The sequence below is a fragment of the Barbus barbus genome (assembly GCF_936440315.1).
Source record: "Barbus barbus genome assembly, chromosome: 47".
NCBI classification, from domain to species: domain Eukaryota; kingdom Metazoa; phylum Chordata; class Actinopteri; order Cypriniformes; family Cyprinidae; genus Barbus; species Barbus barbus.
The window spans coordinates 6,300,013-6,369,458 of NC_136725.1; the positions used below are offsets into that span (position 1 = coordinate 6,300,013).

The 69,446-nt window shown below is 36.9% G+C and overlaps 4 protein-coding genes across 7 annotated transcripts; 1 reads left to right on the forward strand and 3 right to left on the reverse strand.

The window, feature by feature from the left end:
- The first annotated feature begins 16,805 nt into the window (after window positions 1-16,805).
- Window positions 16,806-22,034, forward strand: LOC306865939 (annexin A3-like). The gene is made up of 14 exons (XM_079410799.1): window positions 16,806-16,982; window positions 17,402-17,446; window positions 17,591-17,638; window positions 17,725-17,812; window positions 17,944-18,038; window positions 18,117-18,230; window positions 18,338-18,428; window positions 18,539-18,618; window positions 18,722-18,778; window positions 19,483-19,576; window positions 19,731-19,826; window positions 19,989-20,047; window positions 20,180-20,302; window positions 21,551-22,034. Exons 2-14 carry the CDS (start codon window positions 17,432-17,434, stop codon window positions 21,611-21,613), a joined length of 1,023 nt encoding a protein of 340 aa, XP_079266925.1. The 5' UTR covers window positions 16,806-16,982; window positions 17,402-17,431; the 3' UTR covers window positions 21,614-22,034.
- A 217-nt stretch (window positions 22,035-22,251) lies between these two features.
- Window positions 22,252-26,710, reverse strand: LOC306865611 (progestin and adipoQ receptor family member 3-like). Of its 3 annotated transcripts, none has more exons than XM_079410319.1 (7): window positions 26,563-26,710; window positions 25,963-26,161; window positions 25,723-25,885; window positions 25,434-25,589; window positions 24,837-25,034; window positions 24,640-24,730; window positions 22,252-23,626 (listed from the first exon to the last, which is right to left on the reverse strand). In XM_079410319.1, the coding sequence occupies exons 2-7, from the start codon at window positions 26,145-26,147 to the stop codon at window positions 23,484-23,486; spliced, it is 936 nt and encodes a 311-aa protein (XP_079266445.1). In that variant the 5' UTR covers window positions 26,148-26,161; window positions 26,563-26,710; the 3' UTR covers window positions 22,252-23,483. The 3 variants fall into 3 exon arrangements, with proteins under 3 accessions (XP_079266445.1, XP_079266446.1, XP_079266447.1); XM_079410320.1 differs by having other exon boundaries at window positions 26,556-26,709; XM_079410321.1 differs by having other exon boundaries at window positions 25,963-26,244; window positions 26,563-26,699.
- A 410-nt stretch (window positions 26,711-27,120) lies between these two features.
- Window positions 27,121-37,559, reverse strand: antxr2b (ANTXR cell adhesion molecule 2b). The gene is made up of 18 exons (XM_079411323.1): window positions 37,154-37,559; window positions 36,826-36,897; window positions 36,365-36,436; window positions 36,186-36,267; window positions 35,998-36,102; window positions 35,721-35,789; window positions 35,013-35,093; window positions 34,868-34,928; window positions 33,400-33,498; window positions 33,023-33,092; window positions 32,554-32,632; window positions 31,679-31,774; window positions 31,529-31,579; window positions 31,349-31,444; window positions 31,094-31,267; window positions 30,898-30,978; window positions 28,222-28,290; window positions 27,121-28,139 (listed from the first exon to the last, which is right to left on the reverse strand). Exons 1-17 carry the CDS (start codon window positions 37,297-37,299, stop codon window positions 28,261-28,263), a joined length of 1,464 nt encoding a protein of 487 aa, XP_079267449.1. The 5' UTR covers window positions 37,300-37,559; the 3' UTR covers window positions 27,121-28,139; window positions 28,222-28,260.
- An 11,777-nt stretch (window positions 37,560-49,336) lies between these two features.
- LOC306865708 (ras-GEF domain-containing family member 1B-B) lies at window positions 49,337-58,440 on the reverse strand. 2 transcript variants are annotated; one of them, XM_079410462.1, is made up of 14 exons: window positions 58,151-58,440; window positions 55,649-55,838; window positions 55,435-55,557; window positions 53,883-54,020; window positions 53,301-53,522; window positions 52,520-52,594; window positions 52,307-52,399; window positions 51,888-51,990; window positions 51,676-51,755; window positions 50,750-50,845; window positions 50,557-50,652; window positions 50,350-50,473; window positions 49,892-49,964; window positions 49,337-49,770 (listed from the first exon to the last, which is right to left on the reverse strand). In XM_079410462.1, the coding sequence occupies exons 2-14, from the start codon at window positions 55,829-55,831 to the stop codon at window positions 49,749-49,751; spliced, it is 1,428 nt and encodes a 475-aa protein (XP_079266588.1). In that variant the 5' UTR covers window positions 55,832-55,838; window positions 58,151-58,440; the 3' UTR covers window positions 49,337-49,748. The 2 variants fall into 2 exon arrangements, with proteins under 2 accessions (XP_079266588.1, XP_079266589.1); XM_079410463.1 differs by having other exon boundaries at window positions 58,176-58,432.
- Between the last annotated feature and the right edge of the window lie 11,006 nt (window positions 58,441-69,446).

Here is a 69,446-nt window from a genome sequence, read left to right on the forward strand (position 1 = left end):
ATTTGTGAATCTGTCTTTGGTGGCTGGAACAATAGTTCTGCTCGGACGATAACGCGGAGCCATATAATTAATATCAATAATACGCAGCATGCACGATACAAGGAAATGATCAGTATATCTGAGGTACGATATCTATATCAGTAAGATCAATTCCATGCAATATAATTAAATCTAGCGTATGATTAAAACGATGAGTGGGTCCGGTGACGTTTTGCTTGACTCCAAAAGAGTTTATTAGGTCAGTAAACGCAAGTCCTAACGCATCATTTGTATTATCAAGGTGAATGTTAAAATCTCCGACAATTAGCACTTTATCAACATTAACTAATAGATCTGAGAGGAAATCTGCTAATTCTTTTAGGAAATCTGTATATGGCCCTGGCGGTCTATACACAGTAGCCAGAGCAAGAGATAGGAGAGATTTCTTTTGCATATCTGACAGTGTAACATTAAGCAGAAGTATTTTGAATGAGTTAAACCTCCTGTATCCTGTTTTCTGAGTAACATTGAGAATATCACTATTGTTGCAACACCGCCGCCACGACCAGTCTGACGAGGCTCATGTTTATAACAGTAGCTTGGTGGAGTAGACTCAGTTAGACCAAAATATTAATTTGGTTTAAGCCAGGTTTCAGTCAGGCAGAGTACATCAAAATGATTATCTGTGATAATTTCATTTACAATAACTGCTTTGGGTGCGAGTTATCTAATATTTAGGAGCCCAAGCTTAAAAAATTGTTTTTGTTCATTTATTTTGCGTTTTTCTGGTTTAATCATGATCAGATTTTTTCTAGATCCTGCATTAAATTTATATTTTGACCTCGCTATTCGGGGAACAGACACAGTCTGTATAGATTGGACAACGCAAGTACTTCTATCTTTTAAGTGGGTAGAATAAAAGTCATCATAGTAGTTATTTGAGAATTGGCTTACTAGTCAGATGGAGAGTAGCGTCCTGGAGATGTTGTCCGACAGGAGTTCCGCTCCGACTCTGCTGGGGTGCAGGCCATCAGCACGGAAAAGCCTAGGACGTTTCCAGAAAAGATTCCAATTATTAACAAAGAGCAGCTTCTGTTCTTTACACCATGACAATAACCATTCGTTTAAAGCAAAAAGTCTACTGAACCTTTCGTGTCCTCGTCGATACGTGGGAAGCGGTCCTGACACGATGATGTGATGGGCGATGTGCTGCGTACCGTCTCGATCAGGCTCCTGAAGTCCCCCTTTCCGTGTCTCCGTCTGCCGCAGCTTGGTGTCGTTAACCCCCGCATGCAGCACGACAGCACCGATGCTCTCATCGCCCATCAGGATCACGGGTATCTGCGCAGAAACATCGAGAACATGAGCACCGGGGAAACAGTGAGTGTGCACTTTACCTTCAGCTAACGTAGCACGGACGTGCCGGACGATGGAGTCTCCGACGATCCCAGCGTCGCGTTCCGTCTCGCGGAGGGGAGTGAAGCGGTTCCGGGTGGAGATCTCGAAGACCGGAGGCGGCAGAGGGGGAGAGGTCATCGCCCGGGGCCTGGTTCGCGTCTTCCGCTGCTGGTGCACCCAGGGCCCGTGGCGTCCCGGCGCCAGAGTGACGGACATCTGTCCTCACCTGCACTCAAAGGTAGACACAAATCCGCCATTTAAGCAAGTAGCAGTGAAACAATGGTAATGTGTGTGAATAGAGTATTAGCAGTGTAAGCGAGATTAGCGGCAGCCACGCTGCCGATGCTAACGGGCTATAAACTAATAGCAGACTCGAAGAAATCAAACTAAAACTAGTGATAACAAGGCGCTCTGATTGGTTTTGTTTTAGAATGCTATAGGGGATATATTCACACGTTATAGAAACGAAAACGATAGTGTATAAAATTGTTTTTAAGATAGAAAATAGACGATAAAGAATCAACATGACGGAGCTCAAACTCAAAACACGCAGTCACAAATCAGCGCATGCGTTAACCGGAGCGAGGCCTTCCAGACTTTCATAACGCCCCCGATCCGTTTGTCGCTCTGTCATCAGGTCAAAGGCAGTCAGCTGTTCTTGTGACTGGAACAAAAATCCCCCAAACAGAAAACAGTTAATGATCGTGGTGATGGAAGCGGTGAAGGTGGCGTTTTGGATGGTGTTTGGGTGTTTTTCTCGTGCATAAACAAATGTTGGCATGGCACGCCAGTGGTTTATGGTGCTTCTTGTGTTCACATCTCCAAACAAACAAACGCAGGACAAATGAAGTTTTAATGTGATTTGGGGTACTCCTCCTAATCAAAGTGATGCCACAAACGTGGTGTTTATGTAAAAGGCACCGCATTGAATGTAAACGCTGTGGTCTTTACAGGAGGCTGAAAGTCACACAGGATGGAGAATGAGAGCACAAACAACATGCTGCCAACATTTGTTTCGCATTCACAATATCAGCCTAAAAATAGTCTTTATTTTCATCAATATGATCAGATCTAGCAATGTAAACTGAATACAATCCATCAGTTATTGTGCTGGTGCTTTAGTCCGTATGTGTGTGTGTGTGTGTGCTTCGCCTTTTGAATCATATTTCCACATCCGCTGCTCTTTGTTTATTACTGTTGAAACTTAATGCCCAAGATTATTCTAGAATGGCAATGTGAAATATATCTTCTTCTACCACAACATTTCTGAATTCTCAGTGCTGAATACCGATTCTTATTGGTTGATGAATGTTCCAAGTTTTTTCGGCTACTCTCTTTAAAATAAAAGGGGATTTTCACAGAAAGTGCTATACAATAACCATTTTAGGTTTCCTGAATAACTTTTCAATGAACAGTAGCCATTTGTAACTAAAATTTTAACCAAAACAACCATTTTTCCTGTGTGTAAAAAACATTTTAATCATCTGAAGAATCTTTTCTCACTATAAAGAACCTTTTTTGCGATGAAAAAGTTCTACACTTTTAAAAATGATGGTTCTTTTTTGGCATCAATGGTTCCATTTAGAACATTTAACATAGAAATTTTCCAATGCACTTTATAGTGGAAAAATGTTCTTTAGATTATTTAAATGTTCATTACACTTAGAAAAACAGTGGTTATTTTAGGAACGGTTTCCTGAAAGGTTCTTTGGGGAACCAAAAATGGTTCTTCTTTTGCACCACTGTGCAAAGCCTCATTTGGAACCGTGTAAAGATCATTCATTTTTCATTCAGGCTTCATATGACTATGCAGGGTTTAAAAACCATGAAGATCTGATAAGAAATGGCAAACAATTTCCATTTTTCCTCTAATTGACTTCTTATCATTTCAACAGCTGGACAAAGGTGAATGGGGTGAATGCTCAGCCAAAAATGGTAATAATTTGACTAGTCAACAGGAACTTGGGCTGTTTCTAATCAGTGTATAAAACAGACAAAAATGTAAAAGAAAAAAAAAAATTTGCTATGAATATAAATGATAACTGTGTTATACTTGACACTGGGGCCATTGAAATTTTTAAAATGAAAACACACTTATGGCAACCTCCTGGTTGCTAAATATTTTATTAATACAACATTCCCTCGTCAGTTTTTCCATTCATGTCCAACATTATTTCTCGGCAGTAACCGAAAAGCATTGTCTCTAGTGGATGAAAACGTGGGGTCACTAAATAAACAAAAGTTTAGAGGAGCTAGTTCGCAGACAGAGGAAATGGGCAGGTTTCCCCCGCTCCATATGTCAGTAATTTGGGGGCATTGTATACCTTGGCCTGAGAGAGAGGCTCATGATCGATGGAGGGTTGAAAATCCCGAAAATTGCTTTCAGCTGATAGCTTCATTTCACTTGACATTTATCAAGTGGATTACTGTGTGTTTCTCTGTTTACCACTACCATGATGGAGAGGATTGCGATAGCAGCAGGGAGACCAAATGTTTTTCCTTCTGTGTCGCTGGAAATATATACATGCAAATTGGCTCTGTAAACTCTTGAATTGACAGTAAACTCGCATCGCAGAAATATATAGCTACGCTGCGTTACATGGACCGTCACCTCTTGACCCGTGAAGAAACGGGGTCAGTGCGCAAAATCAAAACAAAACATCTGCTATTAACTGAGGCAAGTGTCCAGCGGCATTTTCTGTCTTGCCGTGCAAAAACGCAAGGAAATCTTCCGTATTTCCCCCTAGTTTGCATGCAAATGAGTTAGGACTGCACTGCATTATTCATCCTCTCAGTCTTGTGACAATGCTAGAACACTGATGTGCTGGTTAGGTGGGAATATGAGCACTTTACAGACAACGGGGTCTCCAGCGAAGGAGCAGAGCGGTGCTATTATACTTTCCCTGTCCGCGTGCGCTGATTACGGTCCACGCACGCATCCGTACGCGGAGATAGTTACCGGGGGCCTCGAGAGCGCGTTTAATCACTTCAGTGGCACCGAATTGGCTCCCGCGCGCTCGACGCGTCCTCGCCTGAAGTGAGCGAGCCACCCCGACCGCCTCATCAAGAATCCAATCAGTTTAAGCGCGAGATGCACTTCGCTGGAGATGAAAAGAGATTTTCCGTCGGGATATCGGTGCCATAAGGGCATGATCACTGCATATGCAAAGTGGAAGGGAAATTAGCGCGGATTCTCTTCCCTCTGATAGTCATGCATATAGCGTGCAAGGAGTTCAAAACGAAGCTTTTTCTGGCAAATGCATTATTCATTCTTGATCTCGGGTCAACCTGAGCGCTTTTTAAAGAATTACACAACTTAATATGTGGCTTGCTTGTGAATTGCATTATAATGCCGGCATGATGATAGCATGCGTGAATGCGCGGTTAGATTTAACCGCCGCGTGCTCATGTCACTTCACACTTGAATTGGACTTCGGGCTCGAGGCTGTTATTCGATATCAGCCTAACAAACTTTTCCTCCTCGATCATTTGTTATGCTGCCTATGAGGAAACACAGACTCGGAACACCTTCTTTTTTTATTGCACACCCTTTTTTTTCTACAGTTTTCTGCACATTCATGGAATCTTTCAAGGTTCCTTGTAATGGAAAAATAGGTTCTTTAGATTATTAAAATGTTATTTAAACTAAGAAAAAAAAAATGTTTTTTTTAAGAACTGTTCACTGAAAGGTTCTTTGGGGAACCAGGTTGTTCCAAGGAAAGAAAAAAAACCTTCTGGAACCTTTATTTTTAAGAGTGTTGATGGAACTTTTAACATTTCAAGATTTCAAGATTTTTATTCGTCACATACACAATTATACAGAGTATAACCAGCAGTGAAATGTAAGTCAGGCCCGCTCCAAGGACAGTGCAATTATATAGTATACAAATATTAAGAAAAAGAAAAGTAGAAAAAAATAAAAAGAATAAAATAAAAGATAAAAAATATATAAATATAAATGTGCAGTATGTTGTTGACATAAATAGTAATATAACAGGAATGTGCATTTCAAGAACCTTTAACAACCATGGAACCATTTCATTGCACAAAAGGTTCTTTATAGTGGAAAAGAGTTCTTTAGATTATTAAAATGTTCTTCACACTAAGAAAAACAATGGTTATTTTAAGAACTGTTCACAGAAAGGTTCTTTGGGGAACCAAAAATCGTTCTTCGGAATCACTGCTAGATATACTGTACACATTTGAGGTTTCAAAATCTATACTTGTATGCAGAAATGTGATCTTGGACCACTTAAGGTGTACAGGTGTATTTGTAGCAATAGCCAACTGTATGGGTCAAAATTATCAAATTTTCTTTTATGCCAAAAATCATTAGGATATTATTTAAAGATCATGTTCCATGAATACATTATGTAAATGTACTACTGTAAATACATCAAAACTTCATTTTTGATTAGTAATATGCATTGCTAAGAACTTCATTTGGAAAACTTTAAAGGTGATTTTCCTCAATATTTAGATTTTTTTGCACCGTCAGATTCCAGATTTTCAAATAGTTGTAACTCGGCCAAATATTGTCATATCCTAACAAACCATACATCAATGGAGAGATTATTTATTCAGCTATCAGATCTATAATTTGACCCTTATGACTGGTTTTGTAGTCCAGGGTCACACAAACGTGGTTGGCCATTTATTTCTTGCATCTGTTGAAAGTCCCAGTGACATTATTTGACATTATTTTACTCAGTTTTCTTTCCTTGTGTTTACATATTTCCTAATGAAATTTAGAAGTTGAGACAGGACAGATTAATGAACTTATCCCTTAAAAAATATCTCTATAATAATAAAAAAAATAGACGGTAGCCAGCTTTGAACTATGATTTGCTACTTATTGCTCGGTTCAGGTGGTATTAGAGAAAAGAAAAGGAGGGATATGTTCATTTTGGGGCCATTTGATTAGACAAAATGAGAGATCAATCTGTGTTTTCCATGAAGTGGAAATATGGACTTTAATATACTTAAATAATATACATTAGTCAACATTTGAAGTGGATCAAAAAAGTTCATCAAAATTGTCCTATATGACAAGAATGCATTTTGGTTTTAGGTTTTAGGACAACTTTGTTGAAAGGTTTATATATTGTTTAATTACGTTAGTTACTTTTTATGGAAAGTATGCATTACATTACTTTTGTGTTAGCCTACTTTTTGTCACCTATGCTGGGCTTGCTTATTCATTTTTAATAACAACAACAACAAGTTATATTTGTGTCAACTGTAAAGGCCCTTTCACACCAAAAGTGAAATGAATAAACCTCAGGCTGATCAAGTGCCTCTTCATTTAGCCTACTCATGAAGACGTGGGGACATGACAGGAGAGCTGTCAGTGAATAAATGGGAATTTATTTAAAAAAAACTTCTCTGAAAGACAATTTCACCAGCCAAATAATCGGTATGTTGTTAAACAACAGCACAATCCATCGAACGCACTTACTTCAGCCTTTTCATTCCTGTCATAAATTAAATATGGCGCAAACCTGACTAAGGGCTATTCTAGTTGGGATTTTAGTCTATGGAAATAGTTTCCTTCCGGTTGCCCTCCATCCAACCTGAACGACCTAAACCTGCGCTATATGTGCAATTACATCCCGGCCCAGGGTGTGCTCATTAGATGAATCCTATTGAACAGAAACGTCTTTGAGTTTGAAGTGGTTAAACTGTCATTTCAAATCGTCTGGACCTTGTGATTACCAGCACGGGAAGAATTATATATTTAGCTTTAAGTCCGTAGCGATTTCCTGCCCCTGTCTTGATCCTAAGTGACTGGAGCTCTAGATACCCCCATCTCCACGGAGTCTCGATATCCCCGCGGGAGGACTGTAATCAACAGCTCAAAGCACAGAGAGATGCGAGATGAGGCGAGTGGGGGTCATGGCATAGGTCTACATGCGCGCATGCACAAAGCTGTCTGTGCTAAACGAGTATTATTCATAAGTCTTTACTGCACAAAGGAGAAGGGAGGCACCTGCCATACAAGGGACACGCGACTGGGGTGAGAGGCCTCTCACTGAGCCCGTGATCACTAGTGACAGTGCCGCTAATGCAGAGGGGACTGAAAGTGGACTGTAGTTTTGTGTCGCGAACAGATTTAAAGATTGCGTAGTGGTGTGACTGCTGTCTAAGGCCACCAAGATTTCTCAGCCAGTAGCATCTAAAAATACACTTTAGTTCAGGAATTTGAGGTGGTTGGAGTCTCACACATTGACTAAAAATAAAGATTCCAAAGAGGGCTTTTCGAAAGATTTTGGTTCCGAAAAGAACCTTTCAGTGAATTGGGGCCGGCTGCATAAACGGTTTTCCTCAAGACTGGTCATAACTTTTTTTAATTCGGTTATGAAAAAGGCAGATTGGTCTTATTTGTATTGGAAAAGTAATACCCCTTGGCAACTACCAGTTGGTCAAACTAGTTCTTAACATGGTGGCTAAGTTTATGCAACTGGCCCCAGTTCTTAAAATAACTTTTTTTTTCTTAATGTGAAGAACATTTTATTAATCTAAAGAAACTTTTATCCATTGGGAAGGTTCCATGGACGTTAAAGGTGCTTCACTGAACCATTAATGCCAATAAAGAACCTTTATTTTTAGTGGCATAAAGTCTGGTCAACTTTGTAGGGCATTAACTGCCACAAAAATGACATGTAAAGCAACCAACCACATTGTATTTAGTTTTTATGTGTCCTTCAGCGGAGGTTCATCTGAAATGAATTATGCTTTTTTTTTTGCATGTTGCTGGACCACGTGACTGATTTTTTTGTTTTTGAATTTAGTTAAAATAAATCAAGAATTAAAGTTTTTTCCATTGTGATATTAGGATGGTTGTATCATATATTTTTAACACATTTTGATACGTGCTCTCTATATATACAAGTCTTTGTATTTTTTTTTTTAAATACAAAAAATTGCATATGCTAATTAGTTATAATGCGAAATTAGTCATTGAACTCTGGGGGGCATTAGCCTATGTCTTCAGAGAGCAGACTTGTGATGCCTTACAGAACCCCTCTTATCAAACGCTAAGTCACAAAGAAGAAGAATTAATGCATCTGAGTCCAATACATGATAAGCTTCATTAAAAAGAATTGTCTTTTCCAGGGAAAATGCACGGAGTGGACAGGAAGTCTACTAATCTGTAACCTGATGCGCAAGGAAGGAAGGACTCAGGAACCAGCCTTCAGAGCTTTCACCAATCATATTCATCACAGAACCCAGTCCAGCCTCATTAGACCACAGCGCTGCACTTAACTAAACATCTTTTCCCTAAAATAAATGCTTCCAGGTTACCCTCCGAGCAGGTCGCGCTCGCATCTGATCTCAATTACCGCTGTGCAGCGGTCGAGGCCCGAGCCCAGGACCTCTGAATTCACCGGCTGAACGCGTCAACTATGGCGTACATACGTCCTGTATGTCACATTAAACAATGGGGGCTGGGGGTCTTATTGAATAATTGGTTCCTCATGGGTTCTTTCTTGAGGAATATTAATTACGAGATGATTAAAACCTTTTTGGGGTCTTTGGGTGAGCGTTGTGAGGGGAAGTGAGGCCTAGTGCAGCGACGGTGTACCGTTTGATGGGTTTAACTGTCATTTTGGGAGGAGATTGGACATTTGGTTTGTAGCTCAAGAGAAGGCATTTCTCATAGAGGGTAGAGAATTTCATGTGGATTGAGGTTTTGGCAGTGTTTCCTAAATTATTAGAGTCTTTCAGCATCTAATTTTTCTTACGGGCGCTGGAAATGAAGAAAAGAACAATTAAGTGCTGCACTGAATATGCTTTCTGCTGGCACAGGGAAAAAATACTTGTTTTCTCTCAAACAGGACGCCAAAATACAAGAAAAAAAAGAAAGCGGAAAGAGTTTGTTTGTCTATGTCTCCTGTGGTCCTTGGATCCTTAAAGATGCATATCAATCTTTTGTCTTTTTAGTCTCGCTGTGGTTAGTCTTAAAAGCAGCAAAGGCTTCATTTTAATGTGTTTGTTGAAGGAGAATGAATATGCAATTGTAGCCTCCTGATTTAGTCATTTCTCCTGATTTAGACAAGATTCCACCATGTGGCAACAGACAGAACAACAGCCCCTTGGCTAGATTGATCATTTTTATAGGATTTGAGCAATTTTAGTATTTTTTTTCTGATGCGAAGATGACTAAATAATGTTTTGAGGGTCTTTATTCAACAACTTTTTTTTTTTTCCTAAATTGTCTTACATTAGAGTTCATAAACTTTAACAGTAGGTACAGTATATCTGGCTAGTTGTCACACTTTGTACTCAATTGAATATTTTTTGCGGATATACAGTAGGTTAATAAAGAAAAAAAACAACACAGTTAAAACATGTTACAGTATTGTGTCATAAAAAGAACCTGCTATTAAATGGAATGTCATAGACTTTTTAAATCGTAAAACAATTTTGAAACATAAAACAATACATTAAGCAGCAAAAAAAAAAATACATAAGATATTGTAATTAATACATTTAAAACAGTTAATTGTATTATTATATTTTAAAATTATTTTACATTTATTCCAGTAAATGTATAACATTTAAACAAGTCAACTTGCTCCTGACAAAAAATAAAAATACTCCTTTGTGTTGTCCTGGGGATATAGGTCAACCTTCACTTAAAATCTATACCATAATTATAATTGTTGATTGTCTGAATGTCTGCTAGTGTAGTTTTATTGTTTTCAATATAACCCAGCTTTAGCGAAAATCTGAGTTTGCAAAGAGGAATATTTGTTTTATACATTTTTTATGGAAAAAAATGCATAAATATAATTTTTGAATACATTTTTGCCCATATTTACACAAATTGTGAAATAATAGTAGAAGTAAATTATTATTATTATCATACATTAAGCATTATAATGGAAAGTATAGTAAAAGTTTGGCTAATGTATGTATGTTTGGTAGAAGTTTTACGTGCAAAAATGCTGAAAAACAGTAATTTTAAAAGTTCAATTCATATGCATTTCAGTATGCATTCATTTAGCAGATTAAATAAAATTTTATGAACACATTTAAAAAACAAAAAATAAATTATTAAATAAATAAAATGTTAATATCAGAGGACAACAGTTATCAGAGAACGTTACATTTTTTTAATAATTTGGTTTATGAGTAAATGGTTTTGCCAGCGGCTTACCTTCTTAGTATAAAGAATACAAATACATTTTTTAAAAAGATTTTTGTCACATTTTATATGTTCTAAACGCACGTAATGAAAAGAAAAATCCAAAATCTTTTTTCTTGGTCCCTGTTAAGTCAATTTATTTCTAATTTAATCTAAGTTTGTTTTTTGTTTGTTTGTTTGTTTTTTATCTCAAATGTGCTCACTTTATCCAGAACAAAATTCTATATATCATATTTCACAAATGGAAGTAATTGACTCTGGATTCTGGATTTGCCTCAGCTATAGGGCTCAATCTTCTGCGAGCACCAAGCTCTTCTGGGCTCTCTGGGAAAGACTTGGTATCCCACAGTGTTCTGGATCTATCTGCACTTAAGACGTTATTCTGGCTTGGATCCTTCAACCCACAATTTCCTCGAGGGTGCTTCCAATGGAGATTAGACTATAGATAAAAGAGGACTGGTGTTTTACATACACTCAGCTGTCCTCTCGTGAAATTGAAATATTAATGTATCTACAGCAGTGGTGTGGAGAACAGGTGATTTAGCGAGGCTGAAAACCTCAACAGCTCTTGACAAATGAGAGCTAAATCAGAGAAGCTAGACTTTCATCAAGCTCTTTGCTTTTCATGCTATATCCGTTTCTCAGAAATTTCAGAAAGGTCAGGACTTTTGAAAAATAAAGCTCATTTTGTATTTTTCACAGCAATGACCAGCAGAGGGAGAATCCGCTGTTACAGGGAGACCGGGGCTAGTTGTCACAAGCCTTGAATCTGTCACAGTAAAACCTTAGAGTAAAAATCCAGTATCTTTTTTTTTTTTAATCTAGCAGTGATTTTGTATATTAATTTCAAACGTCTAGTTCATTTAATCCCTCTTGAATTTGTATATTTTTGTGAACCATGCATGTCCCAAACTAAAATGACAATATATATTCATATTTTTGTAATAGCTGTAAACATCTGAGCACAATAAAACTACACGAGTGAACTATAAACAATAACTGTCTTTTTTTAACTAGGTTAAACTATTTTCTTTAGAAAAGATTTTTGTAAATGTCAGGTTGAGGCAAGTTTTCTTTTACATTTATGCATTTGGCAGATGCTTTTATCCAAAGTAACCTTCATTGAATTCAAGGTAGGCAACATATTTATAAGTTCAATAATTTATTGTGATTTCTTAAACTAATTATTTTAATTATTAGCCTATTATTATTTCAAAAAGATGAAAGTAATTTAAAAATTACATTATAAAAGTAATAAATTCAATTCAATATCCCCCACTATTTCCATTATTGATATTTCATGAATTTAATTTAATTTAATTTAGCCATTCAATAGTCTAAATTAAATAAACTAAAATTTGGATTTACTTTGAAACTATTTTCCATTTAGAAATTACTTTTCTTTTTTTCTTTGAATGGAAAGACATTGAATTGAAAGAAATGTTGCATCACACTATTTTCTTGTATAAAAAAAATATATTTTTTACATTATATAATTTGAATGTAATTAATGTTTGTATGTTGTTCAAGATGTCTTTGTTAACTTTAATGTTTCAAAAAATGTATTCTTTTTTTTCGATAAGATGGCAGCTACTGTGCATTGCTCTTCAGTGTTTGTACTGTTTTTGTTTGTTTTTCCTGTTTTTTGTTTCTCAAATACAATCCGTTTTACCAGGAATGACCTGCTGAACATTCGGCAGAACACACCACACAATCTTTTACCGGATTTTCACTATTCGGACGTTTTGCTGGACATTGTAGTGGTCAAACGCTACAGGAGGCGCAGGCGGGGGAAGAGAGCCGGAGCGCTCGTGAAGCTCAGACAGCGTGGATTTCCAATGCCGTTGCCTAGCATCCATCTGGCGAATCTCCGCTCTCTACCCAACAAAACGGACAAACTGCTTCTGCTCTCCCGGACAAACAAGGATTTTTCTAACTCTGCTGCTCTGTGTTTCACGGAAACCTGGCTGAATGGCGACATACAGCATAGTACATCTGCCTAATATACAGAAACTCGCTGATCTGATCGCAGCGAGTGAGCAACAACACCCGGACTCTGTTTTAATCATTCTCGGGGACTTTAATAAAGCAAATCTCTCCCGCGAACTGCCAAAATACAGACAGCACATCACATCACATCACAGTAATATATTGGATCACTGTTACACAACAATAAAGGACGCATATCACTCTGTCGAGCAGCTTTAGGACTCTCTGATCACTGTTTGGTTCATCGTATTCCATCCTACAGGCAGAAACTTAAATCTGCAAACCCTGTATTAAGATCTGTTAAAAGATGGACTAATGAAACAGAGCGGGATTTACAAGCCTGTTTCGACCTCACTGATTAGACTGTTTTTGAAGCCGCTGCCATCGATCTGGACGAGCTCACAGAGACTGTAACATCTTATATCAGTTTCTGTGAGGATATGTGCATTCCTTCCAGGACTAATCTAATCTAAAACAATGACAAACCATGGTTCATTGCCAAACTCAGACAGCTCCGTCAGGCCAAAGAAGATGCTTACAGAAAGGGGGATAAAGTCTTGTATAAACAGGCCAAATACACACTGGAAAAGGAGATCAGAGTGGCAAAGAGGAATTATTCTGACAAGCTCAGGAACAAATTCTCTTCCAGTGATCCTGCTTCAGTGTGGAAAGGTATGAAAGATATCACCAGTTACAAGTCACCATCCCGCAGCACTCTGGAGAATCAACAACTAGCAGACGATTTGAATGTCTTTTACTGTAGGTTTGAAAAAACACCCCACACCCGCCCTGAACACCTCTCCACACAACCATTAACACCTCCAGAAACCTCCCTCTCCCCACACACCTACAATTCAAATCAGTGAAGATGACGTGTGCCAGGGATTCAGAAAGAACAAAAGAAGGAAAGCACCAGGCCCAGACGGTGTGTCACCAGCCTGCCTAAAAACCTGTGCTGACCAGCTGGCCCCCATCTTCACACAGATCTTCAACAGATCATTGGAGCTGTGTGAAGTCCCCTCATGCTTCAAACGCTCCACCATCATCCACATCCCAAAGAAAGACCTGTGGCTCTAACATCTGTGCCATGAAATCATTTGGTTTACTGAAGGACATCACTGGACCCTCACTGGACCCCCTGCAGTTTGCCTACAGAGCAAACAGGTCTGTGGATGATGCAGTCAACATGGGACTGCACTTCACCCTGCAGCATCTGGACAGACCAGGGACTTATGTGAGGATCCTGTTTGTGGACTTCAGCTCCGCTTTTAACACCATCATCACGGAAACCCTTCAGAATAAACTAACCCAGCTCTCCGTCCCCACCTCCGTCTGCCAGTGGATCAACAGCTTCCTGACAGACAGACAGCAGTTAGTAAAGCTTGATAAATTCACATCCAGCACTCGTACCATCAGCACTGGAGCTCCTCAGGGCTGCGTACTCTCCCCACTGCTCTTCTTCCTCTACACGAATGACTACACCTCTAAAGACCCCTCTGTCAAGCTCCTGAAGTTTGCAGACGACACCACACTGATCGGCCTCATTCAGGATGGTGACGAGTCTGCTTACAGACAGGAGGTTAAGGAGCTGGCTGTCTGGTGCAGTCTTAACAACCTGAAGCTTAACACGCTCAAAACTGTGGAGATGATCGTGGACTTCAGGAGAAACCTCCCTGCACTCCCCCACTCACCATCATGAACAGCATTGTGACTGCTGTGGAGTCATTCAGATTCCTGGGCACCACCATCTCTCAGGACCTGAAGTGGGATATTCACATTGACTCCATTGTTAAAAAGGCCCAGCAGAGGATGTACTTCCTTCACCAGCTGAGGAAGTTCAACCTGCCACAGGAGCTGCTGAAACAATTCTACTCCGCCATCATTGAATCCATCCTCTGCACCTCAATAACTGTCTGGTTCAGCTCAGCTACTAAATCTGACCTCAGAAGACTACGGAGAGTACTCCGGACTGCTGAGTGAATCATTGGTACAACCCTCCCCACTCTCCAAGAACTGTACTTATCCAGAGTGAGCAAAAGGGAGCACACATCCAGCACACTCCCTCTTTGAACTGTTGCCGTCTGGTCGACGCTACAGAGCTCTGAGCACCAGCATGGCCAGGCACAGGAACAGTTTCTTCCCTCAGGCAATCCATCTCATGAACACTTGACAATAAAACACGGAACACACAACTCTATTATTTATTCACTACACTTGCTTACTTTTTTATTTATCTAATTTTTTCATTTCAAATTTACACATATCAGACCTGTACACACACAATTGTCTATATTATATATTGTGTTTTTGCTGCTTTGTACATTGCCTATTTGGATATTTGTATATTTTTATTATCTGTGTCTTGTCCTGTTGCTGTCTTTCTGTTTCACTGTGGAGCTTCTGTCACTACAACAAATTCCTTGTATGTGTAAACATACCTGGCCAATAAAGCTCATTCTGATTCTGATAAACAGAGGCTTTAGTTAACATGTTTACTGAACTAAATTATTTTTCCTGATCAATAATTGCAAAAATTCAATATCTTTTTGTAGCTGAGACTGCAGAAATACATTGTTTGAACACTTATTTTTCAGCAGTCCGCAGTACTTTTATGCAAGCTTGTCAGTTCCTGTGTATATTCCTTATTTATGTGTGAATGTGAATTGAGTTGTGCTCCACATAAATAATATAACGGTTTGTATTTGTTAAGAACTCATTTTTTATTACTCCCTCATATTTTTCCATGACGTCAAAGTGATTTTTGTAACGCCACTGTCAGATACTTCACTCTCATGTCTGCGTTTTGTCCTGAAGTAAGGATGCAGATGGAACCTGTTGATGACCTGTTGTTGTTTGTTCTGTATGGGACGGTCATATGGTCGGTGGTCTCCGTCTATCTTCTCATCTGTGTCTACCTGCTCTGCACTTTGCGCTGTAGGATTCAAAAAGAGGAGAATCACATTGAAAACAATGACTTTGGAGACATCTTATAATGATCTTGTAATCTGATTACATCTGTCTCTGGTGAGTATTGTTGTTGGGCTAGTAAAGATCACAGAGTTGGCTGCTTTTTTCTTATGACTGATCATTTAAAACTGATATCTTTCTTTCTTCTGGTTTTATATATGTGACCCTGGACCACAAAACCAGTCATAAGGGTCCATTTTTCGCAATTGAGATTTATACATCATACAACTATTTGAAAATCTGGAATCTGAGGGTGTGAAAAAATCAAAATATTGAGAAAATCACCTTTGAAGTTGTCCAAATGAAATTCTTAGCAATGCATATTACTGATCAAAAATGAAGTTTTGATATATTTATGGTAAGAAATTTATAAAATATCTTCATGGAACATGATATTAACTTAATGTCCTAATGATTTTTGGCATAAAAGAAAAATCTATAATTTTGACCCATACAATGTGTTTTTGGCTATTGCTACAAATATACCCCAGCGACTTAAGACTGGTTTTGTTTCTCCAGGGTCACATATTTAGAATGATTTCCACAACTTAATTGAACAGGAAAGGTCTAGTTAAATACATTCTTTGTATTCGTTTTATATTTGAATATGAGTAAAATAAAGCTGTAGGTCATGTATTAGAGGTTCTTCATACTGTTATTACTTTTCATGAAAAGATATTTTACATAAATGTTTGTTTTTTCCTACCAAGATTAAATGTTCATTAAAACAATGTAGGCTACTCATCAAACAGAAACGTTCAGTTAGCTCATATAAACATGTTTATATTTGATGTTTCATATTTTAATGAACCAGCTGCTGGTTCTGGCAAAAGACCCAAAGTTAATAATAAATCAATTTCCTTATTTGCACAGGAAATTATGAAGTGTTGTTTGATTTTAGTCAGGGTCACTTTCCGGATATAAGGTTTCTTGCTCATTTTGGCACCAATATGCTCCCACGACTCATTAAACTTGTAGCTATGTAAAATATGGCCTTCATATGTCACAAACTACAGTCCATTAAGACCAGGTCTAATGATCTCGACTCCCCAGAAGTGTTTGTTCTGGAAACATAAGCTTTTCTTTCCGAAAACACGTATTTATTTATAATAGTTGGAAAAGAATATAAGAAAATAAATATTTGCTGAAGGGAAATGAAACTTTATTTTCTACTACTTTTGTAATAATAACAACAACAAATTTCAAGCAATTTATGATGTTGAAAATATCATTTATAAGCTAAAAATATATATTTGTATTTTAAAATATGCAAATGCAAAATAGAAGCCACGAATGATCTGAAATATCTGGCCCTCACTGCACATTTAAATGGTTTATCACCACATTTCTCACATAGGCTTTGTGGCTCTCAGTTTGTAAACCAGGCGTGATACACGAGCTCATGATCTCATATCCTCTGGTGTGTTTGGGTGTAGTCCATAGACACAGAGACCCGTGAAAGGTGTGGCTTATAGTGGACGGAGGCGCTTTAACAAAGGTAAAGTTGAAAGTTTTGTTCCTTTGTCTATAGAAATCAGCGTTAAAGCCAATCGCGCGCTTACCAAAATAGTCGAGTTTGTTATGATATGTGTTGCCAAGTATTCATCTGTAAAATACGCCATATTTTCACGTTGTGTTGCGTTTGCTCTCAGCGAGCACGTAGTGATGATGTTAGCGGATTTTGTCATGCTCTTGTGAATCGCATATGAAATATCATCGAGAATAAACTGTGCAATGTGACATAATCGGGATCCAATCCTCCATTTTTAACACGTATTTCATTAATGCGTTAAAAATGCGCGAGAATTACTTGCTACTTAATGCTTTTGAAAACTTGTGTTAGTGACACAAGTTTAAATTTATAGACATATAGTTGATATTTATGTTATAATATAACTAACTAATATCTGGTTGCAGAACTAAACCCCACCCACAACATCAGCAGGAATGTCTTCTGTATGGGTCAGTACGGTTGTTTATTTCATTTTTACTTTAACCATTTCAGGATAAAGTGACCCTACATTTACATTTCTTGCTCTGAAAGTGATATTTCCTGAAGGTAATCATTTTTCAGAAGACTTAGTTCTTTTTATTTTCTATTTTCAGGATGATTTGGATCTTCTCCTGGACTCCCCCTCCTCTTTGACTGTAAATGTAAGATTGTTATTGCATTTTATACAGTTATACATGTCATATAGATAGCTAAGCAGGTTTATCAGCATGATCCATGTTTTACTAAGTCAACAGTACGTGGCACCATTAAGGAGAAGCCGGGCTTTAATCCGGGTGAGGATGCTGCCTCTTTAAGGAAAGCTATGGAAGGCATTGGTAAGTCACTTTCCTGGGTGTGGACTTTTAGTGAACTTACACACATCCAGCTGAGATGTTGAAACTCTGTTGCTGGCAGTTGGCCTAATGTCACAATGAGGAACTGTGTGTTTGCGTTTGTAATTCCTCAGGCACTACTGAAAAGACTCTTGTTGACATTCTGACTCAAAGAAGCAATGCCCAGCGCCAGCTGATCTGTAAAGCGTATCAGGACGCCACTGGGAAGGTAAAGCACCATATTACCTGTACACATGTTGATCAAACTTGTTTGATTTTTAAAACATGCTTATGTTTTTCATCTTAGACTCTTTGTGATGACTTGGAAGGTGATACACACGGACATTTTGAGGATATTTTGGTGGCCCTGATCACTCCTCCTGCTAAGTTTGACTGCCAAGAGTTCATACGGGCTATAAAAGTATGCAATGCATTTTCCTTTTGACTGATAATAGTTTAGATGCCTGTATTTTGAATTTAACCAAGATTATGTCAATGAAGTTATTAACAGATTGAGTTTGATCACAGGGTGCTGGGACAAGCGAAAGCGTTTTGATCGAACTTTTTGCATCGCGCTCCAACCATCAAATCAAGGCTATGTGTGATGCATATTTGGCTGGTTTGTATTTATTAACGTTACTTTAAATTTTTTTGACTTTAGAAATATTTCTTACAATATTTTGTGGTACTTTGACATTGGGCCTCATTTAAGTGTTGTCTAATTTCCAGAAACCGGAAGAGCTCTAATTCAGGACCTGAAATCTGAGGTGTCAGGGGACTTTGAAAAGTCCTTGTTGATCCTCGCTGAGGTTCAGTCAAATCAGTTGTTTTTGGTCCTGCATCATATTTAAATTCATTCAAATAAGTGATGCAGCTGTCTCAATAAAATTGGTTTGTCTTTCTAACTAAAAGGGCAAGAGGAATGAAAGTACCAATGTTGATGTGGCAAAAGCTAAAGAGGATGCCAAGGTGAAGTGAAAACACTTGCTGATGTTTTATCAGGTGTATACATAAGTACAACCGAACTCAGCTAAGAATGAAAAAAAAAAACCAATATACACCCACATACCTAAGTTATTCTGCCCATGTACGCCTGTGTAACGAAAAGTCTTTCATCATTTATTCACCCTCATGTTGTCCCAAACCTGTATGAGTTTCTTTGCCATGATAACTCTCAGAGAGTTTAGCATATATGTGATAATGTTAATGTGTTTGGTCTTCTACATCTGCTCTGCTGCTGTACTGAGACTTGCTACTGCCAATACATCCACAGATATGTGGGATGTAGAAAATACTGCTGCTTTGCATATATGAAATTACCCCATAGCAAATCTACACAGGTGGAGCTGGGGAAGGTGGAGGGTTCTGAGGAGCACTGCTACAGCAAACACTAGCCAAGTATTTGAATGTTGAGCAGCAAGCTCATTGGCTGCTGCTGTGACAGAAACCATTCAGTTGTGCCATGTGAATAATGATGTGATTGTTAATTATGTTAGTTAGAACCCCAGCATGCGCCATCTAGAGTTTCATGACAGAACTTCTGCAGAACATGAAAGAAGATCCCATTGACTTCCATTCTATTTTTGTTCATTCAGTTGAAGTCAGTGGGAACCAAAATGGTTTGGTTGCCAACATTCTTCAAAACATCATCTTTTATTTTTCCCACTGTGCAGATCTTGTACGAGGCAGGAGAGAAAAAGTGGGGAACAGACGAGAGCAAGTTTATCGACATCCTCTGCCACAGGAGCGTTCCTCAGCTCAGACAAAGTACACCTGCTGGCTTAGTTTCATAGCCCTCATTTTATATACTATTTTGTAATACTTCTGAATGAACTGTAAACTAAATGTGACCGAGTCATACATAAGAACTGTAGTTTCAAAACCAGTGTTCCTGTGTGTGAAATGTTGTTTTATCTCTCAGCTCTGGTTGAGTATAAGAGTCTGAGCGGAAAGACCCTTCAGGAAAGCATTGAACGAGAGATGTCTGGAATACTAGAGGAGATTCTGGTGGCTATAGGTGATTATAAAGGGTTTTTTATAATCTGGAGTTTAAAACACTTACTATTCCTCATAAAATGCATAAGTATTTTCAGTTTTGTTTAATCGTATTTGATTTTATATTTTGTTTCTTACTTAATTTTGCACTTGTAAAATCTAATTGAAAATGTCTCCGCTTTAGTGAAATGTGTGAAGAGCGTCCCAGCATACCTGGCGGAGCGTCTGTATAAAAGCATGAAGGTTAGAACTGTCTTTCTCTATTCAGTTCCCCTATTCTGTCACATTACAAAAAATGATGTACAGTGAAAAAGATTCTGCAATGCCTCTATAAGCAAACTATTTTTGAACAAGAAACTTCTGTACTTTTTTCAGGGTGCAGGTACCACTGAATCTACCTTAACTAGAATCATAGTGAGCCGTTCAGAGGTCGACCTGCAGGACATCAAGGCAGAATATAAGAAGCTCTTTGGCACTTCTTTATACTCTGACATTGAGGTAAGAAGCATTCATTGAGAACTTGCACACTGCACATTACACTCAAAAAAATATGCTGTAGAAACATTCACCAGTGCCAGTGGTAGGCGGTAACTTTGACCAGTGTCGGATAAGGATTTGCAGATGAAATGATTGACATCCTCAGTGGGCGGGACTGGTGATTAGCCCCACCCTGTAGGGCCTAGTGTGTGTTCTATTGGCTAATGCTGCATTCAAGTCATGTGTTTATCATCAGATTTTCAAATTGACTGCACATGAATGCCACTATAATTTTGTATTTACCAGAGGGAGACTAGATTTAGTTTTAACTGAGTTGGGGCGTGTTAGTGAAAAAAAGTATGATGAGTACATTTGTATTGGTCGTAATTAAGTTCGAATTGTGTTGATTTGTTTACATGCATTTATTCATTTGGTAGATGCTTTCATCCGAAACGACTTATAGTTGAATGAATTTTGTGCACTGTTAATGAAGAATAATTATAAAGCTTATCATAAATCACTAGCAGGTTTTTGAGGTGATGGTTTTTTTTTGTAACTAAACATTTACCATCATTCACTGTGGCTGCACAAGAATTGTAAAATGCATAGAAAAGCATGAATTGCACATCCTTTCCTTTTCAGTTTGTGTAAAAAAAACCTCAAAAAGCATCCCATCTTTGTCAAAAAGGGAGAATTAGATATGAAATTGTCAAGCAAGTCCATTATTTTCTGACCAAAATCGCTTGTAGTCAGGATTATGACTTCTGAACACGCACAGTAGGCTTCTCAAGGCAGCATTTGGCTGATGCATCTCGAAGGGGTTCATAATTAGTTAATTCAATTGACTGCATGATCACATCCAAAGTCATACCGATTTCTCTGAGGTTCAGCGTAAAACCAAATGCGAAAACGTGTTTAACATTGTACTGCAGCATTCTTTTGACCAGAATGTGTGCCTCTACATACTCTGTTAGACCATCAAACACGCTTTGCAGTGTGACCTGACATCCCTATTGTAATCACAAATCTGCCTCTTTAAAGCATTGACCTATTTCTTTGTTTGTTCCCTTTCCATACTTTACTATGAAGTTGCTTTTGCCCTACAGTCTCTTCATTTTTGCCACACTAAAACCAGTGCTTTTAGCAAAGATCATATATATATATTTCTAAATAATAAATACATAAAGATTGTAAACGTTTAGAAAGTGCAGTATGAGTTTTAATGTCACTAGTCACATTCATAATGCTCTTTTTATATATTTATTGCAGTCTGAAACATCAGGGGATTTTCGTCAAACCCTGCTGAAGCTCTGTGGTGAAGATGGGAAATGAATGTATCCACTGCCAAAGAAGAATACATCACTGCTAAAATGTGAAAGAATGTCCAAATATAACTTTATTACAATTAAAATACTGTCAATAAATCAGAAGAGCTTTATGAAATGTATTCTTGAACTAACTTGATTGTTTATAATCATATATAACTTGTACTTGGTTTTATAGTAACCCTAATAACAAAATATTTTAGTATCAGAAACGGAATTTTAATTTGTCCAAAATGTTTACACTCTATGTCTACATAATGAATGAATAGCTAACAGTTACTGAAGAATAAACTTTTTTTTTTCTGACATTTTGATATAGTCTTCAATGTGTAGTTTTGTCCCTGATCCAGCGGGTGGCAGTGAAGTACATGTATTTGATACCAAAGGGGTCAACGATTAAAATCTCTTGGGATTTCAGTGGGACAAGCATTTAAGAGACTGCTCATTTTGCCTTGTCACTCACTCATACATACATATAAAAACAGAATTAGGATGACATTTGGTCATAATTCAGCTCCTGAAATTAGATTTTCATCCTCATTTGGAGATTGTTAATATCTAATCCCCCAAAACAATGCAGATTGTCATGAGAAAGTGATGTTTGCATATGCTGCTAAACCCAACAAAAGATTCTTAGCTCCTTTCACCAGTAAAGAAATCACTGATAAGACTTGAAACAGGTTTATTAGCCGCTGTAGGGAAATAACGAGAATAACAAAGTGCAGTACTTGCATGTTTGCACTACAAACCAGTGTTCATAATTAAGACTATACATTAAAATAACATGGTAAAACACACCAGTTTGCGATATCAAAACAAGCCGTTTTGTACAGCTACACAATGCACACGAGGTACAAACAAGATTTTATTCAGATATTCATTCAGACAGGCAGTTCATATATCATACATTATATCAAATAAAGAAAATTAAACCACCCCCAGACGTTTAAAAAGGATGAGATGGAGAACCAGTCACACTAAAGGTTTTGTAGTGGTCACCCTTATATATGTTCAAGTATAGTGATTTTGACCCATTGTTCACAAAAAGTACTTAAGTAATGCTTTCTTGGTCATTTAAATGCCCAATTTCCAGTGAAGTGACGTGAAGTGACATACTGCCAAGTATGGTGACCCATACTCGGAAATTCGTGCTCTGCATTTAACCCATCCAAAGTGCACACACACACCGTGAACACACACCCGGAGCAGTGGGCAGCCATTTATACTGCGGCGCCCGGGGAGCAGTTGGGGGTTCGGTGCCTTGCTCAAGGGCACCTCAGTCGTGGTATTGAGGGTGGAGAGAGCGCTGGACATTCACTCCCCCCACCTACAATCCCTGCCGGCCCGAGACTCGAACCCGCAACCTTTGGATTACGAGTCCGACTCTCTAACCATTAGGCCACGACTTCCCCAATGTTCCAGTGCTGCTTTATACATGAACTCAAATGTGTTTAATACATCAAACAACTCCTTTTACAAGTATTTCAAAAAACAACTAAAATTACAGTATTACAGTCACAGAACAGTGATAGTTAAGAGCATTTCAATTAAGGACATTCCAGAAAAGTGAGGCAACATATCAGCATGTATAGTTTCACAACCCCAATGATACCATGGGAAAAAGGCTCAATAGAAAACAAAATACATGAAGTAACAGACAAAGACACTTGATACCCAGCAGAGAATATGTATGAAACATTTGTTCAGGCAGAGGATTGCACGAAACATTATTTTCATTGCACGTAACCCTACAGTAGGGAGTTCAAAGGCAAATGACAGGTAAAGTTTCATTCTATTAGCACAACTTCAAATAATGCCAAACAAAAACCAAATGAATTTGTTGAACATAAATGGCTCAGGTGATTTTATAACCGTGTTTAACCATGACTGCTGAAGTCCGTGCAGGGCTGATTGTGTCTGTACTTCATGATGTAGATAGCGGTTTGGTGCCACCAGTAGAACATGACCACCACCAGCACATGCCAGAGCTGATGACTGGCTCCAAGATAGTTCAGCTGGCCTGTGAGGACAGACATAAAAAGGTGGGTAAATATTTGTTCTGACAGCGTATATGTGACTCTTGACTAATTTGGTCAATTCAATTTTATTTAATTAGATTATTTCAAAAAGCACAACATGAAACCAGAATTAGATTGGTGATCTGGATTTGATAGTTTTTAAGAACTTAAAATCTAACATCAGTATTTAAAAAGATTTTTTCCAAATATGTGGTATAAAAAGAAGGGTAAAAAAAATTGATTAAAGGAATACTTGAAGTAGTAGTTGAGTTTGTTTCTTCATCAGAACAGATTTGGAGAAATGTATCATTACATGACTTGCTCACCAATGGATCCTCTGCAGTGAATGGGTGCCGTCAGAATGAGAGTCCAAACAGCTGATAAAAACATCACAATAATCCACACCACTCCAGTCCATCAATTAACATCTTGTGAAGTGAAATGCTGTGTGTTTGTAAGAAACAATTCCATAATTAAGATGTTTTAACTTCAAATCATTGCTTCTGGCTAAAAGTCCTCTATCCATAATATTGCGTCTGAATCAGGAGAGAAATATGCAGTTAAAATGCCTTGATGACATTTGTTTTTTTTGGACTGGAGTGGTGTGAATTATTGTGATGTTTTTATCAGTTGTTTGGACTTATTAAGGCTCACCGTCCGCATTACGTAATTTTCGTCATCAGGAGGCAATGTTTTGAGACGGACGGTGTGCGTACAACAGCTCATGTGCAAGAAAAAGGCAGCAGAGACGCGAGTCCAGACAATTGTACTACACATGTGTCGCTGAGCGCGAGACGGAACGAAATGCGTAAAGTGAAATATACCCGGGCCTTTATTCTGATGACACCCATTCACAGCAGATCAAATGATGCAATACTAAATATTTCCAAATGTGTTCACATGAAGAAACAAACTCATCTACATCTTGGATGGCCGGACATTTTCAGCAAATTTTCATTTTGGGGTGAACTATTCCTTTAATAAAATACAGCAATTTAGTATAGAAAAATATCACCTGGAAAGTATCGTTCTGGTATTTTACTGACGTAGAAAAGGAATGCTGAGGCGGCAATCAAATACATGATCATGACTCGAGGAAAAAACACCTGAAAAGAGATGAAGTGATCAATATTAATAGTAGCACAACCCTCGCTGGTAGAAGTGATATATTGCCATTTCCCTCCTCACAGTGTCCCAATGCAAATATATCACCTTTACGATTTCAGAGTCAAATCCTCCGTTGATGCAGACCCAGTGGCAGGCTGGGATGATGCCGTATCCGGCCACTGAGCAGAACATGAGAGAGCGCAGTTTCTTCCACTGCTGTGTGAGGTAGAGCGGATGAATCTGAGCCGCAAACACAGCCAGGATGAGAGCCAGCACCGTCAGCAGGTACACCTGCCTCCAAAACTGAAACAAACATCAGTAATGATCAGCTTTGCATCACAGGATTATATTACATTTTCAAATATTTTCAAATATAAAACAGCTGTTTTAAATAGTAATAATATTTCACAATACTACTGTCTTACTGTATTTTTGATCAGATAAATGCAGGCCCATAAAATTTCAGGAACATAAAAAATTTAATTATTCTAAACTTCTGACTTCTTGGTAGTGTATATAATATAAATATGTATAAATAAATAACATCAGAATAAATAATTCAATGTAACTAATTCAACAAATTAAAATGTACATTTAATTTAATATATGCAATGAAAACAATACAAATTAAATTAAAGCTGTAAAAAGAAACTATCCATCCTTAGACATTAAGTCTGCTCTTATAAAACACATCTGTCATACACTGTTGCAGTAGAAAGCATAGAAGACTCCAGGCACATAACATCCCAAAATCCCCACGGATATTCCAGCATAGTCCAGAGCAAGCCAGCGGCGACACGTCTTCTCCGAGCGATGACAACTGAACAAGTGATAGCCCACAGAGCACAGCATGCAAACCTGACCATAGAATAAAAAAAGAAAACCCATGAATTAATGTGTAACACTTATTTGTTCCTGTGTATTACACATGATTATCAAAGCACATTAATAGAAATATTACCCATTTCCTACCATACATTTTATATATTACCTGAAAACAAAACAGTCCGATTGAATAAATGACATAGTCCTCTCGTGACGCCCCCGCAGATGGCAGAACTGTGACCATGTCATTCACTCCCAGCGAGAAGAACAGCAGGAACCCAAGCAGATGACTCCAGATGTTCACCGTCTCATTGGACAGGATGAATATGCTGTGGCATATGAGAAATAATGATACGAGTAAACGAATGGCAACACATCTAAACTATCAAAAGGGAAAGAAACACACCTTTTGAGGCACAGTTTGGATGGCAGGTGTGCTCTGTATCCATCTGTGATGTATGGATTCTCCTTCAGAAACACTGGGATCTGTTCATAGGTGTATAATCGGATTCCTCTCGGCACAAGCACAGGCCAGTACTGATAACTGCCCAGCTCAATGTAATGAGTGCTCTTGAGGATGCTCGGAGGCATCTTGGTTCATGTAGCTGGAGGAACAATGTCTTATTCGTTTCAATAAGGCTGTGTCTCAAAACAGCGAGCTCCCTATACACACAGTATCATTAAAGCCCTAAAAGCAGATCAGCAAGATAACTGTCAAGATTTAAAACTGTAACGTTACTACTGGTTTTAATAACTTTGCATGTAACGTTATTGTAATCTGTGGCTAGTAAGGTTTATTCAAATATAAAACTCTCTATATTTTCTTGATAACTATTTTATTATAAACACAACCAAACAAGCTATAAATTCCCGTATATTGCTCTAAAGATTTGAACATACATAAATGTTTAGTTTGTGCCGCTGATGTCTGACTAACAACAACAACTGCTCTTTAATGAGGATTAGATTAGACTTTTAAATAGTGTAAGTACAACAAACCTCTCACCTCCAGGCAAAGACCTGCCGTCTATCCCATTCAGCCCTTTTTGTTTCTTAATTTCTGCTTAATAACAGAATATGAGCGTCATGTTGATGACCGGCGGTTAGCCGACAAGCTAAAGGCTAACGAGGCGAGTGTGTGACGTTCAAATCCTGCGACAGACGCGCAATGCGACAGCTTCATGAATTATGTTTTTAATGGAAAAAGCATATATATGCAAAGAAATGAAACAATTAATGTTTTAAAAAGATGTTACAAAAAGGTAACATTTCGTTTAGATTTCGTTACATATTTAAATAACGTGTCTGATGAAATGCTCACAAGTGAACTACTAGGCCTATAATTTAATTTAGCCTAATGGATCTTCATTAACAAAGGAAGAAATACTATAGTAATTGATAGTGTTTTTGAACCACAGTATAGTAAAGTACTTGAATTAATTTGTTTGGGCAATTCTATAGTTGCTGTGGTAATATAACAAGTATAGTAATTAAACAAATTACTTTACCCAATACTGTACTAAGTTTTCTACAACTATAGGGTATATTATAATACAATACACTACAGTTTGCTGTAGTATAAACTAAAGTATACTACAGTATTTATTACAGTTTATCAGTTAGTACAGTATGATGTAGCATTCATTAACAAAGGGTTGTAAATACTGTAATATATACAGTATAATACACTTTACTATAGTATGGTTCAAAAACATAGTAGCCTAATAGTATTTACTATAAATTACTATAGTATTTTTAACTGATGAATTCAACATACCTGAAAAGAGTCACATGATCCTTCAGAAATTATTCTAATAGACTGATTTGCTTCTCAGTTATTATTGGAGCTTAACTGTTCTTATTATTATACGTATTGAAATAAAGTTTATATAGAGTTATAAAGTTTCTGCTGCTTAATATTTTTGTGGAAGCCATGACATTTCTTTCAGTACTCTTTGATGAAGCGAAAATTCAAAATGATCTGAAAAACAACAATAAATCTGTTGCAACATTAGTCTTTTTGGATAATCAATTTAATGCAGAATATTAAAGTTTTAATTCTTTTTGTTTTTTGTTTTAAATAGTTAACTTTTGAACTGTAATGTGTCACAGTTTCCACAACAATTTTAGTGAACTACTATAATTTATTTAATTGGATTTATATGCCATTTACTTCATTAACAAACAGTGTCAAACATGTAATCTATTGATTAAATCAAAGTGTTATAAATAAAAACAAGAACAAATAATTAAATACACATCTCCGTGAATTTACTGCATAATTAACATCTTTACTAATAATAATGAAAAAATAACTGGAAATAAAAATAATAATTTACATTTTCTTTCCTTGACAAACGCATTCATAATACACTCACAAGAAGGTACTGTATTGGTTTGTAACTAGAAAACCTGAAGAAAATTAATTGTTATAAAAGCAGTGAATTCAACCATATTCAAAGACATGCAGAAAAAAAATCAGCAGGATAGAATTAAAAATCAAAGGTTTTCATTCAGAAGTACAGCTTTTCACGCTGAGTCCATACAGCTGTGGATCCCCCAATCCTTTTTGTCTGAACGTACCTGAAAAGTAATATTTATTGTGAATCCTACATCAGAATTTCTGGGCTTTCCAAATAGTATCTTAAAATTGATGAGAACTTACTTTAAAGTAAAGGTCATTGATCATATTTGGTCAATGAGTTTAAACTCGGTTGAATTTGATGCAGCGCCCCTGAAAGACAGCATGAAAGCAGGATGTTACAGATCCATAATGGAGGACCGACTGTCCCACCACCCCCTCTTACATTATCTCTTATGAATGTGAAATATGACAAATCAAATCCCCTAATGTCTCTGCCTCATGTTACTAGCTATGGCCTCATCTTTCACCCACCATTCACTGACAAGTATTGCTATGCAGTCGGTTGCTTGGTGGCTGTTTATTGATCTGAAGGCACATTTTATCATTCGGGTAGACAAAAAAAAAGTTGCATGTATTCACATCAAAAGGCTTTAAACACATAAATCCTAAAGATAATAAACAGGGAATAATGTAAGAAAAAGCTGATTTTTTTTTTTCTTTTTCTTATGTATTTTAAGAAAAAAATAATTTAGGCATTTTAGTAATCAAACTTGGTAAGAACAGGCCTTAAAAACATAAAACTCCCATAGGAATTTTAGTAAAATAATTAATTAATATTTGTGCAATGATCTACTGCCGCCTATAGCCAAACACTTCAACAATATTCTCATTGTGCCTTAGAAGGACATTCAGTTAAACTCAAACTAAGTGTCACAGTGCAATCAGTGCGAGGTCAGAGGTCACTTTTGGCAGTGAAGTGTCTGACACTGCTGACACAGAGTGCCACATCATGACAACTTGAACTCTGACAATCAGATCAACCTAATGAGTGTAATAGTGACAACTCCTCTCTGATGAGTGTGTGTTTGAGGGTCAGTTCATGACCAGTCGGAGCACCGCACACAGACGTACCACCGTAACGAGATGTATGACGAGAGTGTGATCTGGTCTGTCTGTGACAGGACTGTCAGCCTCGTTTGTGCAGCTTATTAGTGCTAATGAGCCTTTTCAGCGGACCAAATGAGGTACTGAACTAAGCGGTTGCATGAGCAACACAATGCCTTTGTTCTACAGCCTAGAGAGATTTCCACATAAGCAGTGTTTTAAGGCATCATATTCTCCCCTGTTGAAAAAAAGCATATGCTGGTTAGGTATGTTTTCAAGCATGGCTGCTGGTCCTTAGCTGGTCATGTGCTGGTTCTGTGCTGGTCCTAAAGGTCCCGATATACTTCAAACAAAGTTTGTTTTCGTTCTTCATTTGGTAACAAAAAGAAGTTTGAAAAGGCTGAGCGACGGTAGCTGTTTTCGAACATTCCAACACCCCTGCGCTAAACAAAGGTTTATTATTGTATGTTCTTTTGGCATTTCATTTATTGCATACCATTTAAATTCGCTTCTTGAAAGAACAACAGCAGCAGCAGCAGTATAGTGTAACATTTATTTGAAACATGTATTTGGTACTTGCTACTTTATATCTTTACTCTTTCCTTTCATTCTTTTCATGGCTTTGGAAAACTTGCATCTGATGTTTCTCTACGTCGCTTTTTGCATAACTGCGGGTCGTCGACACCAAGTTTCGTTACAATTTCTCTAGGAATTAAATGCTTTCTCTGAATCTATAAGATGGATAGTCTCTACGTGAGCTATTGTACAGGTGCGGATGTATTTGTGGCAGCTCAGCTATTCGGCACAGTGTATTTATGTTGCTAGTGACTTGGAGATGTTGTTCTGCCTGGTCTCTGGCTGAATGAGAAACAAACAGGGAAAAAAAATAAAAACACACATCAAAGAAGGTGGAGTTCCAGAACACACCCACCGATTGCTATAAACACTCAAAGGTGTTTAGGAGCCAAAACGAACTCCTCCAGAAAGTTTTGGTGAGCGATTTCAAACTGCCGAAATGAACTCAAAACGAACTTCGGTTCAGCCTGATTTTGTTCGAAATAACATCATATCACTCCGTTCTTTGATTTAGTTTGAAGAATATCAGGGCCTTAAGCAACTAGCTCCTGCTCAGGACCAGCTTAGGACCGGCACATGACCAGCTTAAACCAGCTCAAACCAGCAGTCATGCTTCAAAACATGTCCTGACCTGGGGTGCGTTTCCTAAAAGCATCGTTAGCCAACTATGCTCACAAGTTCCGTCGTTACCAACATAGTTCAACAAGTTGGTGTTTCCCGAAGCTATATTTCAAATGAATATTCCCAAACAGCGTCACAAACTTGCGTGGTTGGAACTACAGCCTTCGACCTGTGGTTAGAAGCATAGTTTCTTGTTAGCAAGACATATATGGACTTAAATAAATGATGCTCTTGGGCACAATAAGCAAGCTAACATGCAGTACAATCTATATCTTCCATTTTATCAAAATATATACAATTTAAACTATATATAGACAGTCTATATCTATATATTTACGCAGATATCGTGTTATTGCTCTGGAATACTCGTGGGATGTTTTTCTTGATTGGCTTGCGAGACATTTCGTCATTTTTCAACTTGGGCGGAAAACGCGATTGAGGCCAACCAATTTGTTTTATTTGCATCGCCCGGTGCGAATTTGCATCTATTTGCATCCTTGCATTGACTTTGTATGTAATCTACTAACGCAAATAATTAGATGCACTTTTGGTATGCACACACCATAAGGGAACCCCAGAGAATGACGCAAGAGGGAAATCGCAATGAATCAAACATCAAATAAAGCAGAATTACAGGGAACAAAAAATAGTAAATTAGTCATCAGGTGACCGTACCTTGTCATTTGCTGTGGGTCTCATGATAGCAACTCTGTCGTATTGTCTACGCAGCAATGCTAACACAGCATCAAAACGCCCCTAAAACATTCACATCACAGAAAAATACACAGAAGCACAATGGCATTTGTAAAAATACATACATTACCACTGTCATCCAACAATGAAAAGCCAATGTGTTGACAAGGAAACTTACTTTAATGGGCGTGTACCATTTGTCTGGGACTGGGGCCTGATATATTGGTGGTGGTCTGGGTGGGGGTCTTTTTACAGGCTCTTCAAACTCCTCCTCTGGCATTTTGACCACAGCATTTTTGGCTTTCGCTAACCGCGTCCCTTCCTCTGTAGAGCCCTTCTCACCCCAGCGAACCTGTGGATGTTTTAAGCTTCAGTGTATATCCATAGAACTTTTGTTCGTTTTTTTTTGGATTGCATTGGATTGTTAGGTCACCTCCATCCGTGTGATGCCACCAGGCCCTCTGCCACCATAATAAGATGCATCCACTGTAGGCCATTTCTTCTTCGGCAGAGGGTCCTCCTCAGGTTCCTGTAAGATATATACCATGCTTTTCAAGAAATCGTCAGTTCTCCAAATTCAAATTTATTTCAAGCCCCAATGTACTGTACCTACAGGTATTGGGCATGGAGGCGGAGGGCGAAATGGGGGTGGATCTCTGATTACCTGTCACAGGAGTAGAAAAACAGTCCGTATAAATAGTAATATCTCATTAATATACACGTTTGCAGAAAATAACACAAGATGTGTATCTGTAGTGCTCACCACCATGCAGCAGAGAGGCCAGAACCACCAGAGCACAATTAAACCCAACAACACCAGCAGCACCAGGATGACAATCACTATCACTATCCCATCAGACTATAAGAAATGAAAAAAAATGTGTTTGATTTAGAATCATAAAACAATAAAGATGTTTAAAATGTTATAAAAGCTTTCTATTTCAGTTAAACGCTGTTCTTTTGAGCTTTCTATCCATCAAAGAATCCTGAAAAAAAATTTTTTCAACATTGATAATAAACAGAAATGTTTCTTGAGCAGCAAATCAGTATATTAGAATGATTTCTGAAGGATTACGTGACACTGAAGACTGGAGTAATGATGCTGAAAACTCAGCTTTGCATCACAGGAATAAATTATATTTTACAGTATACTCAAATAGAAAACAGCTCTTTTAAATTGTAATAATATATCACACAATTACTTTTTTTTTGGATCAAATAAATCCTTGGTGAGCAGGAAAGCCTTCTTTTCAAAGCACTATTATATATAACTGAAATATAGCTGAAATATATTTAAAAATATGGGGAAAACTTAAAAATTAGAAACTAAAATAAAATAACTTTAAATACTAAAATTACTTATAATTTTTTAAAATAATAAAATTAAAAATTAAAAAACAACTAAAAAAAAATAATAATAATAATAATACAAATTATAAATGAAAATAAAACACGTTTACTCAGATATTACAAAAATACAATAATAGTGTATATATATATATATATATATATTACAATGCATTGTATTAAGAGAACATGCAATAACCAACTACTTTGGTTTAATTATGTTCCTATAACCAGACTATTTATTTATGTATTATTAAATATGGTTTGTTAAAAAATGTATTGTGTGCTTACACATGTAGTGGCATATATTGTGATTGGACTTGAAATGAAAGACTGCCCATTATTCAGACTAATGAGCACTTCGAGGGAGCTGTTGAGAGAGGGAAAGTCCGTTATAACAGAGGTGGAGCATAGTTCAACATACAAAGAGACCAACAGCGCTGTACTAAAGTATTCTTTTTAAAACAACAAGATGAATATCTCTTGAAAAGCAAACGATGGCTTATTTTGCATGTCTCTTTAAGGCAGCTCACTATGGCAAACAAAAATGTGCTGCCGTCACACACGCTGCTTTGTTTCAGTCCTGCACTGAGCCTGCTCCTTATCAGTTGTCTATTAGCTAATCTATAAACAGAAACCGAGATAAAAACCCCCGGGAAAAGATGATGAACTCGTTCCCTCTGCATGTCGGCTTGTAACAGCTGTGGCTCTGAATGGAGAGCCACTGTTCTCCAACTGAAGCTGGTCCAATGCCACTTACTGTCCAACCTCGGTCAACACTGGCGCTGGACACAGCACGTAATTATCCTTCACTGCACTCGGCTTCTCATCTAGAAGGAAGAGAGAGCAGCATGAGATTGCCGTAAAATGCCAAATGCAGGCTGAAACACAGAGGCCTTATTTAAGGATGTGGCTGCATGAAACTTCCCCATTGGCTAAAAAGAGCAAGAGCCTCTGGAGACTATGCAGAGTTTAGGACCTCTCTTCCTAGAGAATAATAATAACATTGTGGTTTAATGTGCTATTTATTGATTTTCTGAATAGGGAGGTGAATTATATGGCTTGTTTTGTAAGGCGTATCTTTGTGGCTAGTGCGTCTTATGTTTTATAATAGATGGAATGCATTCAGTGGCTTACTGTAAGGATCCTGTTGATTGACAGATAATGTGCAGACCACACCTTCTGAGGTTCTTCCCTGCATGAATCCCCTTCCTCGCAAAACAATGCTGAAAGTTTCTAAAACACAGCGTTTTACACAGAAATTTGTCATGATCATGAGTTCAAAAGGATAAAAAAATCATGTTTACATGAACCTTTTAGGCTGCATTTACACTGCAGGTCTTGATGCCCAATTCTGATTTGTTGACTCTATCCAAATTTTTTGACTTTTAAAAGAGACCCATATCCAATATCTGCATTTATGCTATACGCTTGGTGAAACAACTCAAGTTAAGATGTTGACCCATAAACAGGGTTGCCAGGTCAACAAACTCAATCATGATTTTTTCCCCTCCATCAAGGGTCCCTTGAAATCACATTCTGGAGTGAGGTGAAGATCACTTTAACATAAAAAACTAAAAAACAACCCACAGCAACAGCGTAACACTGTGTCTACAATGGATGCGACAGTTGTTGTGGCTCACCACAACAGCTAATGGTACATTCACACGGGGCGTCGACGTTGATCACTTCGTTCGTCAATCACATTACTTTTCTGGTGTTGCATGTACGCGATTGGTTAGGGTATTTGAATAAGGCGATCTGATTGGCTGACACCTGCACTGGTGCTTGAAAAGTTCTGCCATGAGCAACGCCAGTGGCGCAACACAACGGATCCACAATTCGGTTTGGCAACGCATAACATCACCCGTTCAAAGTAAATGAGGAGCATAAACGCAGATGCCCTGTGCAATGCACCGTAAAGTCTGTCTACACTGGACGTGGCAAAGTGACCATTGCAAGTGTCAGTACGTCATAATTAGAATGAGGCATCAATTTAATGCCAGGGATTTGTTGTGTCGCACCGCGCCACATCGCGCCGCACAGCATTACTGAGTATAATGTGTTCTATTGTCTTTAGTTGCATTGTGTCATACTGCGCCACTCACGACCGGTGTGGACACCAAGAAAACCACAGAGAAAACCGCAGACTTGGAACATTGCCTAGAAAAGTGTCCACCTGAGTCAATGTCAATTGCCACTGTCGCATTTTCAATAACGTACAACTCGCATTGACTGGGGAATATCCTAGTGTTGCCATGTCCACAGTTTTACCGTGGAATTGGGCTAGTTTTAAACTGTTGCTCTTTCAAACTATTTCAACACAGAAAAAACGTGATCGGCCTAGTTTTGGGCTATTTTTCAATAGCAGTTGAGTTTTTTTTCACAGACCTGGCAACCCTGAAATGTCCAATCTGTCCACTTACGTTGTAGACAACGCATGTATTTGATTCTTATCTGATTTATTTCAATGAATATCAGAATCCATGTGCTTTTTTCCTGCTTACATATTCATTGGTTAAATCCGATCTGTGCCACATGGGAGGAAAAAATCAGAATTGGTCACTTGAACCATGTAATAATGTAAATGCTGACTTAGATGTACCATTCACGCAAATGCTGGAGGGCTCAAGGTTAAAAATCTCTACACAGGATTTCTTTAAAATCTGTAAACACAAATACAAGTCAATTAGAAGGTAGCATACAAACCGCATGTAAGAAAAGAACTCTTTGTTTGTTCTAAACCTCACCGAATTTACAATGTTTTTGAGGGCCTGAAATCCATCCACAACAGGAAACACTTGATCTTTGCTGTCTGCAATATCTGTAAGCTATGAAAAGATATTAAAACTGGCGTATTATGTCAGAAATTAGTTTTCTTTTCATAATTTCACATCACTGTAGCTTCCAATTCTTGAAGCAATCTTACTATCATTTCCCAAGCCAGAATCAATCTCTTGCTAATGTAAAACGGGCCGGATATGTGCTCTGCAGAATGTAATAACACTCAGCACCCTGCCCGGACAAGCTCATCCACCAACGTCAATATAAAAGATCCCTCTGTTACACTAATGCTGCTACTAATGCACATGAAAAAACAATATCGTCATGACAACAACATTCCCTTGACAGTGATGCACCAACAACTAATGAACTATAATATATTCAGACAAAACAGAATGTTAGAAAATAGTTTTTTTTTTTACATTTTCTGAAGAAAATTTTTTTGCTTGCCAGTGTGAAATGCACCAATCATGCTAGGGTTTCTATCTGATTGCTTAATAATCCAAGTCAAAAGAGTCCACTTCCAAGTTTATCTGATATTGTAGTCTCTAGATATAATATACAATGTAAGTCAATGGGATTTTCTGTTTGTTTTTTTTATTCAGTAGATTAAAATTGTACATCTTTAATATTTAGGCTTCAGCAAGTTCCATCTCTCTGATGAACAGTCTTACCTGGTTTGCATCAAAGTCCTTCACGCCAACACAGTATACCCGAGCACCATACTGTCTTGCCTGATCAGCCTGAGAAAGTGAATGGAGAATTCATTAAATAGTTTATTAAAAATTAATATGCATAATATAAACCCAGAACATGTCAAACCTATATTGCAAAACAAGGTGGAAGATATTAAATATCTGAACATTTATATAAGTTCAAACATGTAATAGTTTCCATGTAATAAATGCTTATGCAATATTAATATTTCATATATGCATTATGCTACTTTACCTCTTTCACGGCAAGATCATGTAGATAGACCTCCAGCTTCCCATCAGTCAATGCTATAATGATGCTGGATGCTCTTGCGCCCTGGGTAGTCATTTGTTCTAATACCTAAAATGTTTTTATTTGTTATAATCTCTGACATACATATAGTAGGATGCAATGCTTTTGGTGATAATATATCATCTACATACCTTTATTAACCCCTCATGCATGTAGGTATCACCAGCAGGTCTGATCTTGCTTAAACTTTGCAGACCATTATCAATAGCTGCCCTAAACACCCAGGCAAATACATCAGCTTTATGCTTTTTATCTGGATTTATACTAACAATATTACGGTGTGATTCACAATAGACTGAATGAAACGCACCTGTCTCCAGTGAGAGGCAAGACTACTTCTGCACTAGAGGAAAAGACTATAAAGGACACTCTCATTTTCGGGCTGAAGGAAGTAGAAACAATCAGTTAGGAAGTATAAAATCAAATTTACTCTCTGGGTGGGTAAGAAAAATAATATGTTTTCTGAAAGAGTCTGATATATAACTTTATAGCAGTGCAGTGATTGGTGTAAATTACTACCGTGGCACTATTTGAGGTTGACCACTGTGCCCTAATTTGCATTAACTAGGTCACCATACCACACACTAATCCAAACATACATTTTACAATGACTGAAGTTAAATATAGTAATCTAAAATTAAGTTTATATTTAGTTCCACACATCTGGAGGAGCTTGAGACTCAGACAAGTGGTTTGTACCAGGCAACTCAGTCAACAGCTTTTGGTATTTGTTAGTTGGTTATAAAGAACTTTTAACGTATAGTTTCTTACCTTACAAAACGATTAGTCAGTTGTTCCACAAATCCATAGATCTCCATCCAGTTGTCAGACACACTGCCCGACCTAGAATGATGGTGAACATTTGGTGCATTACAAGATAAACAGGGCCATATAAGGGCTCCTGAGAGAGCTATGTAGAAAAAACTGTAAAAATACCAGGACTAGTAATGACCTCATTGGAGTTATTTTTATTGATAATATATCAGTCAGATAAGTACACGCCGAAAGAAAGCGAGAAAGAGAGAGGTGTGCACGTGTGGTACGTTTTATAAACATACAGTCTATAAAACATATAGACATTACAGCAATTGAAACTCACCGATCCAAAACAAAGTATAAATCAAAGGCTCCATGGCAGGACCCATCTTCTCCATTCCCAAAGGAAGTCAGGAGAGAGATGCAGAAAAGTTGGAGGACCCAAGCGGCTTTAATGGCATGATCGCTGTCTCCTCTCATGCCTGTCATGTGCTGCGCGTTGTTGTCAAATCCAGTGATAGAAATGCAATTGAAGCGCGTGGATTATTTCACTTAACGCCACTCCTGCTGCGGACCTCAGGACCTGTTATTCGCTTTCTCCCGTTTTCAAATATCCACGTCCTCCACTCCAGATTAATTTCATTCCGTGAAGTTGTTATTTTTTTATTCAAAGCGGGTCCGGTTTGAACATGATTGATTCAGTGCGCATGCGCTGAATGTGGAGTTGCGCTCCTTACACAACAGCGTGTGATCTTAACAGAGCAGGGATCATTTTGTTGGGACCTGTAATATACTGCATTGAACTTGAATAGCCTATTTTATTCCATTAATCAAGAGATATCATGCCACCAGGTCTTATTTTATACTAGATTACCCTATAGTGGAAACTAAAAATACTAAAATGTATTTGAAATACATTCATGTCATGCTAAGTATACAACAAATGCATTTACATATTTATGTACTTAATAAAAATACCATGCAGTTGTACTTTTGGTATACTAAACTGGTATAGGCCTATAATGTCTGCTAAATTAGAACAACTCATTTTTTTTTACTTAATTCACTTGTGGAAGTAGTGCTGAAGTCCAACGAAAGATATACTGAAGGGAATTTGGTTATGGTAAAGTGGAACTATTACAAGCATACTTCAGGTACACTTTAAATATCTTGCATTTAAAGACCAATATCATACAATCCTCGTCAACAGTGACATTACAACACATTTTAGCCTGTGCATTGTGCACAAGTATACTCCAAATAAAGTTTTAATATAGGCCTAATTGTTATATCAGTAAGTCTCAAGCAACACGTCAGTGAATATGTTAATAGATTTGAACTACTTGGTATGAAATAAATGTATTTTAAATACAGCATGTTACTTTTTTACTAGGGTAGGTAGTGATGTATGGCAAGCCGTTTTGACTTTCATTCCTTCTCAGGATATGAATTCTTGAGATCAACAATTAAATTGTCACTAGTTAAAATGCTAATTGTTGATATCAAGAATTAAATTGTTGATATCTGTAATTGTATTTTCACCAGTTAAATGTCACCATAGGCTGCCATTCAAAATCATTTGTTGATATCAAGAATGAATTTCTTACTAGTAAAAATGTACATTCTTGATATCAGCAATTAAATTGTCACTAGTGACAATGTTAATTTCTGATATCAATAATTAAATTGTTGATATCAGAAATACATTTTCAGATATCAGAAATGAACATTGAAATTGTTACATTTTTACATACATTTTTGCTAGTAATAATTGCATTTCTGATATGTTAAATTGGAATTTCAACTAGTAAGAAATTAATTCTTGATATCAACAATTGATTTTGAATGGCAGCCTATGGTGACATTTAACTAGTGAAAATACAATTACAGATATCAACAATTTAATTCTTGATATCAACAATTAGCATTTTAACTAGTGAAAATTGAATTGTTGATATCAAGTATTCATATATCATGTAAAGGAATAAAAGTCAAACGGCTTGCCATAAGTGATGTGCGTTTCTCCAAAACATTACAATTTCTGTTTACTTTAAAATTAGAACTTACTTTTTTGAAGAACAAACAATTAAGTAGGCCTACTTGAATAAAAATAATTGTTATCACATTATCGTCAATTTTATAATACTGATTGTTATATAATTTTAAATTGTATATATATATATATATATATATATATATATATATATACATTTTATTTTATATTATATTAAAAATGTGTTGGCTATGCATGACCACTGTAAAACTTTACTGTAAATTTACAGGCATTTTCTAACAGTATTATACTGTATTTTTATAAAACAGTAGCATTCTGTATATTTTACAGAATGTCTGTAAATATACAGAAGTTTTCTGTTTTCAGCCCGCTAAATGTGTAATACAGTACCATACTGTAAACGCATTGCATTGTGGGATATATTTATTTCGCGCTCAATTCAAATGTGATGTGATCTCCAAAGAAGACGAAATGTGAACAGTGTATTACAGGCAAACTAGATTCGTCCGCGGGAATTAATTGAACAAAATAATTATTCGCGTTATTAAGATAAGCCAGTGGTTTGTGAATCTGTGCGTAGATTTTAAGCTTTGTGAGCTTCGTTTCGCGTTTCAAGCGTTAGTGCCTGTGACGCAGCAAACAATGGACGACGCTGCCTGAGCAGACGCGGAGATAATTTGTCATCTGAATCATCTAACCTGTGCCTGAGATGATGCTAATCGACTGGAGCATGAGAAGATGGATTAATGTTCGACTAAGTATCCATACGGTAAGCTTGTCTTTTTTTCATTCACATTTCTACATTGTTTCCACGCATGGTTTGATTTTGGGAACGTTAAACTTAACTTAAATCCCGAGTTAGCAATTCACTTGGGTAAAATTGGTTTTATATTCGCACATTAACAACATTCACATATTTCCGCGTTCAATAACTTTCTAATTATCTGTGCAATAAAGTTATTTTTGCGGACTATGCCAGAGCGCGCACACACACGTCACACACCGAATGCGTGCGCGCACTCAGATCACTTGGACATGGTTGTGTACAAGAGGTAAAAAACTGTATAAATACTGTTCATTTTCTCACACAAACCGCTCGTTTCGTGTCTTAGGCCATCAATATGTGGTTACGATGGGGAATTGTTTAATTTGGATTTCTCTGTGCATGTTCTTTTTCCCTCTTATAGAGACAGTGTCCTATACCTGCCATTATATCGACTGACAAGCTAACGTTAGAACGATTTGACCTAAACATATCAAAATTGGATCTACTGAAGAAAAAAAGACACCTACATCTTGGATGCCCTTGGGGTAAGCTGATAGATACCAAATTTTAATTTCAAAGTGAACTATCCCTTTTAAGATGTTTATGCACACCTTCCTTTAATCCAACAATCAAAAACAACTTAAATAGCAAATAAGACACACATTCACATGACCTGCTTCTGATTATTATTTTTTTATTATTATTATTTTTCAGGCTGAACAATCTGATGACGATCCGGTGCTAATGTAAGTGCTTCCCATTTGTAGTCCATGTTAAAAAATGTCAGTTCTATGATCGTGCTTTTTAATGTGTTATAATTTTGCCAGCACATGAAAATCCATAGTCATGTTCCTAATGCTTATTTCAAAAGTAGTATTCCTGATTGCTTCCATGTCTTCCATGGTCCTACAGCTGCTCCCACACTTGCAGAAATTAGATGGTCTTACCCTTCAAGCAGATGTAAGTAGAGATTACTTAAAGCATGTCGCAAATAAATGTGATTTGTTATGTCTTGGTTCTGTTAGTGATGGTTGTTCTGTCTTCTTAAAAATTGTTTCAGGTATTCACCACTCAATCTGATGTCCAGCAGTGTCTACATTTGCCAGAGAACACAACCTATAATTCTTGGTAAGTAAACAGTAAAGGTTTAGTACACCCTAAAATGAACATTAAGTCATCATTAACGCTATGGAAGCATATGGGTAGCAAAATTCAGTTTGAAATAATTTCAAATTCAGTTAGTAATATGCAAAATGGCAATGCATTTCTGTATTTTAATTGACATTTTACCCTAAATATGTGCAAAGTTTAGTGCAAAATGAAAATGGAAATTCAGTTATATAATTTACATATGATATTTTCTACAATTGTGCATCCTGTTGCCAAGCCCAGCCTTGATGTAGCCTAAAGATTGACAGGTCGGGGGTGTGTTGCATTTTCAAATACATTTCGAATGCATTTTCAAATCCACATTAACTTTATATTCATCATGGGGTATTAAATGAAAATGCAATTGAAACGTCTTATATATGTGTCAATGCATTTAAGAAAAATAAAATATATTTTAAATTACCATTTTTCTACCTTTTTACTGCACCTTTGGATCAGAATGCATTCTGAAATTACAATTATCATGTGGTATTATGATGTAAAAACAGTTTTTGCTTGGACATGTTAAACATCTAATCAATTTGGGTAATACATTTTAATTTCCATTTTGCAACTTCTAAAGCATTAAAATATGTTTTTAATTTGTGTATTAAAACTAGTGTAGGAAATGGCAAATGTAAATTTTATAATTTAAATAAAATTTATGTGATATACAATAAAATACATATGTGCACTGAATATTGCACATATGTATAAGAAAATGTAAATTGAAATATATCACCATTTTACGTATTGCATTTCAATTGAATTTTGCTACCCATATGCTTCCATGCACCCTGGTGTTGTTCTAATGCCCTATGACCTTCTTTGTTTTTTGGACCACTAAAGGAGAATAATACAAATTTAAAAAAAAAAGCCTGCTCACGCTTGTCCATATAATGGCAGTGATAGTGACCAGCATCAAGATACAATAGTATCACAGAATGTTCACATGCAACATGTCATGTATTCCAAGTGTTCTGAGGGAATGCAATATTGTTTAATGAAAATCCTGACACTGACATTGGTCTTTTGTGCTCGACTGTGCATTCATGAGATACTATTATTATGCAGTTCACAGCTATAGTTGTGAACCCTGTAAATGGGATTTCCCTGCACATATTTCAGATTTAGTTTAATAGTTATGTTGAGTTGAACTATGTATAGACAACTAAACAGAACTGCAATGGAACCCACAATAGTTTATTTGAAGTATTTTCTTTCTTTTTTTATTTTCAGGTCAATCTCTAAGCAACCAGCGGTAAATGTTGAGCAGCCCAACTTTGTCTCTGGCCTTGCAGTGCTGTTTGTATTATTTTATGATTTCAACCTCCAGTATCAGGAAGAGGTGGCATGCACCCTTGCGACTGAGGTTAGCATATTTGCCATTGATATATATGATAGAGTGAATTGTCACTAACTTGTTTTGACAGTATTTGTAAAGTACTTAAGTATATTTTAACAAATATTTTATACAGTTGATTAAAGAGCTGAATGACATATTGCATATTTAACATTATCATGTAGTCATGTAATCACATCGTAAGTGTTGCAATTCTCTGTGCAGTCTCACAGAACTCACTTCTGTGAGATGCTGTGTGTGTGTATATATATATATATATATATATATATATATATATATTAGATATATACATAATGTTCACTTTTTTTCTTTTCTGTCTTTTAGATGCTTTCTCAACATCAACCCTGAATGTGCATCAAAAACCAAGAAAGGAAAAGTGACTTACAAGACTGGACATGTTGTGTAAAAAGAGAACAGTACTGTAAACCCACAGGTTTCCTCTCTTCTGAAAGACTTTTAAAAAATATATTTCTGAAAAACCTTTCCATTCTTTAAAAGTAAATAAGATTACTGTATTTTGAATTACTTACTAATTGTTAATTGCATTTTACATGTTTTATATTTAAAAGAAAAAGGAAAAAAAAAACTACAGCTGGCATTTCAGCCAGTAAATTCATATAAGGCAATTGCCTGGTCTTTTCTTCAAAATAAATAAAATGTTTTAAAACTCAGAAAATATTATTTTCTCTATTTTTTTGTGAATACTGTTATGAAAAAGTATATTTTTAATTTTGTAAATCCAAGAGTACTGAAATAAAAGCAGGATTTACAGTATTCCCTGTAAAGAGCACAGTGTAATACTGTAAAAAAGTTATATAACAGTATAATACTGTATTTCGTAAATACAGTACAGAACTGTAAATGTTGTGTACAGTAGTAGTACTGTAAAAATACAGTATGTGGCTGGCAACCCAGCTGCCAGTATTTTACTGTAAATTTACAACGAAAAGTTTTACAGTGCACACATGGTGGTCACACATGGTAAAATCATAAAATAGAATAAAACAATTTGCAAACAGTAGCTATTAAACACTTTAGAAAGCTCTAAATATATATTTAAATGGCAGATCCAAAATTATAGGTCAAAAACTATAAATAGTGTGGTGAAGTCATGGCCTAGTGGTTAGAGCGTTGAGACCGGTAATCCAAAGGTCGCAGGTTTGAGTATCAGGTCTGGCAGGGATTGTAGGTGGGGGGAGTGAATGTACAGCGCTCTCTCCACCCTCAATACCACGACTGAGGCGAGACCTTTGAGCTAGGCACCAGACCCCCAACTGCTCCCCGGCTGCCTACTGCTCCGGATGTGTGTTCACTGCTGTGTGTGTGCACTTAGGCTGGGTTAGGTTGAGCACAAATTCCGAGTATGGGTCACAATACTTGGCTGTATGTCATGTCACTTTCACTTTCAAATAGTAAATTTGAAAATTAACCACAAAAAATGCTTGTAAATATGCAATAATCTTTAGATAACTTTATTTAATGTATTTGTCTGCAAGTGAACACTGCAGTGGTAAATCAAAATGATATAAATGGGTAAAAAAATAGTTTTGGACCTCTATGGGTAGAGTTTATTTTTCTTTTTAAAAAGCTAACGGACTAGAATATTCAGTTGAAATTTAAAAATGAAAAACTTGGGGATTTAAAAGGCAGTGCATTGCAGAAAATACCTTTTCATTTATAATCAAAAGTCACTAAGAGCAGGCAGATAGATAGATAGATAGATAGATAGATAGATAGATAGATAGATAGAATAACACTGGTAGTGATGATTTACGCCTGAACGCACTGCTGTTAATATGACAGTAATGAGCTCATCTCAGCGATCTCAGGTTAGACGTTTGAGCCAAAGATGCAGTGCTCAGGAGTCAGCCACACATATCTATATCCACGATTAGCGACACTGACCCAGAGCGACTCACATTAGAGATAAGAGCAGGACAGGTCAGGGGAGTCGGGGGCGGAGTCTCGTCACTGTTTCCCGCAGATAAATGACTGCGTTCATAATTTAAGAATCATCACTCAGAGCATCCATATCAAGACACCGACTCAGCTGAGAGGATTTTATAAACTTTGCTTGAGATTAAAATGGTAAGATGCATTTTTGATGATAATTAAAGCTCTGTTTAAAAATACAGAAAGTGGATTTGATTTTCAAATTGATGTCTCAGGGTCCAGAGGAAAGCGCGTGTTTTGTGAGCAGCATCAGCACCTCTCGAGGCGTGCCTGCAGGAGCTGTGCTCGGTCCATGTGCTCTGACACACACCTCCCTCTGTGACAGCGTCGCGTTCATCGCCTGCAAGTGCGCGGACAGACCAGAGACCGCCTATGTGCTGCAGGTCATTTAAATAAGTAATAAATGACTTATAGACCGGCGCTGCTTGTCAGGCTTTTACGCAGTGAATATTTATTAGAATGAAACTTAACTTATGTGTGTGTATATATAGGACATATAGGCTAGGCCTACTTTAAGGTCTTATCTTTAAGGAATATATTGAAATTTTCACCTTTATTGCCTATAGGAAAAATAGTATGAACAAACAAGTATTTTGGGGAACCGCAATTATATATAAAGTAAAGAAAAACATATTAAGCACATGTGACAAGTCAACTTCCCCAGACCTGACATTAATGCCCGGTCTCATGAAAATACGTATAAATAGTACGCCAAATTAAAAAGAAAACTCGTGGTATTTATACGCAAAAATGGACTTTGGCGTACATATGATACGAACGTGTTTGTCGTGCATATAATACGCAGTTTTCGCGTGCATATGATACGCATCTACCCCACAACCTTAATCATCGCGTATCGTACACACGACAAAGTCCATTTATATACTATTTATAGCACTTTCATGAGATCGGGCTGACTATTCAAATAAAATCTTCCTTTATTTTATAAGTAGCGCTAATCTATGTCATGTTAACCCAGCTGCAAAAAATATACGAAATTTTACTTTCAATATAAGATACAAACACCATACAAATTCACTGCTAGAGAAAATCCGAATTTGTGTAAAAGCGATTATAACCTTACAGAAATTTTAACATTGCAAAGATATAGTCTTTGTGGCCAATTCACCATTTGACAGCTGTCTACCTCCAATCTCGGCTATTATGAATTATGCAAATAACTTTTGTTGTATTACAAATAATGTATTAATTTTCAGATATTAAGGACATGTTCTTTTGGATTGTTCAGATGGACCCATCAGTATCCAGCAAATATTTTCAGATGATTCAGTCAGCCAGGAATGCAGAGGAGCAAAATCTAGAGGCATATATGAAGAACGGACACCTGTTTTTCAGAGCCATAAAGGATATTCCTGAAAAGACAGAGCTTTTAGTTTGGTACGGGAGAGATATACTGCTTGACCTCAGCACAAAGCAAAAGAACACAAAAGGTTTGAATGCATTATATATTTATATAACAACGTTATATTAAATGCAATGTTTCAGAATGAATAAATAGGTTAAGTGAATAATTCAATGACTCACTAAGACAGTCACTTGTTTTGTTCATGAATACATCAGTGTTTTTGAATGATTTGGCTGAATTAATTATTAAATTAATCACCCATACATGTTTCATTACCAAATGAATCAGGGTTTTTGAATTTTATCTAAAATAATACGGCTTTGTCAATTATATTTAAAGCTATTGTTATGAAACGGTAAAACAAGCTTTAGACCCATTTTAGAAAATTGTAATTACATATTTAAAAAACAAACCAGAAAAAAATAAAGCACATGAATGTGTTGAATGTTGATTCAATGATTTACTCATGTTTGTTTCATTCTTGAATTTGAGTCACTCAAAAATCAACCAATCAGTGTTTTGGAACAAAACGGTTAAACTGGCCACTACTGCCAATACTTAAATGTTTCACAGATTACTTTTTATTTGATTTCTCTTTTAGGTTTAATTTGCTCTGAATGCAAACAGAGTTTTCTCTTTGAATTTCTTCTGTTGGCACACAAGAGATTTTTCTGCATAAAGAAACCTACAAGTTTCTTGAAGAAAATCACCCTCCCAGAAATTCAAAGTAGCAAACCTGCCACAAACTTCCACAATTTAGCACGAGAGCTGGAGAACTGCAGGAAAAAGCATCCCACAGATGCAAAGAGCCCTAAAAGAAGACATTCTCTTGAATCAGACACAGACGAGAGTGATAGCGAACCATCATCTTTTGACACAAACGGAGACGAAAAGGTATTAGTGAAAAGGTTTTGTGTTAATGGAGTGAATGTTCCTTGTCGTCCTCCAATGAAAAGTCTTTCAGCGAGGGCCAAAATTCTCCATGCAGCCAACCACAATGCCATAACAACTGCACAACAGACCCAGACAACCAGGATTTGAAGTCCAGTACAATAGTGACAAAGTCTGTGTTCACCACTAGAGTGTCAAACGATGCTCAAGGTGACAAGAACAAAAAAAGTGCGTTCACACAACCTCCTCCTCATATCCGGCTGATGTCAACCAGTCTTAGCAGCAACTTCATCGCTAACCGGGCATCTATCCTCCACAGCATTCTACCACTCAACTTCCACAGCTCTGCTTTACTAAACACGGATCAAAACATTTGGCTCTTATTCCCAGTGCCAACCTTTGGCCCATGACCTCCCATATGCTGCATCTACACACTAACCGTCTGCAGTCGCTACTGACCCCCTCTCTGTCTTCTCTTGGGCTACCTATCCAGAACTGGTGTGCTAAATGTAACATTTCTTTCCATATGACATCGGACCTGGTGCAACACATGAGGTCCCACCACAAGAGAGTGATGTCAGATGAGAGACAGTCGAGGCACAGAGACCAGAGGCTGAAGCGTCTGATATGTAACGAAACGTTCAGAGAGCGTCATCACCTGTCACGTCACATGACCTCTCATACATAAGCTTATATATAAAAAAGATATTGTCTCTTAAATGTTTCACCAACATTTCCTAGAACTATCTAAATAAGGGTAGTTGACGTATCTATGTTTCCTATGGTGTCACAGAAAAATTTTAAAAAAAAAATCTGACATTGAAGATAACCCTCTCTCATGCTATTTGTATCTCTAAGAATGAAGATGCATTTTTCTCATGTTATTTGTATAAGATTAGATTAGATTCAAGATTAGATTAGATTCAACTTTATTGTCATTGCACATGTAAGGTACAGGGCAACGAAATGCAGTTAGCATCTAACCAGAAGTGCAATAAGCAGGATACAGTGCCTACAATATGTTACATATGTACAGAATATACAGATAAGGCAGTAGTGTGGAGAGGCATCACTTTCTAAACATAAAAGTTAGTGTTTAAGATGTAGATTTATTAGATATTTCTTTTATATTAAATAAATGTTTGAGAAAGCTTATTCAGGTCAATCTGACAAAATTATGCCAAATTATTTGCAATTTTTTTTTTAAATCCTGTTCTTTTGTTTGTTTGTATTTTACTTGTGGTGCCACTTTGTGATGCACTGTATTTAAAAAAAAAAAAAAAACTAAATATATTTTTTTAAACTTCAGTTATTTGTGTTGTCAAAAAAACTATTTGATGTCATCACTGTTTTACTGTTTAAAAGTTTTATACATATTATAAATAATATGTATTATATATATATATATATATATATGTGTGTATATTATGAATTATATTATATATAATAAATAATAAAAATGTTGCTTATTTAAAAAATATAATGTATATATATAGATGTGTGTGTGTGTGTGTGTGTGAAATAATCTTAAAAAGCCAAACAGATTATTGGATTCATTTGAATGGTACAAAATTTTATCTAAAGTTGATCTAAATTGGTCACCACAAGTCGTAGAATCAATACTAGTTTGGACACTAGGTGGCGCAAGAGTACTTCTTTATTTGCTATCCATCTCTACAAATCACAAACTATTATTTTTTTTCAGCTGCTTACAGACATTTTCAAAACTTTGCCTCTTTTTTTTCAAAACTTTACACACAAATCCAAGAATTGCACACACAAAATGCAAAATGCCTAGCATCTCTTGCAAAATGAAGCACTGCATTCAAAACATCACAATCACATCTCAAAAGCAAACATTTGCAATACTACAGTTTTTTACGATTGCTTACACACTAAAATGAAAATTAACACACAGTTACTGAAACCAGACACTCAAGCAAGCACATTCTCAGCCTAACACTGTTTGCAAAACACTACACACATTGTATTGCAAGACACTAAAAACAGTTTTCTACATTAGAGACAGAAATCTTACATGATGTTACTTCAATGCCATTTTAAGGCACTGCTTTCCAAAATACTGCACATATGAACCAATTGCTCAAACAGACACTTAGGGGCTTAACTGTAAACTTAACAATCACGGTGTAAGCACTATAAAAAGGCAACAGGTGAATTTTTGTCTTCAACAAAAATGAAAAGCAGTGGTGCAGGAAGAGGAAGAGGGAGAAAATTCTTTGGCCACAAGAGCTATTTTGAATGTCCCGGGTCAACGTGGTGGTAACATCACAATAGAGTCCTCCATCTGCATACCAAAATAGGCCCTTACAACACCGACCACATACTCATTTTTAGACAGACTAGGTATCTGGTTCCATTATTCCAGTATCTCCCACAACACCCTCTCTTCCTTTCCTTTTTCCCTTCCACATGGCAGAGGAAGGTTTATGACCTTCACCCTATATATACACACACATAATGTGGTGAGAAATAAAGATTTTCATGAATGTGCAGTACTTGCCTCATGTGTTGTGTTTGGTCACTATATTCACGTACTTTAACAATATCTCACAAAAAAACCTATCAAAAATAGAATATGTTACAAGTGTTTAAGACTGAGCACAGCAGTGTGTAAGTGGTTCAAACTAAATCCAGCTTTATGAACCATGTGTGTGCCTTACGATTCCAAAACTGGGTTTTGTTAAATGATTGTAAAGTTTTGAACGAAGGGTTTCATTTTGCAAAAGATCTGAGATGTTCTGATTCTTTTGTGAATTGTGTAGTGTTTTGACAAAATGAGCCTTGTTTTTAAAATTGTGCCAAAGCAAAAAAAAAAAAAAGAAAAAAAAAAAAAAAGTGTTTTATGAAATTGAAAACTGAGTCAAAGGCTGAGAAGTAGTTTATGGTTTTGCAGATTTGGTGTGTGGTTCTGGTGTTTGAGTGTCAGGTTTCAGAAACTGTGACAAGTAAAATATTGTGTGTGAGCAGTTGAAAAACTAATAGAACAAAAAAACTCAAAATCAGCTTAATTCAGAGATTCTTTATAGGGAAACATATACACAGATCACATGAAACTATAATACACAAAAATATCTTTTTTAATATTGCAACAAATATGTTCAGTACACAAACTATTAATACCACTTACCAAAAGCAAAAGACAAAACAAAACAATGTAATAGTAGAGCAGGTCAGCCAGCGACATGCTCTTAATTCACCCAGGAGATCTATAGCATATTTATAAACACATTTCATTAAGGTACTTGAGGTAAATGAGATGAGTATGTTTCTTTTAGCATAATGTTACTGTCACATGAGAATCCAGCCTCAACTTCACCAATGAAACAACAGAAAAGTGTAACGATTACAGAAGTCCTTCAAAGTCTTCAGTGCCATCAGTCCATGTGTTAGGACACAATCCCAAATTCACCGTTCACATTCTACTGAGGGACGACCTACAGCAACGAGAAACAAACAGCATATGAAATAGAGTGCGCATATACAGTAGTGGCTAGTCAATGTTGTTTAAAAGTTACAACATGTCTGGAACAAGGGTTTTCAGAAAAGCGTTCAGACCTGAGTGAACGGCGTGTGTCTCTCTCCAGATTGTTTTCAGGACCTTCACTCTCATATGAAGCGAGCTGGAGCTCTGAAACACAACAAATACATTTATTCCACAAACCCAATTAAAACCACAGAAATACTGAAATGTACAGAAATACTGGCAACACTTTATGGTAACGTGACAGACCCCGTAATAACAGGAAATTAGGCATAATTACAAGCAACCAACCATAAACCAAACCCTGTAGTAAGTACATGTAGATAATTAATATTACTCAATACTTATTTGTAATTACACTTTAATGATGTTATCTTAAAATAAAGGTGAAATATTTATTACATGAATAGGTGACATCATTGTATGACGGAATACTTAATTGTGATTGGTCCTTTCTTTCTTTTTGCAAAACACCTGCAGACATTTCACCGTCTATTTTTGTAAATGCAAGTAGAAAGCAGCGATGGCTCACCATCTTCACTGAACACTGGTGCGCTGATGAGATACTGCAGGGTTTTCCTGTCCCTCTCAAAAGGACAGATCACCTGCCTCCAAGACAGAAACTCACTCACTTGCTTGGCCAACTCCCAGAATTTCTGTAAGATGAGTAAAGAAAAGCTTTTCAAGCTACTAGATAACCAAGTGATATAGTATTATAGAGTATTAAATGTCAATTTACCTCAAAATTGATGTGGCCGTTAGGCAGTCTGTTGACACAGCCTTCATTCAGGAAGTAGATATCCTTGATGAACAAGCTGAAGAACGGGATAACAATCTGAAAGACAAGAACAGTGAATTCATTTAATTTTAACACTTAAGAACTGCATGTGAATTTAGGTTGCATTTATAAAAAAAATAAAATAAATAATTACCATTTCTTGGCTTGTGTGTGCTGTACTAGACCTCTGAGTTGCTCCCCGCAATGCAGTGCGGTAGTTGTAGAAGTTGCTAGATGGGTCCATTTGGTGCTAAAATACCAAAACAAACAGCAAAATTAACTGTGTGCATAGAAAAACAAGCATAGTTTAAAGCATCCATATAGTGAAGTCTAAAAGTCTGAGACTACAATATTTAATTTTTCTAATGTAATTGCATTTCAAACAAAAAACTTGCATTTTTGCAATGCCATGACCAATTTGCTTATTTGTATGGTGACAGAGAAATGGGGCAGATCATTTTCTCAATTTCCGTAAAAAAAAAAAAAAAAAAAAAAAAAAAAAAGTTGTGTATTTCCAAGTTTAAATTATACAGTTGTGCACACCAAATCTGAATTAATTATTTTTGCGAGTAGATTACATACAAAGCCAATGTAAAGGCATGAATTTGACACAAATTGGACATCTTCCACGGAAGTTGAACATTTTCAACTTCAGTGGAAAATTCGCATTACATGGTGTCGCAAATAATAAATCAGCAAAGAACTTAGACACGTCCGGTTGTATCGGAATTTTTTCCCACAAGTGACGGAAAAAACATTGCATCCAAAATAAAAGTTTATGTAATGTGTGTGTACTGTGTATATTTATTATACACATACAGTCATTCAGTATATATTTTGAAACTCTTTACATGTATCTATATAATTTATATTATATATACACATTTATTTAATATTTATATTGTGTATTGACTGTATTTATATATACATAATATATGTGTGTGTACTGTGTATATTTATTATGTAAACAAAAACTTATTTTGGATGCGATTAATCGTTTGACAGCAGTAAACTAGAGTGAGTAACGCAATGCTAAAATTCACTTTGCATTAGGTGTGCATATCTTGCGCTTTTCCTTACCACCAGGATGTCAAACTTGTCTGTGTTGACTTTATTCCAGGTTTTCTTCAGTCTGGATACAGGGTTCATGTTCATCCCAGCTACACAGTAAAACATTGTTAATAATGTGAAATCACTTCAATGCAAATCAAGACTAAGGCTAAGAAATTGTATTTTCAACACTGCATTATAAATTTCATAGTTATCGACAATATCATTCAATATGTACTCACTAATAATGGCCATTAATGAGTTGAAGTTGCCGATGTTGAAGCATTCCTGTGCCACATCTATGAAGAACTCCAGCACTTTTGCTCGGTGTTTCTTCTTCACCGGCTGAAGACAAACCAGCAGAGGACAGCATAGTGTCAGTGATTGCAAATCATACGCGGTTACATACAGCAGTGTTCTCAATTACATACAGCACTGTTCTCAATAGGTTTTGCTTCAGGACGCAGATTTTACATTGGAAATAAAGTAGCAAACCACCACCTTCAGATCATTCAAAAGTAACAGAATTAACTGCACAGGCTCAGAATTATACAAGTGACAGAGCGGTTACATAACCTTTGACGTCAACAACAAAAGATAAGATTTTTGCCTGCTAGCACTGCTTTGCTTTATTCCCAAAATAGATGAAAGGTGTGCTCACCATGCAAATTTCTGTGGCTGTCAGGTAGCTCAGTCTGTTGAACCATTCAACGTAAGCCTCCAGGTTGCTCGCTTTTCTTTTGCTGAAGAAACTCTGAGGGACAAACATTCAACTGTCAATGAAATAGTCAAGCTGCTTCTGTATCTGTGGCCATTCTGTTTCCATTTACAGTGTCTTACGTAATCTATGACTACAGCTGTGTGACCGGCTTACCTTATGGTTGTCCAAGGGTCTTTTCTGAGCAAACGCTCGAACGAATTCTTCAGGGCCAATATAACTGAGTCTCTCCTAGAAAACACGAGAGCAGGCTTAAAGTAGTAGTTATCTGGTAATACATTTCTGAAAACGTACTCTCAGGTTGTCGATATAGATGATGTTATTTCTTTTCCAGTACATATTTGGAGAAATGTAGCATCACATGACTTGCCCACCAATGCAGTGAATGGGTGCCGTCAGAATGGGAGTTCAAACAGCTGATAAAAACATCACAATCCACACCACTCCAGTCCATCAGTTAACATCTTGTGCAGTGAAAAGTTACGTGTTTGAAGGAAACAAATCCATCATTAGGATGTTTTTAACTTTAAAAACATTGCTTCTGGCTAAAATACAAGTCCTCTATCAATAATACTGCATCTGAATCAGGAGAGAAATACGCAGTTAAAACACCTTAACGTTGGATTTGTTTCTTACAAACACGCAGCTTTTCACTTTCACAAGACATTAATCGATGGAGTGGTGTGGATTATTGTGATTTTATCAACTGTTTGGACTCTCATTCTGACGGCACCCATTCACTGCAGAGGATCCATTGGGCAAGTCATGTGATGCAAACTTTCTCCAAATCTGTTTCCATGAAGAAACAAACTCATCTACATGTTGGATGGCCTGAGGGTGACTAATTTTTAGCAAATTTGTATTTTTTGGTGAACTATTTAAAAGTGCAGAACATCAATACTGACAGCCAATCAGATTGAACCTTGCCGTCACTCACCATCTCAATGTGTGTCAGCTGTTGGGCAAAGACGAAAGGGTCATCGCACAGGTTCAAAACGCACTCTTCTCTCCGTACTAACTGCTGTTTGGACTTGAGAGCGAGTGGTCGGTCCATGGCGGCGGCAGCGCTGGATGTCGCCAGCGACTCTTCGTACTGTCCGAGGGTGGTCAGTTTGCGTAAGAGGCGCTGAATGAGTCTCTGCATGGCCCTCCGTGACAGCTAGTCAAAAACAACACAACCATTTCCTACGTCAGCGTTATAATATCCATTCATGTCTGTAGCCAAAAAAAACATTTGGTAACTGTAAGCTGTTGTGTTGATATCACAGCTTGAGCAAAAAGGAAATACGTCAGAGGGTTTGAAGCCAAACAGCGTACATGCAAATCCAACGCATTTGGCTTCAAATCCATGTCATGTTGTTGTCCAATATATCGATTTATCCATACAAAAGCTGTTTAGAATTTATCCACACATCATTATTTATTTATTCAAGATTCAACTTAGTTCAGAAACAAACAATAACATGATGCAATCATGATGTTTGTGCTAGATCATCAAGAAGGCATCATCTCTGCTGACCTCATCTCCAAAGGCAAGACGATGGGTCATCTCTTTGAGGCTGCGCATCATGCGCTCATCCCTGAAGTCGTACGGAAATGTCTCCGTCCATTCTGTGAGCAGCTGCACGATTTTCGGTGCCATTTCCCGTATTCTTTTCTGTTGAGTAAAGCAAGACAATTTAGCACTGAATCATCTACAGTTTGCTATAAGATAGTAGCTACTGGGTACAACTATTAGGAACTTATAGCTATAAGCTACTAAATCATTTGTTTACTAAAATCTGTCATTTTCAAGTACAGTTTTTTAGTAACGTCTTAGTAAATTGTTTAAACTGGCAATTAATAATTATTTTAATGCACAAAGAAACAACATGCTGAATAAATCATATATATATATATATATATATATATATATATATATATATATAAATAAACACACACACATATACATGCATGTATATATATATATATATATATATATATATATATATATATATATATATATATATATATAAAAATGCATCAACATTTCTAGCATGCCTTGGAGTGAAGATCCTCACAAATGTTAAATTTTTTAAGTTACTTTTTGGTGCAATAAATGTCTAAAGTATTTTGTGTCTTACCTAGATAGTATTTAATATACTATTTAATGTATTTAAATGATTCAACAAATGAATTTAAAATAATAATTGATGCCTACTGAAATAATATGTAAAAAAGTTAGATTAAATTGAAAACCAAAGAATTTATAGGGATAATCCACCTAAAAATGAAAATTCTGTCATCATTTTGTTTTTGCCCTCATGTTGTTCCAAACCTGTATGAGTTTCTTTCTTCTGTTGAACACATAAGAAAATACTTTAAAGAATCTTGGTAACCAAACAGTTGCTGGTACCCATAGACTTCAATAGTATGGGAAAATAAAAATAAAAATGACATATATATATATAGGATGTTAATGGGAACCGCAATTTTACGGAAATTATTATTATTAAATTACAAGATTACCAAAATTATTTTAATTATCCTCCTGTGGTTAACAGAAGACAGAAACTCATACAGGTTTGGAACAATCTGAGGCTGAGTAAATGATGACAGAATATGTTTTGGGTGAACTATACCTTAATGTATTTTCCAACCCAAAGATTCAAACCCCTAATGGGAGGGATTTATTTTTGAAGTGTTGTGTCACGTGGGGTTTGTGGACAATTTGGCATATCAAAATAGAATTAATTCATGAGCTGTCACACAGGTGTGTGTGTATCGGCTATTTTAAAAATGATTCTAACATGGAATCATTTTATTATGTATGACTCTTTTGAATCTTTTGTTCAAGTGTTACATAATGTGAATGCGTTTTTGCACTGATGCCAGACTTATTCAGTCATTTGTTATGAATAATCTTATCTTTTGGTTTGCTTCCATTCGAGTACCTTTCAAAGTCTGATTAATTCACTGGATTATCCAAAAACAGACATTACCACATGGTTATGCAATACATCCGAGTTATATTTCCAGAGAAGGTAACACTGTTGTGATGTAAAATGACTCATTTGGTGATATAAGATTACCTTATCTGTCTGTGGGTCGCCAACCCTGTGATGGTCCACACAGAGGTAACAAACACGAGACATGAGCTCAAACGGATGCAGGAAGAGACGGGAGCTTAGCAGGAAGGTGAAAATATACGACCTCTGAAAAATGACAGGAAAGTCTCAAGCGTCAGTCAAACGTTGACATTCACCATGCAACTAATAATTATCACAGCGAAGGCTGTATACTTACATCAGGGTAATAGTCCACAGTCGGGACTAAGAGCTGTATCAGGGCTTCCAGAGAGCCAGACACAAGCTTATTATCACGGTAGTGCAGACCCCCATAGTTCTCCTCCACAGGTTGGCGGTGACTATGGCTGCTGCTGTAAGTGCTAGGGTTGAATTTGCTTGAATATGGCGTTGTCTGTGGCATTTTGGACCTGTGGATGAAAACATTAGTCAGCCTGTAAGAAAGTTGCATAGCAGCATCCCTCTGAAACAAGGTGTGAAATGAACACCCACCACCAGATGAACATGCAAAGAGTCTGTATTTCGCTTATCTACTAGTCAAACTGCCTCAATTGATTCAATTTGACAAGAAGTTGTTTAGAAACATACAAACATTTCTTTTTCTTCTCCAATCCATTCTAACTTATATGAACTTTCAACTTGAATATTAGCAAAACCTCAACCATGTTTAACCTGTTATCTGTCACTGGCCAAACGGTGGGCCCAATTAACCTTTCTAATCCAAACAAATTGTGAAAGCTCATTTCACATTTGGCCATTTTTCTTCTCCGTTTCCTATTTATCACTCGTTTCAATAATGTGCAAAGTGCTTTCTTTAAAAAGAGACCAAACTTCAAACCATTCAAGATCTATAGATTTCAGTTGGAAATGCTATTATCAGGTTTATGCTGAAACAGTTGGACTGTTAACAGATTAAGTTTAGTTGATTGTAAAGGCACACATCCTTTGTCAACATAAGCTAGTTAGTAAAACTCAGCACAAACAGGGCAAGTGACACTTGATAACTCAGTTTGAACCCTGGACACTAAAAGTTACAAAAGTACCCCAGATTTACAATGCAAAAATGGAAAAGTGTCAGTGAGAAAACACAATGTGTAAATGGTAAATGTGCTAAAATTATTTTAAATTAGGTTGCATGAACAAAATACCATAGTGTTCTTTCTTTATTCATGATTTTACGGATATAGAGTTTTTAAAACAAATGCAGAAAAGGTATCTTGCTCAACTGAAGTGACTTGAACTACAACTTCCCATCTCGTAAATGTGCACAATGCATTTTGCAATCTCGTACAATGCAAAAGTTCAGTTCTAAGATTTTAAAGCTGTTCGAATTGGGGGGAAATCTAACTAACAAAATACAAAAAGGCATTTACTAATCACAGTGGACGGAGGTCAGAAGAAAAGTTAATTTCCCTCCTGCTCTGCAATCTGTAAAGCTCCTGTAAACTAGGTGTACTCTTAATTCTAAACACTGTTATTGGATTAAGGAAGAGTCTTGAGGTCAAGCAGGTTTAATGGCAGGAGTCTTTCCACTGATCTCCTTTACCGAGTTCAGTGCATCCTATACTACAGCCCTACTGTTCTGCTCCATTTCATGTAGAAAACAGTCCCGAGGGATGACTTGCTCAAATAAAAGCCAACGTGCTTGTGGTTAAAAGCAAACGTTCCAAATTCTGAACCCAAAAACAACTGGCAAAGATGTTTCTATGACAACAGTGACTCACTGACCAACCATCTTCCCTTTCTCGTGATTTTCCTTGTCGCTTATTCATCAATCATTAAATGGATATTTCGCAAACAAATTATAACCCTGTCATCATTTACTCATCCTCGTGTTGTTCCTAACCTGTATGACTTTTTTTGTGTGTGTGGAACAGTAAAGGAGATGTTAAGCAGAATGACAAGTTTTTCATTGCATGGAAAAATAATAAATGAAAGTGTATGCAAACTGTGGCTGTCAGCAGCACCTAACCTTCTGAATTTCTTTTTTGTAGAAAGAAAATCATGGGCCTATATGTTTGGAACAACAGGAAGTAACGCTACTGACTACAGTATATTATATTTTAGGATGGAATTCTCCTGTAAATGTGTCGCTTCCCTGGGGAAGCACAGTAAACAAACTTTTCTGGAACAAGGGGCTATTTGATAAAACACGTTTATGAAATAAGATAGGTTTATTTCAGTTAGTCTGACTTTTTGTCACTTGGTTTGGTTCAAAATAAGTCAGACTAACTGAAATAAGCCTGGCTTATTTGGTAAACTTGTTTTATGAAACAGCCCTCAGGTCATGTTAAGTGTGACAAATATACACAAAATGCACATACTTCATGAAAAGGAAGAGATGGTAAACAGAATCTGCCCTTCATTAATTAGCACTGACTCATCAGACCTGAATGAAAATCACAGATGGACGATGTGCAATCACTCTTACACATGTATGAGCAACACAAGCGAAACGAAAACAAGTTCAAACAGATGGATTACAAAAATAAAAATCCCCACATCTGAAAAGTGAAACGGTGAGAAAATATATATATATAAACTAAATATGCACTAAATGTCTTTTTGAAGCGACTCTAAAGCGATACGTGTATTGTTTAATTGCAAAATTACACATTCAATAAATATAGACAATAACAATTAATAAACACGAATGGCTGTATGACACGGTCATCCATAAGTTTTTTGAAAGACAGTGATTTACAAATCCTTGTAAACTTACCACAAAATTAAAAAAGTAAACGTACGAGAAAGTTGACGATATGGATATCCAAGGAAGTCCAACAAAAAGACTCCAAACGCGTGCACAGCCCAGATCAAGTTGCTTTCTTACAATGAAAGCTCGCTGATAGTCTTATTTTTCTTCTGCGCGCGATACTAATGATTAGTTCACGCGACGCAAACAGATACTGTGTGATGCTCGACTGTCTCCATTGTTTTACTAATAATCCAGATCGTGTGCATGAGAAACTAATACTGAATTCCTGTAACACCGAAAGCATTAAGAAGGAAAACCGGAAAATGCGGTCTCGCCCACAAGGGAAGACTGACCAATCAGAGGCAGGAAGCAACAAATTGAAATTTCCCAGTGATCTTATTGGCCAGTGCGATGTCCATCAACTCCCGAGACGCGCACAAACCACTGCCAAAGAGTGCAAAAATCAAGCTTTGCTATGTCATAAGGCATGAAGAGCCACCATAAGTCCAAAAATAGCACAAGGTATGTGTTATAGGTACCAAGAAAGTAACTTAAATTAACACCTGAGAAAATTGTTAGGCAATATAGTGGATGTAATATGTCTGAGAATGTATCTGCCTACATACACAATATACATAATCGGTGAAATTAGCTCTCTTTTTTTAATTCAGTGTATCATGAAATTATGAGAATGAAAAATAGAGTTAGCAACAGCAACACCCTTTTGACAAAAACTCTCTCAAAAAGGCTTTTGAATTATTCCAGAAAATAGGCTTTGTGACCAACAAAAGTTTATAACTCTTGAATGTTTTTGCTGAAAAAAACAACAGAAAATGTAATGGATTTAATGGTTATGATGGGAATTGTATTGGTTTTAATGGAAACTATAACGGTGTCTATTGGTATGTGATGGATTCTATTGGTGGGATGTTAAATCCTATTGGAAAAATGCCCAAAACACACTACAAAAAGGAATTTTGTAATGGTTTTACTGGAAAAAGCTAATGGTTTATAATGGTATTTTAATGGAACCCATTGGAATTTCTGTGATGGTTTCTATTGGGCTTCTATAGTTTTTTTTTAGCGGGATGGTAGTCTTCACAAATCCCCAGAAGTAAAAAGCAAAATGTGGGCTATAAGCTACACCACGGTCACATGACTTCAATATCAGCATTACTAAGCTTCCACCAACTCTTTCGGTCTTTATTAAGAAACATTTTCCCTGAAAGTTTGAGTTAGAATAGTTTGCAAGAGTGTGATTCTAAACACAACGAGGCTGTGAAAGCAGCGCGATGGTGTTTAATGTCCCTGACAACCTCCGTGGTTGGATTTTATTTGGTAGAATACAATGTAAAAATACCTTGAGCTTGTGTTAACCACAGACCTTATTTCAGGCATTTAACTCAAAACTCCTTCAAAAAACCCATTGACCCAATGGTCTACAATGCTAAATCGCTAGCGGTATTGGCCTATTAGAATATGCCATCTATGCAAGCAAACACAGCTATTAATTTCAAACATGCTTCCAGAAAATTTCCCCAGTCTGCCACTGGTTGGTCAAAAACATAAACCCACCCCAAAATGTACGTCATTGGTTAGGCAAATGTTGCTGTGTGCAGTATTCCCATGGTAAAGACTAGCTTCCCACTCTTTCCAGAACCGCTTATTTTTTATTTCTGTGGGTGTGGTCAGAGTTTTGTGTTATATAAAAGTTGAATTACATCAATGCAGAGGTAGGCAAGTCTCATTTTATAAGTAGGTGGATTTCATTTTGAGCCCGTACCTCTCCAGCTCCACTCAACAAAGTGTCTGTAAGAATAATTCACCCCTGCGAGGCCTTTCCTGAATGATGTGCTTCGCCCACATCGTTAAGAGGCACCTAATGGTGAGAGTTTGACTTGAGCTCAGTAACAGTGCTTCAAGCTGAAGCTTGTGTTGGATTCCACCCACGGTGCTGAAGCCCTGAAACCTTCTGGCCCCTGCAGGGCTTCAGCTACAGAAGGATGGTGTTATCACATATGGTGAACACACATATTCAGCTTACACCCACAAAGACTCAACCAACAGAGCAGAACCCTTTGGGAACTCCAGTCTTTTATATCTCCAAACTAGCTGTGATGATGTTGTCCTTTATAGACTTGGGTTACATAACCGGAATGTACGTCAGCACACACTTCACAAGAAAGCTTCCTTTGCTATTTTTTCCTGCCAAACATGCAACAGCAGTGTTGTGACCTTTTAGCTGCATATTAAATTTCCTGCATAAATTAGCATTGTGGCTGGACTATCTCTGGTGATACTCCTATAACTTTCACAGCAGTATAGTCAAAGCAAGTCATAATAAAATAAAGTCAAAATAAATAAAGCTTTACTAATTACGATAGCCTCGTGGGCAGCGCAACGACATATAGCACTGTTGTGATTTGGGCATCCCGAGTTCGAGTCCTGGCTCGCGGACATTTCCAGATCACATCCCCCTCTCTATGTCCCACTTTGCTTCCGGTCATCATACTGTCCAATCACAAAAATTCCAACAATAAATCTTTAAAAGAAAATATTAAATTATGTTCCAAATTTGAGGTTGATATCTCAAAATTTAGATTTCAGAAGTATTTCGTTTGGGCGCTGTTCCAAACGTTTCCACTAGATGAAATTGATTTCATGCGAACCCATGTTATTTTGTTTTTGTTTTTGTATGGAAGCCCATTTTCACCACTGAATAAAAAAAAATTAAAAAGGTAATTCCGACTTTTGTATCTCACAATTTTGACTTTTTCTCGCAATAGCGACTTTACTTCTCACATTTCTGACTTTTTCTCGGAATTGCGACTTCTCACAATTCTGACTTTTTCTTGAAATTGCGGCTTTACTTCTCACAATTCTGACTTTTTCTCGTAATTGTGACTTCTCACAATTCTGACTTTTTCTCGTAATTGTGACTTCTCACAATTCTGACTTTTTCTCGTAATTGCGACCTCTCACAATTCTGACTTTTTCTCGTAATTGCGACTTCTCACAATTCTGACTTTTTCTCGTAATTGCGACCTCTCACAATTCTGACTTTTTCTCGTAATTGCGACCTCTCACAATTCTGACTTTTTCTTGTAATTGCGACCTCTCACAATTCTGACTTTTTCTCGTAATTGCGACTTCTCACAATTCTGACTTTTTCTCGTAATTGCGACCTCTCACAATTCTGACTTTTTCTTGTAATTGCGACCTCTCACAATTCTGACTTTTTCTTGTAATTGCGACCTCTCACAATTCTGACTTTTTCTCGTAATTGCGACTTCTCACAATTCTGACTTTTTCTCGTAATTGCGACCTCTCACAATTCTGACTTTTTCTTGTAATTGCGACCTCTCACAATTCTGACTTTTTCTCGTAATTGCGACTTCTCACAATTCTGACTTTTTCTCGTAATTGCGACTTCTCACAATTCTGACTTTTTCTCGTAATTGCGACCTCTCACAATTCTGACTTTTTCTTGTAATTGCGACCTCTCACAATTCTGACTTTTTCTTGTAATTGCGACCTCTCACAATTCTGACTTTTTCTCGTAATTGCGACTTCTCACAATTCTGACTTTTTCTCGTAATTGCGACTTCTCACAATTCTGACTTTTTCTCGTAATTGCGACCTCTCACAATTCTGACTTTTTCTCGTAATTGCGACCTCTCACAATTCTGACTTTTTCTCGTAATTGTGACTTCTCACAATTCTGACTTTTTCTCGTAATTGTGACTTCTCACAATTCTGACTTTTTCTCGTAATTGTGACTTCTCACAATTCTGACTTTTTCTCGTAATTGCGACCTCTCACAATTCTGACTTTTTCTCGTAATTGCGACTTCTCACAATTCTGACTTTTTCTCGTAATTGCGACCTCTCACAATTCTGACTTTTTCTCGTAATTGCGACCTCTCACAATTCTGACTTTTTCTTGTAATTGCGACCTCTCACAATTCTGACTTTTTCTCGTAATTGCGACTTCTCACAATTCTGACTTTTTCTCGTAATTGCGACCTCTCACAATTCTGACTTTTTCTTGTAATTGCGACCTCTCACAATTCTGACTTTTTCTTGTAATTGCGACCTCTCACAATTCTGACTTTTTCTCGTAATTGCGACTTCTCACAATTCTGACTTTTTCTCGTAATTGCGACCTCTCACAATTCTGACTTTTTCTCGTAATTGCGACCTCTCACAATTCTGACTTTTTCTTGTAATTGCGACCTCTCACAATTCTGACTTTTTCTCGTAATTGCGACTTCTCACAATTCTGACTTTTTCTCGTAATTGCGACCTCTCACAATTCTGACTTTTTCTTGTAATTGCGACCTCTCACAATTCTGACTTTTTCTTGTAATTGCGACCTCTCACAATTCTGACTTTTTCTCGTAATTGCGACTTCTCACAATTCTGACTTTTTCTCGTAATTGCGACCTCTCACAATTCTGACTTTTTCTTGTAATTGCGACCTCTCACAATTCTGACTTTTTCTCGTAATTGCGACTTCTCACAATTCTGACTTTTTCTCGTAATTGCGACCTCTCACAATTCTGACTTTTTATTGAAATTGCGACTTCTCACAATTCTGACCTTTTCTCGTTATTGCGACCTCTCACAATTCTGACTTTTTCTTGAAATTGCGACCTCTCACAATTCTGACTTTTTCTTGAAATTGCGACTTCTCACAATTCTGACCTTTTCTCGTTATTGCGACTTCTCACAATTCTGACCTTTTCTCGTAATTGCGACCTCTCACAATTCTGACTTTTTCTTGAAATTGCGACTTCTCACAATTCTGACCTTTTCTCGTAATTGCGACTTCTCACAATTCTGACTTTTTCTTGAAATTGCGACTTCTCACAATTCTGACCTTTTCTCGTTATTGCGACTTCTCACAATTCTGACCTTTTCTCGTTATTGCGACTTCTCACAATTCTGACTTTTTCTTGAAATCGCGGCTTTACTTCTCACAATTCTGACTTTTTCTTGAAATCGTGGCTTTACTTCTCACAACTCTGACTTTTTCTTGAAATTGCGGCTTTACTTCTCACAATTCTGACTTTTTCTTGAAATTGCAGCTTTACTTCTCACAATTCTGACTTTTTCTTGAAATTGTGACTTCTCACAATTCTGACCTTTTCTCGTAATTGCGACTTCTCACAATTCTGACCTTTTCTCGTTATTGCGACTTCTCACAATTCTGACTTTTTCTCGTTATTGCGACTTCTCACAATTCTGACTTTTTCTTGAAATTGCAGCTTTACTTCTCACAATTCTGACTTTTTCTTGAAATTGTGACTTCTCACAATTCTGACCTTTTCTCGTAATTGCGACTTCTCACAATTCTGACCTTTTCTCGTTATTGCGACTTCTCACAATTCTGACTTTTTCTTGAAATTGCGATTTCTCACAATTCTGACCTTTTCTCGTTATTGCGACTTCTCACAATTCTGACTTTTTCTCGTAATTGCGACTTCTCACAATTCTGACTTTTTATTGAAATTGCGACTTCTCACAATTCTGACCTTTTCTCGTTATTGCGACTTCTCACAATTCTGACCTTTTCTCGTAATTGCGACCTCTCACAATTCTGACTTTTTCTTGAAATTGCGACTTCTCACAATTCTGACCTTTTCTCGTAATTGCGACTTCTCACAATTCTGACTTTTTCTTGAAATTGCGACTTCTCACAATTCTGACCTTTTCTCGTTATTGCGACTTCTCACAATTCTGACCTTTTCTCGTTATTGCGACTTCTCACAATTCTGACTTTTTCTTGAAATCGCGGCTTTACTTCTCACAATTCTGACTTTTTCTTGAAATCGTGGCTTTACTTCTCACAACTCTGACTTTTTCTTGAAATTGCGGCTTTACTTCTCACAATTCTGACTTTTTCTTGAAATTGCAGCTTTACTTCTCACAATTCTGACTTTTTCTTGAAATTGTGACTTCTCACAATTCTGACCTTTTCTCGTAATTGCGACTTCTCACAATTCTGACCTTTTCTCGTTATTGCGACTTCTCACAATTCTGACTTTTTCTTGAAATTGCGATTTCTCACAATTCTGACCTTTTCTCGTTATTGCGACTTCTCACAATTCTGACTTTTTCTCGTAATTGCGACTTCTCACAATTCTGACTTTTTATTGAAATTGCGACTTCTCACAATTCTGACCTTTTCTCGTTATTGCGACTTCTCACAATTCTGACCTTTTCTCGTAATTGCGACCTCTCACAATTCTGACTTTTTCTTGAAATTGCGACTTCTCACAATTCTGACCTTTTCTCGTAATTGCGACTTCTCACAATTCTGACTTTTTCTTGAAATTGCGACTTCTCACAATTCTGACCTTTTCTCGTTATTGCGACTTCTCACAATTCTGACCTTTTCTCGTTATTGCGACTTCTCACAATTCTGACTTTTTCTTGAAATCGCGGCTTTACTTCTCACAATTCTGACTTTTTCTTGAAATCGTGGCTTTACTTCTCACAACTCTGACTTTTTCTTGAAATTGCGGCTTTACTTCTCACAATTCTGACTTTTTCTTGAAATTGCAGCTTTACTTCTCACAATTCTGACTTTTTCTTGAAATTGTGACTTCTCACAATTCTGACCTTTTCTCGTAATTGCGACTTCTCACAATTCTGACCTTTTCTCGTTATTGCGACTTCTCACAATTCTGACCTTTTCTCGTTATTGCGACTTCTCACAATTCTGACTTTTTCTTGAAATTGCAGCTTTACTTCTCACAATTCTGACTTTTTCTTGAAATTGTGACTTCTCACAATTCTGACCTTTTCTCGTAATTGCGACTTCTCACAATTCTGACCTTTTCTCGTTATTGCGACTTCTCACAATTCTGACTTTTTCTTGAAATTGCGATTTCTCACAATTCTGACCTTTTCTCGTTATTGCGACTTCTCACAATTCTGACTTTTTCTCGTAATTGCGACTTCTCACAATTCTGACTTTTTATTGAAATTGCGACTTCTCACAATTCTGACCTTTTCTCGTTATTGCGACTTCTCACAATTCTGACTTTTTCTTGAAATTGCGGCTTTACTTCTCACAATTCTGACTTTTTCTTGAAATTGCAGCTTTACTTCTCACAATTCTGACTTGTTCTCGTAATTGCGACTTCTCACAATTCTGACTTTTTCTTGAAATTGCGGCTTTACTTCTCATAATTCTGACTTTTTCTTGAAATTGCGGCTTTACTTCTCACAATTCTGACCTTTTCTTGTTATTGCGACTTCTTACAATTTTGACTTTTTCTAGTAAATGAGTTGTAAAGTCATAATTGCGTGTTATAAAGTAAAAAAAAGTCAGAATTGTGGGTTTATATCTTTCAATTAAATTACAATTCTGAGAAAATTGTTTATATCTTACAATTGTGACTTTATTTCTTGCAATTCTGAGAAAAAAAACATATATCAAAAGTCATAATTGATGATAAAAACTCACAATTACCTTTTTGATTTCTTTTTAAATTCAGTGTAGGGATCGGGCTTCCATGTTTTTCTGTTTACATAAAGTGCCAAACTTTTACCAAGTTTCATAACATTCCGATAAAGTAAAAAAGTTCTAACAAACCAAACTTTTAATTTTTTTTGGAGTCAAAATTGACTAAAGAGCACCAGAGGGTAAAGAAAAAATAGGAATATGGTACCTAGTTGTCACCTGCTTGTTCTACTATACCAAAACAATCGAAACAAATAAAAATGCTAAATATTCACTTAAGGGAAATTCCATGTGACAATGGAAATGAAACCTGCAAGCCATTAAGGATGAGTGCAATAACATCTGTTGGTTCGACAATGGATACGCTTGAATAATGGGGGTGGGAGTGTGACTCACTGCTTTCCAGTAAGAAAGTGATTCAGCCCCCCGGTTCATTGACCTTCAAACATGGTGCCCTCTGTGTGCGACTGAATAGTTCAGTACCTCCCTCAGCTGTCCCCATATCCACCGCCGCAAGTGTTAATGACCCCATCTCACACGCACACACTCGTGAAGGTGAACTATTCATGTCTGGATCGGCAGATGAAATAATTTTCTGGTGAACACAATTCTAAAATCACCCCCCCTCCCCTTTTCAGTAGGAGTTTCCTGTAAATGTACATGTGTGTGAATTATTCCGAAAAAATGATAAATAATGAATGTTTTTGTCAGCTAAAATAGACATGATTTGAGTTCTGTGGTAATTTTGTTGATGACTAATCACAATTTGTGTGATCAGTCCAAACCATTTTTCAACAAGTGCCACTCTGTTGGAACAACCAACCCATTTTATACCTGCTTTGTTTTTGGCTACTTTGTCTTTTAACTAATAACTGTTTATGATTTTAACATTTCTAGGTACCCCTTCCACTCTGCAACTTAATTTCTGTCTGATTTGCATTCCCAAAAACTAAAGGCCTATAAAGAACAAATTAAACAGATTCCTGTATAACACTTAAAACCAAAAGTAAAATATGTTTTTAAGTGAAACATAAAAGATACTCATTTCTGTAATGAAACCATAAAGTGACCAGATGCTGTCAAGTTACACAAAATATTTTGAAGTCATTTTGTGTGATGAACAGACTGAAGACATTATTGACTAAAAATCTTTTCCTCTGCTGTAGCTTTTGTTCCAGGCTGGAGAATTAAACCAATCCCTAAGATCTTTATTTGTGGTCCATGAAAGAAAGAAAGTCACTTGGGTTCAAAACAAAATGAGAGAGAATAATGTTTTTTTTTTTAAATAATCATATACTGTATATTTTTTTACATTTTGTTAAATATTTTATTCTAAAATTTTTGTTAATAGATTAAAATTCTTCAAAATATAATATTGTAAAGCCTTTGCAAGCTAAATAATGTTTAATATTTATGTTTGGAGCTGCAGGTGGCTGGAAGAGTCCTTAGAGGGGAAGGAAAAAATGATACAAACAGGATGGGCTGCAACATGGCTGTGTCCTTTACATTTCAGTGCTGTTGTGATCCTCCTCCGCCTCCTACGCAATCCAAATTTGTTTACCACTTACTTTAAAGAGCGCATAGTTAGAGTGTAGTAACATTCCGACGGAGCCTCATTGTGCAGCCATGCAGACAGATCTGTTCATTATGAACGAGTGTGTGTGTGTGTGTGTGTGTGTTCAAGCTCAAGGGAAAGGGAGTGGATAGGAGTGCAACTCTTCAAGCGCACATACATGCACACGCACACAAAGCTGGAACAGTAAGTACAGCTGGCCAGGAAAAACAACAGGGGAGAGGGAGGGACTTTCAGGAAGAGAGGGAAACTGAAGGAGAACAACCTCAACCAGACAGGATCTCATTCCCAAAGTTTGCTCTCTCTCTCTCCGTGTCTCATTCGCTCCATCTCTTTCCAACCCAAAGTGATAAAAGTAAGAAAACAGGGTACAGAGCAACAGCTCCTGCGTCACAGCATGCAAAAAAGTGTCACAATCAACAGTCAATGCTGTTGGAAGTTTATGGGATGTTTGTTTACAGTAGTCTTATCTGTGTACATTATCAAAGATAAACTTAACTTCCAAAAAAGTGATAAAATTACTCCCTTGTGTATTATGGTCTCCTCTGTACTTTGGCCCAAAAACATAAACAAAGATTCCCTGTAAATATTCTAAGAAACAATTTCACCAAATTCATGACAATTAATTATATTTCCTCCCCAAATTATCCTTACTGAAATCCCCCCCAAAAAATCTTATTACTATAATGCAAAAAAGCTGTATTATTTTAAGTTAAAATGTCATTTTATTTTCTTTAATATGCAGAAATTGTTTAGTTTAATATTCAGCGATAATTATAAGTAAGCCATTAACTGAATACCCAGAAAATGTAACACTGTGCTCTTGGCACAAGCAAAACATTATTCTGTATATTTACCCATCCTGACCACCACAACATGACGAAAAGTTTCTTGACCAATAGCATGAGTTTGGGGCGGGCCTGTCCTGATGTCGACCTATGGCAAACAGAGGCAGTGTTTGTGAAACTTAGCAATTTAGTTTGGTGTCTAGATCCACAGAAATTAAACACTTCAATTTTAAATTATGTATTTATAAATCCGAGCAGTTTCTGTTGCACGTTTTGATTTTGATTTCTATTCATTAAAATTTTAATTAAAATGGTAAATTCACAGTAATATACAGTAAAATCACCATTGAGAAAAAATACATTAAAACGTATTAAACATGTTCTTTTCGGCAAAATATAATTTTTTTTTTTTTTACGTTTTAGCTTCACATATTTTTGTGAAATGGAATAGTTAAAAAAAAGGATTAAAACTTAGTCTACATAATTTTATTATATGTAATTCATCAAGGTTTCTACAGTGAGCTCTTTGCTTTTCAAACTGACTTTGAAATCTCGTCCTCTCATCAAGACAAACAGTCTGGTAACCTTATGTGGGCCTCAGCGGTACAATCACAGAAGCTGTGAGAGCGTCTACCGCAGAGCTCCTGCCAGCCAAGTCACCAGAAAAACAAACAATCTCCTGAGATGGCCTCAACCTTACACTGAAGAAAAACAGCAGATGACCTCACATGGCAGAGAATGGCTAAATTTCCTTTCTGCTTATTCAGCCACAGCGTTCGGTGTCCACTGCCGTAATGTTAATGGAAAGCAATGCTATTGGCTTTGTTATGGCAATGCACTACTTCATTAACAGTCGTTTGTGCTGATAAAGGTGTGTTGGCTTCCCCTGGTGAGCGTCTCTGGGTATGTTAGGGCCTCTGTATGTTTTTGAAAAGGCTTGTTAAAAGCAGCCCGCCTTGAGAGGTGGAAATGGGGCCAAAGTGGTAAACACAGCTGTGGCAGACCTCTATTGTCTTAGCCGCTCATTCAGGGCTTCACGGAAAACACACAAAGAAAACACAAACACTGGGCATTTATAGATATCAACTGGAGTATTTAATGCAAGATAATACTAGTCACGGTTAATAAGGTTTGATTGCAAACTTTCAAGAAAAATTTATGTTGAACGTGTTTCAGGATGTGCAGTTTCCAGGTGGTGGTTATCATATGGCATTTGTTCCCATATAGTTGTCAAACACTCCCTTCCTGACTGTCTTCCCTTTCTGTTTTCTGCTGCACTAATGTCTGCCTGGTTCTCGATCTAGGAAGACCTCGGGCATCAATCAGTGAATGACCTGATTTTGGATGACAAAAGACACACACACACACACACACACATTTAGAGAGATAAAGAGCTTGGATCATCTCTTGCTCAATGTTCCAGACAGACTGTTTTGCTGTGTCTTTGTCCAAAATCAGCACAGCAGAGATTATGCTCACTGACTAT

Bases quoted from the DNA above. Each gene is read 5' to 3' on its own strand.
- LOC306865939 (XM_079410799.1), top strand. The intron at 17,639-17,724 runs GTAAGATTGTTA...TGTTTTACTAAG, and splicing joins CCTCCTCTTTGACTGTAAAT to TCAACAGTACGTGGCACCAT. The intron at 17,813-17,943 runs GTAAGTCACTTT...GTAATTCCTCAG, and splicing joins GAAAGCTATGGAAGGCATTG to GCACTACTGAAAAGACTCTT.
- LOC306865611 (XM_079410319.1), bottom strand. From the start codon at position 26,147: ATGCCTCCGAGCATCCTCAAGAGCACTCATTACATTGAGCTGGGCAGT. The intron at 25,035-25,433 runs GTATGACAGATG...TGTTTGTTTCAG, and splicing joins ATGCTTTCTACTGCAACAGT to TTTTGGAGGCAGGTGTACCT. The intron at 23,627-24,639 runs GTGATATTTTTC...CTGTCCTCACAG, and splicing joins ACCAGAACGATACTTTCCAG to GCCAGCTGAACTATCTTGGA.
- antxr2b (XM_079411323.1), bottom strand. From the start codon at position 37,299: ATGACAGGCATGAGAGGAGACAGCGATCATGCCATTAAAGCCGCTTGG. The intron at 32,633-33,022 runs GTAAGTGGCATT...CTCTCTCAACAG, and splicing joins GTGTTGACCGAGGTTGGACA to CTCCCTCGAAGTGCTCATTA. The intron at 31,445-31,528 runs GTAGGTACAGTA...TATATCTTACAG, and splicing joins CGCCTCCATGCCCAATACCT to GAACCTGAGGAGGACCCTCT.
- LOC306865708 (XM_079410462.1), bottom strand. From the start codon at position 55,831: ATGCCACAGACAACGCCATATTCAAGCAAATTCAACCCTAGCACTTAC. The intron at 52,400-52,519 runs GTAAGCCGGTCA...TTTGTCCCTCAG, and splicing joins GACCCTTGGACAACCATAAG to AGTTTCTTCAGCAAAAGAAA. The intron at 49,771-49,891 runs GTCTGAACGCTT...TCGTTGCTGTAG, and splicing joins GACACACGCCGTTCACTCAG to GTCGTCCCTCAGTAGAATGT.